Source organism: Elgaria multicarinata, chromosome 2, assembly GCF_023053635.1.
Source record: "Elgaria multicarinata webbii isolate HBS135686 ecotype San Diego chromosome 2, rElgMul1.1.pri, whole genome shotgun sequence".
Taxonomy (NCBI): domain Eukaryota; kingdom Metazoa; phylum Chordata; class Lepidosauria; order Squamata; family Anguidae; genus Elgaria; species Elgaria multicarinata.
Window position 1 is genome coordinate 82,406,536 of NC_086172.1, and position 72,089 is coordinate 82,478,624.

The following is a 72,089-nucleotide window of genomic DNA, read 5'->3' on the forward strand; positions in this document are numbered from 1 at the left end:
GGGTAATCAGAACCCTCCAAAGGGGAACCAGTGGAAACCAATGAGTTGCATGAGTTGATGTGTAATGTGGCTTCTCAAAGGCAGGCACCTAGACAGGACCACCCAAACAACTGAGAGGTGGTGGCACAGTCCACTGGACACGTCCACTTTCCCATACTGGTAATAAAGTCAGTCAGCCTTTTTGTTCTATAGTAATAATAGTTGTGATGATGATGATGATGATGATGATTATAATTTAAAAATGGCTGTGTAGTCAATCAACTCTGAAGCAAGGAGCACAAAGCTGTACTGTTGTCCTGCTAGCCTCCTATTATTTATGGGATGTAAAGGCATCTCTCTGTGCTGTTCCTGCCTCACAGGGCCGGTTTGTGTTTCTGCCTTTGAATGGCCTCGAAACAATCCTTGGCTCACTGGCTTGTGCCCGCAGAGCTGTCTGCTGCCTGCCAGCCTTCCTGGGTTCCTGCACTGTGGGTTAGCCACATCTGGTGGGATTTACCCACAGATGTATTGCTTACTTGTGCATTGCGTAGCACCTAACTGCCATCCTCCTCCACCTCTCTGCCCTCCTGATGCCAGGGAGAAGTAGATGGGCTGTGTGGGTCAACCCCACAAGCCTATGGCATGCTTGCTCCCAGTGCTTCAGGGGCATAGCTGCATGCTGCCTCTCCTCCTCTGTGCTCGCCTCAGAGGGCTGGTTTCTGTGTGTCTTGCTTTGACTCAGGGCACTAGTCCTTCCTTCCTCGTCCTGAAAAGGCAGCTGCATTTTGCTGCTGCCATGATTGCTGAATCCTCTGCGACAACGTAGGCTCATTATTATTATTATTATTATTATTATTATTATTATTATTATTATTATTATTACTACTTATAATAAATTTATTTCTTACCTGCCTCTCCATTCTGATCGAGGCGGGGAACAACAATAAATGATAAAATACATAAAACTGAATTAAAACATAATATACATTGTTTAAAATATCCTAAAAAACATCCTAAAAACATTCTAAAAAATCTTAAAATTCCACTGGATAGGCCTGCTGGAAGAGAACAGTCTTTATAGCTTTCTTGAATGCTAGTAGACTGTTAAGTTGATGAGTCTCCTCCGGCAGGCCGTTCCACAATCTGGGAGGAACAGAAGAGAAGGTCTTCTGGGTAACAGTTGTTAATCTAGTTTTTGCTAGCTGAAGTAGATTTTTCCCAGAGGACCTGAGTGTGCGGGGCGGATTGTATGGGAGAAGGCGATCCCGCAGGTAGCCTGGACCCAAACCATGTAGGGCTTTAAAGGTAATAACCAACACTTTATACTTCGCTCGGAAACTAATTGGCAGCCAGTGAAGAGATTTTTAAACTGGTGTGATATGGTCATGCCTAGGTGTACAGGTGACCAGCCTGGCTGCCATATTTTGAACTAGTTGAAGTTTCCGGACTAGGCACAAAGGTACCCCTAGGTAGAGCGCATTGCAGAAGTCAAGCCTTGAAGTTACCAGTCTATGCACTACTGTCTTTAGGTTTCTAACTCTAGGAAGGGGCACAGCTGGCATATCAGCCAAAGCTGATACTAGGCACTCCTGGCCGTCGCATCTATCTGGGTTGTCATTTGGGGCGATGGATCCAGAAGCACCCCCAAGCTGCGAACACAGTCTTTCAGGGGGAGTGTAACCCCATCCAGAACCGTTTGACACACCTCCAAACCCAGATTGTGGCCTTTGACAGCCAGAACCTCCGTCTTGTCTGGATTCAGCTTCAATTTGTTTTTCCTCATCCAGCCCATTGCCAACTCTAAGCATTCATTCAGAGGAGACACACTATCCTTAGCTGACACTGTTGTCGAATGCACAGAGAAATATATTTGGGTGTCATCAGCATACTGATAGCACCCCGCCCATGCCTCTGGATGATCTCTCCCAGCGGTTTCATGTAAGTATTAAATAGCATTGGGGAAAGAATGGCACCTTGTGGTACACTAGAAAACCAAAGAGGTTAAGGTAATAAATTTCAACAAAATTTTATAGTAAAATACTATGAAGTATACAATCAAGGCTATATGCCACACATGGTACACCACACAGCAGCTCCTTCTTTGAGGAACAGCTATCCCCAAGCACCACCATCTGGAACCTGCCTGAGAGGTAGGACTGGAACCAGTGAAGCACAGTGCCCCTGATTCCCAGTCCCCTCAGGCAATCCAGAAGGATACCATGGTCGATGGTATCGAAAGCCGCTGAGAAGTCCAAAAGTCCAACAGGGACACACTCCCCCTATCAATAGGCAGAGATCATCCACTAAGGCGACCATAGCTGTGTCCACTCCGTATCCTGCTCTGAAGCCAGTTTGAAATAGGTCTAGATAATCTGTGTCATCCAAAACTGCTTGGAGTTGGTTTGCAACCGCCCTCTCGATCACCTTACCAAAAAATGGTAGATTTGATATTGGTCTATAGTTATTAAGATCCAGGGGATCCAGGGAGGGCTTTTTTAGAAGCGGCCGTACCATTATTATTATTATTACAATTATTGGCTGGGCATACCCTGGAGTGCGTGAACTTTGACGAACTCTGAAAGGATCATCTATTCAACAGCATCTCTGTTTGAGGTGTGTGTGTACATCTTGAAAAACCAACACGTTATAGCACTTTGAAATGAGTGGAAGGCACGAAAGAAATTAAATTAGAAGTATTGCGACCCAAGCGTGGCAACGCAAGGTCTGAGTTGTTTGTTTATCCCATGACCAGCTATGTGCTGTATGCTCACCCAGTTTAATAATTTTCTATCTTGAAGTTCCCTGTGTTCATTTTTGAAGTGGTTAACCTGAGAGGAAGATTCTGATTTAGGTTTAACTTTAAAAATTCCCCCCAAATCAGGGCATGATCCCATTTCCTTCAAAATTGGCATGAATATGGATGTATTTAGAAGGTATCATGGTGCCCATTTTGATGTTTCTAACTTGAAAACCAAAAAAGTTATAGGTGTTTGACATTTTCAATGCAAGTCTATGGGGGGGGGGGGAACGGAGCTCCAGATCCGGATCCGCCGCAGAGCGGAGCGGACCTGATCCGAACGTTGCGGATCGGGATCCGGATCGGATCGGGGGGGGTCTGTGCACAGCCCTAATAGAAATGCAATAATAAATAAATAAAATAAATCAACAGCTTTGCAGGTTACGACTTCCCCAGCCTCCACCAGACTAGGTTAAGATCTTTAACTAGCTTTATACAATACTACACAGGCTTCCCTAAGGATGCATTATTGCTATGATAGTTGCAATGAAACTGGGGCCAGTCCGTAGCATGAGAGCTGAGCAGCTTTTCTAGCCCTGTCTTAGGGAAGCTCTTCTCTTAGGGACATCTTTTGATGGGCCAACCTTTTAGAACCCCTTAGTTCTCAAAGTTGCTCCTCCCTATTGACCCAATGTCTGGTGTCCATCACTCCCATCTCCTCTTTTCCCATAATTCCCACAAATGGAGACGTTTCTGTTTGGCTTTGCACCCACCAATTAGTATTTGGACAAATTCCTCCGTTCCCCTGATCTGGGCAGATTCCTCTGTCCCCCTGGCTCTGCCTCTTGAAACCTTGGTAACTCCCCCACCGCTTCATACGCTTCCTCATTGGACTGTGAGTCAAGTTCTTACATTCTCTCGAGATGCTTCGGCAGAAGTGCTGAGCCCAATCCTTACCCTCAGGGACCACAGGATTGCTCTTTAAATGACTTTACAAAAGGATGCGGCAGATTCATGGGATCACGGGTCTAGCAATGGCTATTGACCAGGACAGCTAATGAAATCTCCATATTCAGGAGCAGCCTTTTTGACTGCCTCTGAATATGGTTGCTGGTCACAAGAGGGATGTTGCCTTTATGCTTTTCCCAGAAGCCTCTGGCTGGAAAATGGGTGTTCAACTAGACGGACCTCTGGTTCAATCCATCTGTTCTTACCATTTAATGCAAGGGTGCTGAACCTTCGTCCCATAAGCCAAGTCCAACCTATGAATCTGCCCCTTTGGGGTTCCCCAGGGGGCCCCACCACTTTCCCTGGTGCCGCCCCCTTCTTCCCCCAAACCACTGATTGCTATTTTGGCTCTGTCCCCTTTGCCTTTGGCACCACCCCATTTTGCCATTGACCCCACCACCACCACCACCACCACCACCACCAAGAGCTTTTCCAAAATTGCGTTCAGGCTGAAAGAGGTTCAACATCCCTGTTTTAATGGGACACATGAAGCTGCCTTACAGCAGTCCCGCCAGGGGTCTGCCCAATCTGCTCTGTACTCGATTAGTGCAGCGGCTGGAAGACGTGGGCTGGAGGAAGCTTTCTAAATGTTCAGGAGGTAATTCCCAGCCCTGTGAAATGAGATTCTTTCACCTGGAGATGCCTTGGATTAAAATGAACAAAACAGCCTTTCCTGCCTTGGGACTGGCACGGACCTACAATTCTGTCTGCCAGAGGAAAGGTACGTTTAGACGGCCTGCCAAATCCTGCCTTTAAAACCCATTTTACACAGCAGTGGAAAGATGCACAATTTTATGCACAATGCGTTTATCGGACCAGCTGTATTTTGTCCGACCATTTCCTATTGACAGGAACAAGGAGATTCTTGCACGAGCCCTGCTGCTCCTATCCAAATGCACGGCTATGCGTGGACATTTTCTTCCCAAAGTGAAATGAATTATTTTTATATAGGAAAAGCGAGCATTTCAGGTGCGGCCACTGAAGCAGCAGCATCTTTTCTGCCATCATTTTTAAACCCTCCACAGCCTTGTCCAACCTGGTGTCCTCCGGATGTGTTGGATTACAACTCCCAGCATAACTGGCTGGGGATGCTGGGAGTTGTAGTACAACACATCTGGGGGGGACTGGGTTGGGGAAGGCTGCCTGACAGCTACTGCATGGAGAAAAAACCAAAAACAGCCTCCCCTTCCCTCAAGTAGATTTGAGAGACACATCAACGACCTCTGATTTGTGCGAGTACCCAAGTCGCCACAAGAAACAGCAAGGCAGCCATGCACATCAAGATAAAGAAATTTATGAAATATATTAATGGTTACAAATAAATACAAATATGTACACATGAAGTGGTGTACACTCAAAGAGGCCTAGCCTAAACGTCCAACAGAAGAGCAGTGCTTTCAATGACCAGTCAAGACAGCAAACATTTAACGAGTTAATACTTCCAATCAGGCTGCCAGATAGATTCCACAGGTGGGGAGCCCTTGTCCCAATTCATATATCCCCAGTGACAGCATGCCCCTTGGGTGGTAGAGGAGTGGGAGGCTGCTCCTCCTTTCTGAGTTGCATCCGAGAAGCTGTGAGTGGAGGCGTCCACACCAATGCACACAGGCAGCATTCACGGAGTTTCTCTCCCACGAAATCTTGTGAATGGAGCCTCTCTGTGATCAGGCACAGGTCTGGAATCTAGGCTTACACATCCGTTCATGTTGGCGCATGCCAGAGGAGAGGAGCATTGGCCTGCTCCTTCACCAGGTGAGGGCGCCACCTCTGGTAAGATATGAACTGGGGCAGTGGCAGCATGGAAGTGACTTTGGCATCTGCTAAAACTCTACTTCCTCAGTTCATTACGGGAAGGTGCCTTGCATGATGGGGTCATGTGAGGGTGGGCGAGAGGGGAACCACCAGCAGCTCCTGTTTCAGGCCGCATGTGATGAATCTCTAGGAGCACCACCCTCCCTAAGTTACAAAGAGCATTAAAAAAATACCACCCACAACCAATGCTCTTAACACAATGCTTTCTGAAATTTGAACTTGAATACACTCTAAAATGGGCCTTCAACTCAGCTAGGAAACTTGTCTCTTCCCCTGATGGAAACCTACAATGGTATCCGTTAAAAATTGCCCTTCAACTAACCTGTGGCTTTCACAAATGGTACGACAGTACAGAATTGGAATAAACATGGAAACGTAACTCTGTCCTTCAGCTTTAAACTCTCCTCCTCTGCCTTCTGAATGCTCCCATCCCACCACGAGGAAGAGGATAGTGACGTTCCTGTCCTATGCATGCAACAAGCAAAATGTTCTCATACGTGAAGTGCAGACCTTCCCTTCTCTTAACTCACCACAGGCGACAGTACAACGAGTAGAACATGTGCACAAGAAAACACTGTGCATAGGATGTGGGAAAGAGTTTCAGAACTGCTCCTCTGCCCCCAAATTTGTTAACATTTGTCCAGCTCACCCACCAGACCCCAAATTCTTCCATAGCACATTGGCTGTCCTCTAGTCTGCAGTGCTTCTTCATGGCTCATGCTGGGACTCGTTCTCCAGTAGCTGCTGCTTCTTATCCATACAGATACGCATCCAGCCAGACTTCCCCGGAATCCTTGAGAGAGCTGCAAGAGAGAGACAGGGACTAATTACACAAAAAGAGGGGACAATGTACTTGTTGCAGGGACAAGAGCTTTCCAAAAAACAAAACCAGAAACAAAATCTATTTATTCTCATTTAAGACATTTCTTTGCCATCTTTAAGGACAGAAGCCCCCCTCCCTCCCGAAGCAGTAAAATGCATAAAAACAGTTAAAATATTAAAAGTAATAAAAACAAACACAATAAAATAGCAATGAAAAGAATAAAACCAGCAACAACAACAACGGCATGTTTTCAAGGTATGACAGAAATAATACTAAAAAAGAAGAAGTATGCCCGGGTTAATTTCACACGCTATATAAATATCATATATAGCAGAAATATATAAATATCTGATTTTTTTCACCAATAGACAAAAGTAGTTGAATTGAAATATTTGATTAGGAGAAAAAAAATTAAAGTGTGTGGTTTAAATCCTATATTCAACCAAATCCAAAAAGAAAATTATTTTTACTGGAATATCTGTAAAGGTTTAAAATATGACAACTCAATAACACACACACCCCTTGCATTTGATTTAAAGGGGTGGAAATGATGGCACTGAAAATGGTTAAGGTATTAATTTTAGCATGCCTCAACAGCTGTGTACATAAAGCAGAGGTACCTCCTAAGGAGAGTCAATGAAAAAGGTTAATTACAACTTTGATTATAGACTCAGCTGGTACTGCAAGCATTCCAACTGCACAAAGGAGTTGTGTTCACTCAGCATAGTACCCATTAATTTTCTGCAACAACGTGTTTCTAAAAAGAGGAAAATCATAGGCATGGAAAATTGCTAACCTCACATCATTGTCCACACCCCACTCCGGGCTTTTTGTCAGAAAGTTCACATGCCCCCTGCCCCCTTGCGTGCGAAGGGGACCATGTGGGCTAGCCTTGTCCTTGCTGCGGCCACACCCACAGCTGTCAGCACCTGGAGCAGAAACTCTTTCCCACCATCTGCACATTTGGCTGGCGTACATTGGTATGCACGGAGAGGCCTTCCCTGCGCCATCTGAATGCGCCAACGGCGGAGAAACGTTTCTGCTGCAGGCACTGGTGGCGGGGAGAATGGCTGCAAAACGTGGCAGCAGCAGGAGGTGGAGCTAGCCCACGCAGCCTCACGACCCTTTCACGTGTTCTTTCAAGGCACAGTGGGATGGGGGGAATCATGCAATCCTTCTTTGTGTTTCACAAATTTCTACATCCTCTTTTCTCCTCTTTCTCTGGCCAAGAACTTGCTCATGCTCTAATGCTTAGGATGGTTCCATCCGTGACCCTAAGCAATGTTCCTAAGTGCCTTCAAGAGTAGCAGATTGGAAAAGGCCGTCTCCAATTCAGCCCCAGATTTCTCCTTCTGGAACCACAAACATGCAGCCAGGCATGCAGAGACTTCCAATGATACAAATACAGCTCGGTTGGCTTCCAGCAAAGGTTGACAAGGTGGAGTATAACCCTCTATGTTATACTAACATGAACTTATACTTCAGTTTGGAGTCTCAAATTTCTATATCTCTAGCCATGGCAGCAGTATTTCTAGAAGTCAAATGATAAATCTATTTTCAGAATTAATTCTCATAAACTAGAGGAAGTGCTGGAGATCCATAACTAGATCTCCCATCTCTTTAATGGTTTTGTTAAGAAGCAGCCATGAAGTGGCCATTAAGTTCAGGGCCATGGTGCAGGGGAAAAGGGGCCAAGCCTCATTTTCATAGTAACCCCCTCACCCCCAACCCAGAAGCTGCTATTCACCTTGATACTTCAGTTTTCCTTAATGGGACCAACAGAAACTGCAGGGAAAAACAGTGTGAGAGAAAGGGGCAAAACTCTTCCCCAGAGCTGCAATCCTGAGCTGAATTCCAACCCTCCTGACTTCTTACAATTTTTGCAAAGAGATGGGAGATCCAATGAGTCCTGAGACACAAACGTTTTGAGCCGGAAACCCTAAATGGTGTGGTAAGAAGACATTTAAAGGTCTGCCTTCTTCCCTGTGATTCTGCCTGCCTATTAAGCTGACCGGAGACCCTACTGCATGTCCCACCACCATCAGATGTGCATTTGGCGAATATGAGAAACAGGGCGCAGCTCCACGTGAGATCCAGAACAGCAAACAGGCGTGCCTGGGCTAAGGCGCAGAAGGGAAGGGCTCTGCCCAAGCCTCTTCTGCTGTTCATCTGAGGGGCGGGGGCAGGGCAAAGAGAGTGGGAGAGGTTCACGCCAACACTGTGTGACTGGAAGCCCGCTTGTGCAACGGGACCTCGCTGTCTTCTTCTATCTGCTGCAACCCTCCACGTGGCCCCAAATCTGCTAGAGGGTTCCCCCAACCCTCCAGAGCAGACTCGGGGGCATGCAGGGGGCAGGGAAATCCATTCCACCACTGGTCTCCCTTCTGCTAGAACACCACCATTGGATCCAACCTATTGAGACCTTTGCCTGTGCCTTGGGAGGAGGTCAGTTGGGGGGCACCAACATTGCTGGCCCTCCAGCCCTGGTTCTAGTTGAGGTATTAACCCTGTTCACTGTCGATGACTGATCGGGGCTCTAGTATCTCCCGCACTTTCCCTCCACCTACTCATGACTCCTTGCCAGACAATAGTTCATAACGTCCCTGCCGTACTTACTGCAAAATGTCCGCAAAGGCAGTGAGCAGGGGCTTGCTTTGATAGTCAATGCCGTGCTTGGCACAGAGAGATTTCACAAGGGGGGCCACCTTTGAGAAGTTGTGTCGAGGCATTGTGGGGAAAAGGCTGTGGGGAGACAAAAGGAGCCCGGCTCAGTCGGATCATAACCGCCTCTCCTCCGTAGAACCTCACCCCGCTTGCACGGAGCTCATCTCTCCCGTGAAACCAAAGGAGTCATCCAAAGGCTTCTGTTACCCTCTCACTTACTGGTGCTCAATCTGGAAGTTCAGATGGCCGGAGAACCAGTCATTGAATGGGGACTGATTCACATTGCATGTGGCTTGGAGCTGTGGGAAAACAAGAGAGAATGGGGAGCAACAGGTCCACTTGTTTACCCCTAAACTGATTTCATCTCAACAAGGCACCATCTTTTGGGAGTTCTGCCTAAATTTTCCACCAGCAAGGTCCATACAAGTGAAGGGCTCTTTACATTCCCAACTGGAGGACTCGGGGCCTGTTATATTACTAGCATCATCTGGACCCTCCAGGAGCAGCGTTGCATCTTGCTCATCATCCCACTATTCCAGATGATGCCCTTCTGCCAAGCCAGACCAGTGGCCCATCGAGCTCAGTACTGTCTTCTGACTGGCAGCAGCGCTCTGGGGTTCCGGGTGGGAGCCTTTTCCGGCTCTACTTCCAGATGCCTGTGATTGAGCCTGGGACCTTTTGTATGCAAAAGCAGGTACTCTACCACATGGCTCTTTCGACTTCCTTAGCATTCCTGTCCATTAGAATAGCAACAGGAAAAACTCCCCCCACCTCCCATCCTCAATTCACAATTTGCTCAGGCTTCCTAGGCTTTTTTTTTTTTTTTTTGGAGACCTTTCAAGAGAAAAATTGTTCTCAAAAATTTGGGTGGGGAACATCTCTCAAACTCAGAAATACCAAACCTGGAGGAGCTCCTCTGCCACTGCCACCAGCTCCATGCTGGTGGCTTCTTTCCTTCGCTCTAGTTTCCCCAAAATACACTGGGCCCATTCAGACAACACGTTGAGCCATGATGGTTACGCGTTTTGAGCTAACCATGATGGCTTAGCATGTCAGATGATGGATCTTTTCCCTAACTATGGTGGCTACATAATCATGGTTTAACTGCACTCACGAACCACACACTGCAAAAGGGCTTAGCCTTTTACGAAAAAAAACTGAGCTGCCATTTATGAGGATGGACAGCCTTGCTGCACTTGCTGGGCGCTCACCGAGCTTTCCAGAGGCTTGTGCGGCACAACAGGTGATTCCGTCCATCCTTATTGCACTTTAGGGCAGCCCCAAGGCCCAGGGCATCTGTATCTTTAACAGTTGCATAAAAAATGGGAATTTCAGCAGGTGCCATTTGTATGCATGCAGCACCTGGTGAAATTCCCTCTTCATCAGAACAGTTAAAGCTGCAGGAGCCCTGCCCTCTTTTGTAGATTGACTAGATACAAAAGAGGGCAGGGCTCCTGGAGCTTTAACTGTTATGATGAGGAGGGAATTTCACCAGGTGCTGCATGCACACAAATGGCATCTGCTGAAATTCCCTTCTCTGTACAACTGTTAAAAGAGTAGTAAAAAATAGGCCAAAGGCAAGGGCGATTCCGCCCTTGCCTTTTGCCTATTTTTTACTCCCCTACGGGGTTTCCCTTCTTTTAACAACTGTTAAAAGATACAGGAGCTCTGTCCTCCTTTCCATATGGTCACCCTAGCCAGTGCCCAATTTTATTTTCCCTGGCTCAGCTGGGACTACAATTGCTCCTTTTTAAATCTAATTCTGCTTTTATGATTTTTAAGTTGGTTGCTTTTAAATTTTTTATGTAAGATGTTTTGGGTTTTTCTATGGCAATGGAAATATGGGATGTAAAGGTTTTAATAAATACATAAATAAGGTGATATCTCATCCAAAATTCTCATGGTTACGGTCTGCAACGAAGACTTCTGGGCATGGTGCTGAACCATTATGAGCAGAGCTGAATTTTGTGTGATATGTGTGTGTTTGCCTTGACTTGTAATAGCTCCAGGACTGCAAAACTGAAGGAAGTTCATATCTCAACCCCTCAGCCCCACCTTGCTCACATCTTGCATCAGCACTTTTTAGAAAGTGTCCTGTTATGAACTTCAGGAATCAAAGAGAGCCATACCTGGGTAGACACCCAGTCCAGGTTTTTGTCATAATCAATGTTCATTGGGATGTGATTCATTTGCGAAATCCAAATAAACCAGACTGACTCTAGGAATCTGCAGAATGAAATGCATGAAGAGTAATGTTACAAAATCAACACATTTCATAAATCAACTTGGTGTGTCAACCTGGGATCCGTACAGTAAAACAAAGTACATAATATCAACATGGGACAATGTTAGTTTTGTTTACTAAATGTAAGTTTACCAAATGTTTACTAAATGTAACTAAACAAGGTAAATCAGAAAAACATCCATTTAGGATAGTGGAAACTTTTTCTGAAAACACAGATGATTTGGTGTGGAAGCAACAATTTGTTCAACTATGGTTGCATTTTTCCAAACATCTTTGCTTGGCTGCGTCAGGGAAGCTTGGATGGCCACAGTTCCATAGAAAAGGGGATTTCAGCAAGTGTCATTTATATGCATGCAGCACCTGTTGGAACTTCCTCTTCATCACAACAGTTAAAGCTGCAGGAGCCCTGCCCTCTTTTGTAACAGGTCAAGAGTTGATTATCTGCACAACTCTTGATTATTGTGTCGTCAGTCGGGCTCCATGGATTATTTCCCCTGCCTACAGAGTCATGAGGCAAGAGCAACAGAAACCCCTGCCACTCTTGCCCAGCGAGGCTCTATAGAGGGGGGAAATAATCCCGTCCAAGGAAGCGCTTGGGGAGCAGCCGATTGTGCCGGCCCTTGGTGGGGTGCCGTGATTCGAGGCTCCCCAGGGACAGGCCCATTCGTCTCAAAGCTGAGTTCGGAGAGATGTCAGCACTCTCTGGCCTCGGCATCAAAGCACATGGGTGTGATACCATCCCTGGATCGGATGGTATCCATGTGCAGTGCATACATCCCCATTTGTTTCAGAGCCGAGTGTGGGGAGAGCTGACAGCGTCACCTCTCCCTGCCCTCAGCCCCCAAACTAATGGGTATGCATGTGCTGCGGAAGAATATCATCCCTGGCCCAGGGCTGGCACCCTTCCGCGGCGCATGCATCCCCCATTTGTTCTGATGCCGAGGCACCACGTTCTTGCCCATTTGTTTTGACACCACAGCACTTTTCGGCCTCGGCGTCAAAACAAATGGGGGATGCATGTGCCACGGAGGGATGCCTGCCCCAATCCGGGATGGTATCCTTCCAAGGCGCGTGCATCTCTGGCAGGGGCACCCCACCTCCTTCTAGCTGCAGCAGGTATCTGTGGCACCCACTGTGGTGCATGGTCCGTGGATTATTTCCACTGCCTACAGAGTCACGAGGCAAGAGTGGCAGAAACCCCTGCTGCTCTTGCCCAGCGGGGCTCTGTAGGGAGGGGAAATAATCCCATCCCAGGAAGCGCTTGGAGAGCAGTGCAGAACCGGGGGACGGATCCATTCCCCTGGTTCTGGCTGTGGTGGCGGCCACGGAGGGGCATGCACCACGGGCACTTGCTGCGGCAAGAAGGAGGCAGGGGAGCTTCTGTCCTGTCCCTCCCCACGGAACAGTGGCATCCGGATCAGGTAAGGGGGAACTAGCGTTTCGATTTGGTGGGGAGAGAGCATTACGCAACCCTGCCCTTATAGCCAACTCAACAGATGACTAACAAGTGTGGCATGCTAATAGTCATCCGTGGAGTGGACTATGAGGGTAGGGTTGCCTAATGTGCGGTCCGAACGCAGCTATAGTTTAAAAACACCTCTAAAATTTTGGTTCTGCACTCTGATGCAATGCAAACGCAAGATAATTTTGCACGAAGAATCCCACCTAAAACAACCAGAAGGATCTAACCGCTGGAAGTCCAATATATTTGGAGTAAGTTATAATTTGTAACAACAAACTAAACTCTGGGGATATTTGAGATTAAACATCAGTGATATAAGGGATGAGAAGTTAAAAAGTTAGAAGGAATAAGTTTTGAATGTTACCTGGACAGCCAGTAGTATGCCATAAAACAGTTAAATCCCATGATGGGAACGTAGATAAGACAGACGCGAATATTGTAGGACACAATCAAGGCTAGGTCCTGTTAAAGGAGAGAGAAAGAAAGGCTAACCTTTGCCACAGGTAGCTCGGCATCACAAGACTGCATACAAAATAAGCTCACTCTAATATGGACTCTTTTGGATCACACTCACCACCCACTCTTTGCGCTTGATTGAAGAGTAGAATATAGACAACTGAAAGAAGGGAACCAGCAAAGCCGGGGCCAAAACTGTTGAAGAAGGAAAAGAAGCGTGCAGGATTTACTGGGAACACACACACACTCTCCCATCCCCCTGTGAAATGCTTTAGCATGGCCAAGAAACGTGCCTTTCGTCACAAGGGGGTCATTCTTTTTCTCATTTCGTTCTGCCTTTCCTTTTCCCAGCTCCTATTGCTCTCCACACTTCAGAGCTCCCTTTTAATTGCGCCAAGTGGCACGTCCAACAGCCAGTGAGACAAGCTGCCCGTTTTGCCTGCCTTCATCCTCGCTTCTGATGCCGTTACGGTGACTTGGCATTTTGCATTTCCCCATATTCTGAAATGACTGCATTTCTGATGCTGCTATTTGCCTCTTCTTCCGTCTTACCTTCTTACTCCTAGATCCAGGCACCATCACACGCTATTAATCTCACCTGGTATCCCAAAAGAGATGCTAGGCTCTATCCAGTGTAATGCAAGTGAGCTTAAGCAATGGGATTTTCTTTTCCCTTCCTTTCCTCCTGCATGCTCCACCCGTCAAATCTGCTCTGGGGAGTCCCTCAAATCCTCTGGAGGAGACTTGGGGGGTGGGGAGTGCTGAGGAGAAGGGGAAATTGATCTGCCAGCGGTGTCCTTCCCACTGGTGGAACGACATCATTGGATTCAACCATACAATCTGTAGCCATTTTACAGCCTTTGGTTTTCAAACTCTACTGGCTGGGATTAGAATGTGAAGGCCCGGAAAAAACCAGAAAAATTAGGTAAAAAACAGTTTCCCACTGTTTTTTTCTGAAGCCCATTTTGTTTCCCCCCCCCAAATTGGAAAAATTGGGGGGGGAAATGAAGAAAAAACAGATTATGGGATGTTTTATTTTAGCATGATGAATAAAATGTTTCAGATAAGGTGTTCAGATATTTACTTCTCCAAATGATTTCTAAAAACTTTACAGTATCAGATTATTACAATTTCTGTGCACCAAGGACAAGCAAGTCCTAGGTTGCAAACTGAGACGACAACTCTCAAATGCAAGAGCAAGATGCATTTCTGCCTCTAGGGGGCACTGCCATTGAAGCAGAGACTGAAACTAATAGGGATAGCTATAGGTCAGAAAATGAGTCTGATTAAATTTCATGCATATTCATTGAATCTTGGTCTCCCCCTTTTTCTCAGTTCTTTTTATGGGAATGGGTGCTTTATGTCTTGACACTGGAAGACTAGCGGAGACATAAATAATTTTCTTTGTTACTAATGTTGGTGGTTTCTTCTGTTGTTGTTTTTAAAATATTTTTTGCCTGCTCCTCATAAACTGGCAGAACCAAAGGGGTTCCTAACAGTTAAGGAGCTTGTAGCTCCATTTTTTACAAAAAAATAATAATTAAAATAATTAAAAAAGTAAATTAAATGTATAATAATTGTTTGAACACACTGTACTTTTAATATACCAAATGTAATAATTTTATGCCAAATCAACTTGGTCATAATTACATTTCATGTTTCTAAAGTGACTTTCAATCTGTAAAAAGTGCTAATATTGCATTATTTCAATTTTTCCAAAAAAAAATCCACTTTCCCTAACCCCCGGAAAAAAACTGGTTTTTTCCCATGGCTTCAAAATTTCTGGAAATTTTACATCTCTAGCTGGGATGCTATAACTTGTGCCCTTCCTGTGTCACTTAGGAAGTATTAAGTTAGGAGTGACAGATCTGGTGGTAAATGGGAACTTTATTGTATTGCTCAATAACACGGATACTCACTGAAGAAGTACTTATGTTGATGGTTGTATGGCATGAACTTCTTTTTCTGCAACCCAAGCTGTGAAGAAAGATGTATCAGCAACTCATCCAGGCTATAGACACCCATGCCATCACTTATCACACTTCTTTTATTCTCCGGGTGACACCTGTTGCACTGGCACAGGTATTCTGCTCATAATATACTTTTCACCTTTACTCCTGGGCTTAATCTGATAATGGGCATATGAAAAATCAAAATCGTAACCAAGGTTGGATCATTGCCTCCTGAAAGCACAAGTCCTTGTCCAGTCAGGGAGGTGGCTGACCGGGATTATCTGTCCTCAAAAAGTTGTATTATTACATTTGTATCCTGCCTTTCTGCCCACCTGGCCCTTCACAGCATGATTGAGGACTTCTGCCTAAAGATAAATAGGAACCACTGTACTCTACCGGCCCCATTATATCCTTCTGCGATCTCTGATAATGATGTGTTAGCCATGTGACTGCAAGATCCAGGGCCCAGTCTCTGTGTTCAGGGTCTTGCTTTCACGGGTAACAGAACTGAAACTGAGACGAAGGTAACAGAACTGAAACTGAATCCAGACATGGCTAGAGGGAGTGCTGTTAATTGGCAGTGACTTGAGAATGAGTACAACAGTCACTAATGGAATTTAGCTTGCCTACAAATGCAGTCTTAGGATGCATCAGAGCGTCAGGACTCCCAGGCTTTGGCAACGAGCAGGAGAGCCTTTGATCAACCCCATCTGTCAAGGCGGATGCAGCTTTATTAGAAACATTCAAGCCTTTCTAATCTCTCAAGAATAGAATTTTTGTCATGCAATGCCCAAAGTACCGGAGCCAATTTAGCAGTGATTAATGCAACAAGCAGCACAAAAGGCTGTAGTACAACAGGCATATGCTTTGAAGTTGGAAGACAGGTTACCTTCAGGCCTTGGAGCCATCCCCACACTCTTCCTGGTAGGAGGCAACCAATCGCTGGTCACCTTCCACCAGGCTCCACCCCTGGGTTGGCCCCGGAGCAATGTTACATGACTGAAGCCCTGAGTTGACGTCGCTCCCTTTGAAAAAGTCGGGGTAAATCCCTGACTTTTTCACAATGTAGCATCGCAGGGAAGCCCCATGATGGCTGTGAATCTGCGCCTGAATAGTCTAACCGGCAGGGTGCAGATCCACAGCCACTGCAGGGATTTCCCTGCATGTAGACAGCCCCATAGACCCTGTTCAGAATACATGGTAAGCCACAGTGGTTAAGCTTTTTCAGCTAAACATTACGGCTTAGCGTGTCATGTGAACCATGACCTAGCGTATTGTGTAAATTATTCCTAAAAACGGTGGCTATATAACCACAATTTAAACACACCCACTAACCATTTACTGCAAAAGGGTTCTTGGACTAACCATGGCTTAGTGTGTTGTCTGAACAGGCTCATACATAGGTTTATTTCTCATTTCTTGCTGTTGGAAGAAAAATGGCCAGGTTTATCAAATAATCTGCTTAAACTGAGCAGATTTCTGGATAGCATATTTGCCCGATACGTGGTTGATGGCAAGGAACAGTCACAATAATATATTTTAAGTGGTTAAAAGCACTTTTAGGCAACTTTTAATATTAGCTGTTCTTCCATGCAGGTCAGAAAGGAGAAATGAGTTCTCAGGATGCAAATAATTTATTTTCATGAAGCCTGACACATTTTGGCCTTTACTTTGTTCAAAGGCCTTCCTCAAGAGGTTGTTAGAAGATAGAGTCTGCAGATAGTGTCTAGCAAGATCATTGTCTCCCATGATAATCTATGGTGACATTACCAGAAAAGGCAATTATCTTTCTGACCTGGCTTGGATGCTCTCCTCCTTTTGTTTTTAATTATTCTTCCATACACCCAATCTATTTTCAGGTTTTTATCCCACCCTTTTACTCAGGTTCCAAGGCAACTGATAGTAAAGTAAGATAAAACACTAGAGCAGCTGGCAACCTAACATTAATAAAAACTAGGAGCCAGTGAAAAATTGCGTATGAAAGTGTAAGAGCAGGTAATTTCCTGATTAAGTAAGCAGCTTGTGTCCTTTAAAGCAGCAAGTCTATACTACTACTACTACTACTATTATTATTATTATTATTATTATTATTATTATTATTATTATTATTTATATAGCCCCAACAATGTACTTGGTGCTGTACAAAATATAAAAATAAAACAGCGATACCCTGCCTAGAGGCTTACAATCTAAAATCACATTAAAACATATGAAGGGGGAAAGGGTTGACAAAACAGAAATAAAAGAATAATCATAATAATAAGAACAGTAAATCAAGTTAAAATACTAAAAGCTATTGAAAACAAATGAGTTTTCAAACGCGTTTTAAAATCTACAATGGAACTCATGGTATGTAGTTGTTCTGGAAAAGCATTCCAAGCAAATGGGGCAGCCAGAGAGAATGGGCGAAGCCGGGCAAGAGAGATAGAGACTCTTGGGCGGGACAGTAACATAATATTTGAAGAACACTCCCAGATACGTAGACCTATCTGGGAGTTAAATCTCATGAATTCAAAGCAATCTATTTTTGAGGTAGACATGAAGTAGAGTGGAAGAACTTCTACCTGAGGGTCAAACTACATATTATGTTAAGCACAGTGCTCAAATTTTCTGTTTTCCCCAGAAAAAACATCTGTTCAGGGCCGTAATTTAGATTCAGAAGGAGAGCTTTAATCCTTTCCTACCTGTGTGCCCCCCCCCCCAGATGCTACTTGCCACTGAAGATGCTGTGGCAAATAGCAGCTGGGGGGATTTTTGGAGGGAAACTGGCACAGGGAGGAAAGCGTTAACCAACCCTTCCCTGTGTGTTATGGTCCCAGGGCCTCAAACACCACTTTTTTCTGGATAAAAACTGGCCAATGCTTTTTCAAGTATGCATTTAAAAGCAATGTTTAGTCTGACTTGAGTCAAACCAAGTGTACAAATAGCCTCCGAGCAAGGACATATAGAATTTTATTTATTTATTGCATTTTTATACTGCCCAATAGCCAAAGCACCCTGGGCGGTTCACAAAAATTAAAATCATTCAAAGTATAAAACAAACAGTATAAAAACATGATATAAAATACAATATAAAAGCACAACCAGGAAGAATCCTCATGAAGCAAAATTATTTGTTTCCCTCGAAATTCCTCAGAAGGTTCAATCAAACGGGAACCTCCAAATTTACCTCACATTCCACTTGAGCCAACATTCAATAGCAACTCTACCTCTGAATTTTGAGATGGTAATAACTCAGTATTTGAAATCAGGTCCCAATCTCTATCAGGTCAGTGTGTTCTTTGATGTTTCACTATGGTGCACATGGCCATATTAGGCTGGAAACGGAGATGCCACACATTGCGAATACAGGGCTTATAAAAGGGCCTACTTTAAATGTGTCTTTTAATTCCTTGCTTGGTATTCCCTGTGTCTTTTCTTAAACCAAAGGAAAAGGGGGGTGGGAGAAAGGGTATTTTAAAAAAATCTCCCTGCACTGTTTTCCTGCTGAAAATTACCCCCACCAACAAAGGTGCTGCATCTTACATGACTGTCTCATGTAAACTGTCTAATGCTGATTCTCAGCTTTGACCTCTCTTTCCTGAGCATCTTTCCAGAAATATAAACCCTGCAAATGTACCTCTGCAGCCAGTTTCTTCCCCAAAGCGAATACAAGGGGGTGCATGTTGAGATCAGGGTCTTTGCGGTAGCAGTTAGGTTTGGCGTGGTGCTGGAAATGCAGATTATTCCACCAGTGGGAAGGCAGTCCCTATAGCAAAGGAGAATGCAGGATTGAGAACAAGAGAAGAATCCAGAGAATTCTGCAGTTAAAAAGGGAACGTTTCCTTAAAGCAAAGGATGCTTACTTTAAATAGGGACATGAAAATCTTGTGACCCACATGATTCCACTTGGGTGTTCTAAAGACAGAAAGGTGCCCCAAATCATGCTGCAACCAGGACATTTGGGTCTGTAAGACAAAAAGGGATAATTTCAAAAGCTAGGCTGAGGTTCATTGTAGAAACAACACAGGATGGGAGTAATGCACATCCCTAGAAGAATACTATGTAGGATTGCAACTTTTAATCATTAAAATACATTTCCAATTAGGAAACACTATGGCCTAGTTCAGATGCAATATGAGGAGGAATTTGGTTGCTTCTGCTTGTAACTAATCCGAGTAAAGCATTGCCTGAAACTAGATAAACTGTGGTTAGTCTTAACTATGGTTTATTAACACAAGTCAGCTTCATAAAGTATGGCTTATGAAGCTGGCTTGATCCAGTAACCTATATTTAAAGATTAATCACAGTTAGTCCAGACTGGACAAGTATTGTAAAAGTGCAGTTAGTTGTGTTTTTAAAACAAACAAAAAAAAACCCCCTTTATTAATACATAAAAATAGTACAAATTCATCTAAATCTATAAAACAGAGAATACACAACTGGTTAAATAAACAGACACATGACACATGTCACATAGATGAATGTCATTGTTGCCAGAAGCTCTGAGAGAAAGTCAAAGTCTTGAAGCAAGAGAAGCACTTGGAGATTAAAAAAAAGGTCTTACTGTCTAGATCTTTTAGAACGAAGTGCAGTTAGTTAAAAAGGGAAGAGAAAGCTTTGGCACTCCTCTTTGCAGCCACACCAGAGAGAGAGGAGCTGTTGGGCCTGTAGCTCGTTCACATGATGTTAAACTGTATCTTCAACAGTTGTATACAAAAGGGAATTTCAGCAGATGTCATTTGTATGCATGCAGCACCTGATGAAATTCCCTCTTCATCACACAGTTAAAGTTGCAAGAGCCCTGCCAAATGTGACCAAATGCAAAAGAGGGCAGGGCTCCTGCAACTTTGTGAAGAGGGAATTTCATCAGGTGCTGCCTGCATAAAAATGACACCTGCTGAAATTCCCTTTTCTTTGCAACTGTTAAAGATAGAGAAGCCCTGTCGTCCTTTTCATATGGTCACCCTAGTTAAACCATTGTTTAGCATTAAGTCACAGGAGATCTCATAAGCATTACAGGCAGCAGGCTCCATCTTAAAAGAGCCACGACTCCTTCATTCACATTCAGGAGGAAATGCTTCTTCTAAGATGGTACCCATTGCAACATCTTAAAATAAAAATTAGACTTTGCCTCAAAACAATTGTTTCAGTCATATGCAGATTAAAAAAAATTGCTGAAGAGAAAAAAATATCTTGGAATGGATTTTGTTCAAGGATTGCCAGTGGTCTATTTTTGGCCTTAGATGTGAAACTGACCAAGCTTCGGAAGCCTAGCCAGAAGCTGTGTTATGTTTCCCTACATAGGAACCAATCTGTTGGCCAAGTAGGATGCATTTTACACCCCTCCATTCCGCTGAGGAACTGGCAGCCCACTGGCCAACCCCTATTCTGTGGTATCTCCAGCCCCCTCTTTCCTGCTTCCAACAGGTCTCTGGGATTCTCTCCACAGTAGGTGCCTGCCAGGCTAGAAGTGGTCCTGGTCTCTCTGGAAGAGATGGAGAGTGCAGACTCACGCATGCCAAGCTAGAAGCAGTACACATGACTCCACACACAAAAGAAGAGAGTGCCCCAGAGACTTCTCAGAGAGGGACATCCACCACACATGCTCTCAAGTTGTGTGCCTTGCTCCTTTGTATGGTGTCATGCCTGGGATGGCAAGCAGCCAGGCCAGGGAGAACCCGGCAAAGAGATTGGCCGCCACTGCTCCACTGCATAGGGCCAGTAATGTATGGAATAGGTTCCAGAAAGGCCTGGGTGATACTTCCTTCTTCAGTAAGATTATACCCATTGAGATACCTCAACATTTATTTATTTATTATTTATTACATTTCTATACCGCCCAATAGCCGGAGCTCTCTGGGCGGTTCACAAAAAACATCCCATATTACATTCACTAAGAGTGAACTATTACTCCAAGCAGATTTTGGGACCAAATCTTGGTGAGCCCTAGCTGAAATTATTATATTTTAATCCATCTAATAACAAACATTCTCTAGGTGGATTACAAACAGTTAAAAGATTAAAATGCAAAACAAATAGTTAAAAATATAAAATAAAATGCAAATATTTCAAGAATAAAATACAAAATAAAACAGCACAGGAATAACAGCCATAAAAATCTAGAACTAGGTCTCTAAAATGCCCAGGAGAAAGGTCTTCGTCTGGTGCCAAAAAGATAACAATGTAGGTGCCAGGCAAGCCTCTTTTGGGAGGGTAGTCCATAAGTGAGGTGCCACGACAAAGAAGGCCTTCTTTCTTGCAGCTACCCACCTAGCTTCTTTTGGGGAGGCACCCAGAGGATTAAACTATGGATGCATGCAAAATCTAGTGCATGTGCAGATTCTGACTTTAAAAGAGGAACTAATGTACATCACAATGCAAAGTTTTCTGGAAACTTCCCCACGAGCCCAAAATATCTTGTCAAAGTAAAAAAACCAAACTAAACACCCAATGCCCAGGGCTTCCCCAAATTATTTAAACCTGTAGAATTCTTGAAATCCTCAATATATGGAAAACAGACTTAATTTTGAAGATTAGATGGTGACTTCCTCATTATACCTGAGCAATAGTATTCAATGCAACACCTATGAAGAAGGGTACTAAGGATGACCCAAAGTACCAGATAGTCATCCAGGCAGCGACATCCAGAATCACGATGTGAAGGAACATCAGGAAAAAGAAGAGGCTATTTGGCTTCAGAAGTCCCATCTTCTCAACTGTGGACCGCAGCTCCCTGAAGTCTTTCATTAACAATTGCTGTGGGAAAACCCAAAGAATAACAATCTTTTGTGATATGAAAAACATTACAATCCTATAAGTATACATATCTACAGAAAGGAAGGACAAAATGGAAGTAAGTAAAGATAGGGAGAGCAGAGTGTGGGCCCTTATCAAAATTGGGTGATGGAGAAAAGCTGATCTAACATTTGAGACCACCATTCCAAAAATCAGCCTTGACCCCACAACGCAAAAAGCCCAGGCAGAACAGACACCACCAAAAAATCCAGACAATGCCCCTACAAAACTCAAACTGTCCAAAACACACAAATCCCAGGCAACGTCCCCCGCCCCCAACAAAACCCAGGCAACATGCAACACCTTCAAAAACAAAACAAAACACCCTAATAACACCTAGGCGGTCTCCCTTTCAAAATCCAGACAAATGCCCCCCCACAAAAAACAAGTAAATACAAGGCAAAGTACACAAGTACCTTCCAAAACATACAAAACTCAGGCAGCCTCCATCCCCAACCCCAGGCACGAAAAAGCAACAACAACAACCCGCCACCAAAATGCACACACAAAACCCAGGCAACATCTCCCCCATCCCCACCAAAAGAGCCCAGGCAACACATACAGTCAGCAACTCCCCAATCCTGACAAAAACACACACAAAAGTCCATACCGCACCCCCCCCAAAAAAAACCCCACAATGCATCTCAGGCAACATACACAAACAAATCCCAGCAACCTGCCCCCACAAATATAGATAACACTCCCCGAAAGTCACTTTTGCTCACCCACACCTTACAAACTTACCAGACAACCATGGATCCCTCCCCTCCACCCCCGGTACCTTTTTAAAGGGAGCTTGAGCAACTGACTCAAGCTTCCAGTTACCTCATCCTCTTTTTTCCTTCCCATGAGGCCCAGAGGCATTCCGAAAGTGGAAGAGGGTAGGGCAACGGGAGGCCTGTGCTTTGCTTGCTGGCACACCCTGCCACAACCCAAGATAAGAAGTGTAGTAACTTTAAAAATAAATAAATAGGAGAGATAAGGAGCCTCTTTGGGGGCCAAGGAAAGGGTCTGGGTTGCAGGTGAACACCTGGGAACTTTGTTGGAGACCCCAGAGCCAGATGTTATGGCTGCGTAGTATCAGTAAGCCCTGACTTCTGCAGTGATTACTCCCTATCTTGCAGGGCGGATGATGTCAGGGAGTATCACCCTGCCTCCTGACATTACCCCTTCTTTCGTTGTTGGGGTTTGGGACTTGCCCGCACACAGGGATGAGTGTCCTCTCTTCCACCCACACTGCTGAGTCCCAACCCTCACCAACCCACGCCGCTGGGCATCCCTGCTGCCCTCTCTGATTGGAAACTGGAGGAAATAGCAGGGGTTCCCCCACTGGAATGTGCCGGCAGGGGAATCCTCATTGCCATCTCCCGTTTCAGTTCAGGGTGCCTTTTGAGGAGTTTCCTCCAGGAGGAGCTTGGAGCCTCAGCCCTGCTTCTTGGAGGGCCCCGAAGAGATGGCATGGGCCGAATTGGGGTGCCTTGTGGGCCAGGAGTTCTGCACTCCTGCTTTACTTGGGATTAACCCCATCGCCAAATGTCGCTGTGATCCCCGTGGCTTGGGACAAAGGTTCAAGCTGACAGTATCTTCACACCTGCATTGAATCATGTCAGTAAAGAGAGGTCAAGTTTTGGAAGGGTTTGGATACCAAAAGGCAAGTAAAGAAACTCCTCTGCCCCCAGCAACTGATTGATTTCCAAGCTCAGGATTAGAATTCAAAGCTTGTAAAGAGCTAGTCATCTGGTAACTCGTAATGAGTAAGAATTGCACATTTTAGAAAAAACCAAGCAATTCTCAAGCATTTTCCCAACGTACACATGCTGTCAAATATTTTGCTTTGTTTTGCAGAATGCAGAGATTTAGGATTTGCATTTGGTTCCAGGAGGTGCAAAGTAGAAAATCTTGCATTAAAATGCAAACCCAACAAATTTTTCACCCATCCCTACCTGGGAGTAGGCCCCAATGAACCCAGTGGAACATATCTGTGAGTAGACAAATAGACGACTGCACTGCAATTTTCTGTTTCTAGGGGGCCAACTTGACATCCTTCACACCAGGGGTGCACAACCTTTGCAGACCCAAGGGTCACATCTGGCGTTGGGGGTCCAGCGGCCATGCGTGTTTAAGCTTTCCCTCCAAGCCTGCTAAGATCTATTGATCACTAAGATTTATTTTATTATTAGCAACAGGAAAACCACTATCTTAGAAGTGGGGTTGCTATGTGTTGGAAGAGGTGAAAGCCACTCCCAACTCCCAGCAACGTTGTTGCCCTGGTGCTACTAAGAGCAGAACTCTTAATTGAGTAAATGTATCTGAAATAAGAGATATATTTGCTTTTGTAATATAAAATACACTTCTTGGTTTTATTATGTTTTAATTATTTTATTATGAATTGTACTATATCTTGATGTCTTGTTGCAATGTATTCTAAAGCCTTTTGAAGTATATTGTGTGAGCATATATGATTTCACAATTCCTTACTCCTATAAATAGTATATTGTATTATACCCTATTTCTTCGATTCCAAGACACACTCCCTCCCTCATATAAACATCTCTAAAAATGGGGTGTGTCTTAGAATCGCAGGTGTGTCTTAGGGGTTTTTTTTTTCTGTTGGTGGTACTGAAATTAGTGTGCGTCTTACAATCGAAGAAATACGGTATATTCTTTTAGATTGCCCCGAAGAAGGACTTAATACTCCGAAACGCGATGGCATGTACAAATAAATAATCCCTAGAATAATTTCCATTTCCACCCCTTGCCTTTGGCTTTTTTTCACGTGCTACTAAGAGCAGAACTGGAACAACTCCCCACCCCCCACCCCCAGTGTCCAGCTGGGCTGCATGGGAAAAGTGGGTGGTGTCCCCATGGGTCTGCAGACTACACTGGGGTTGCCAAGGAACACATGCGGTCCCAGGAGCACAGGTTGTGCACCCCTACATTACAGAGCAGAAAATAAGATCGGGAAAGTTTAGTCAAAGGTAAAAACAAGAACGATTCTATATTTTAGGTTATTTGCTATATAATCTCAGTCATTATGTAGTTTTAGTTTATATTATGGAACGGAGATGATAATTAAGAAATCCTTCAGTACTATGCTGGCAACAGAACAGTGATACAATATTATGTGTACAATATATTGGCATACAGTTATTAGTATAAAATTGAAAGCTGATTTTTCTCTTCTCTATTCTATAAAAGGTTAAAAAAACACACGATAGAAGTATATATTGCTTCCCGCGTCTGACATTTTATGAACACTCACATTTTTGCTGGCCTCGGAGCTAGGTTGATCTGGGGCCAGCTCCCCTATCAGCAGTGAATTCAAGAATTTGCTCACTTGAGTCTTCTGAAGGTGGAATGCTGTGAACGCATCCTGAGAGAGAAAAGAAGTCACAAAATGAAATGGAATGAAGGTCAAACACAAACCTATGCAAGTAAGGATGGGACGTGGCTAGAGGGAGCAATTCTGTGTCCCCTAGACAGAGTCTGGGGGTGGGGCATAGGATAGTTTGGAGTCTTGGATCCGTCAGAATCAGCACTCTGATCTTGGACCCAGGAATCTGAGCTCCCCTCCCTCTCCCAGCCAGCGCAGATAGAATTGTGCCAGCTGCCTCTCAGAGGTTGTAAAGGTGGCCTTGGAGAGGGGGAAGGGGGCATGCCGGTGGGCAGGTGGGGGGGGGACTGGGGAGGCTGGCTTACAATGTAGCCTTCGGTCACCCCAGACTCCTTTCCTCCTGCGCTTCAGAGCCCCAGCTAGATGGGTGAAAAAAGCTGTCTAACCAAAATACAGACTGGAAAAAAAGTGGAGGTGAAGATCGCCTCCACCACTCCTCCTGTTTTGCATTGGATGGCCGCAAGCCTCTGCGTTTGGCCATCCCAACAGGACTGCACCCTTAATGAGGTAGATTTTTTTCTCACATCCTATGGCAAGGCATAAAGCTTATGTTCATCACGAGGGTTGAATGAGCACTGGCTGCAAACCTGATCTACATCCCTTTCAATTTTATCCTAGTGTGTAAGGTCACACAACCTATGTTACTATAAGTTCAAATATTTGTTGCTTCTCTTTGCTATCTTTCATTCTGAACACAAGTGCTGAGAAGCTGGGGCCAATTTTGATTTGTCAGCGTTTTGGTATATGCAGCAAACCTATCCTCTATGTGTGGCATGTGCATTATGTTTTATATAAAGCTCCAAGCAAGAATTTTGTAAAGTGAAACATATCCTTCTATTCTCCCCACAGTATTTTAACCGCTGTGCTTGTCTCCCTGAGCACAAGGCTATTTTACTAGTAAACATATTTTCAGACTGAGTTCCTCTTTCACATCTAATGATCTTAAATGTCCCATCTTTCTCATTCTATTGTCCCATTCCTTTGGGTATATAAGTACACTCCTTTATAGATAAATGTTTATAGTAAAGCGCTATGAAGGTTATGTGAAGCGTGTAACACAGCACTCCAAAATAAAAGACCAATAATAATGCATCCACTTTTTATAGAGTTATAGATTTTAAAAACTTTTTAAAATTATCAAGATTTTAAAATGTGAAACATTTTAGCATAAAATGCCAACTTCAGTCATGCCTGCAGTTAGCTAAAGACCACAATAACATCACAATTTTAAGTGATGCAGTCACACCCTTTCTTCTAGACATGTGTGATCATGCATTCACAACCTATTCCTGTTTATGCACAACTTTCCAACTATAAAACCCAATTATTAAAGCCTTCCCAATACAGATGTATGCCGTCTACAACCACTACTTAGATGTATGTCTGGCTGTATATCCTCCTCGTGAGAAAAAGCCAAGGGCAAGGAGTGGAAACGGAGATATGTCTGGGAAATATTTATTTGTATATGCCAACGTGTTTTGGACTTATGAAGTTCTTCTTCAGGGCAATTCAAGTAGGAGTTTCATTTTTTTCCCATAAGTCTGAAACATGTTGGCATATACAAATAAATATTTCATAGATCTATCTCTGTTTCCACCTCTTGCCCTTGGCTTTTTTTCACATGCTATTTGGGGTTTCTTTTTGTTTTTGGCTACTTTCGTTTTTGTGGTATAACCTCAACAACAAATACACAACCTCTTTCCACACTCATATAGAGCAAATAACCAGGAAGTTTTCTTAATATGGGCAGAGGCTCAGTTTTTTCTCTATTTAAACTTCAATTGCAAAGAGTCAGCTTGATGAAAAAGATTTTTCATTTAGTCGAAAATCACAGCCCTCTGCACAACCCAAGCTTCAGTCCTCTTTCTTTCCTATAATGTGGTCCAGTCTAATGATCCTTTCAACTCCCAGTGCTGTCTTTCCAAAGTAGTGCAGGGGATTCTTAGTTAGCCTTTCTATGAACCTGTAATAAACCTTGTTTTGCAAACATGTCACTAAAGTCATCTAGATGCTAAAAATGCTGGAAAAATCCTGACTGGTGTTAATATAAGAGAAGCCCATGGAAACATCACACCACAACCCATCAACTCAGGCAGGAAAACAATAGGCTGCTTCACACAACACATGGGTTAGATACTAATCAGCAACCTATGAACAACTCCTTTGTAGGTTTCTGAGCATGTCGTCCAAATCTGAACTACTGTTTAGTAGGCTGTTTAGGGGCTAAACAACACAGTGGTTAATCATGGTTTGTTGTTAGGTTAGCTACTGGGTTGTTCAGCCCCAGCACACTGGATTCAGATTACACAATAAGCGACCTGTGAAGGATCCACTCATAGGTTGCTGATTAAAAGTGGAAGTGATGGATATGTGGGAGGCAGGGCGCCTTCTCTCCACCACTTGTGCACAACAGCCCATGGGTTGTTTAAATCATGGATGTCGTGTCATGTGAATCAGGTTATTGTTAGACAAGGCTTGTAAACAGCCATTTTGCCCCATTGCATGCAAAGATGTGAAGTCCCAGAAAAATTTGGGGAAATTCCCCCCTTTTCCCCCCAAGGTCCATTTTTCTTTTTCTTCTTTTTCCAAAAAACTGAATAGACTTGGATTATGAAATGTTTTCTTTTAGAATTTAAGACAATGTTTATATATTGTTAGCAAGTCTTTACTCCCTCCCCACCATAATTTCTAAAAACTATTTAATAAGACTTTTATAGAAAGACTAGAGATGTAAAATGTCTGTAACTAATAAAGCCACGAGGAAAATGTTTTTTTTAATTCTCTTTGTAAGATTCTCAGTATGGTTACTTCTTTCATTTCTTATTAAAATTACAGATGTAGTGCATCTTACTGATAAACATCTTGGGATGCTTCAAGTCATCCTGTTTCCCAACATGTGAATGGAGTCACTGTATCATAACATGGAAGAAAATATGCATTCTTCACAGTTTGGGTTTTGTTCTACAGAGTCCTATGTTTCTGGACTTGCTTTCCTAATGTCCTTCTTGCTTCTTCTGCTTTATAGGATGCTTCAGATGTTTTAGGGACTACTTGTTGACATTCCCTCTGGTAAGTCGTAACCTAGGAACTTAAAATATGTTATGTACAACTTGGTTTGCTCATAAAATTAATCATGTTTGGTATATTGAATTTTTAAAGTATTGTTTATTCAGACAATATTTTAAATACAACTTTTTAATGTTTTCAAATATAGTAATAATGTTATGAGTGAACCAAGTTTTACATAATACAATTTTAGGAACCTAAAGGCTGCTTTGCATGCCTAAAGGAGCCACCCTCAACCTGGCGCCCTACTGATGTTTTGGACTATATTGCCCAACATTCCTGGCCATCATGCCTAAGGCTGATAGGAGTTGAAGTCCAAAATATCTGGAGAGCTCCAGATTTGGGAGGGCTATCCTAAAGCAAAAATAAGTATTGCTTATTTTCAAATTTTCCACTTTTTTCCGGAAAAAAACCCTTGTTGTTTGCCATAGCTTTAAAATTTCCAGAAACTGTACATCTCTAGTTGATTGCAGCAAGTAAGAATTGCCTGTGGGCAACCAAGAAGAAAAGCATTACAATACCTAGTTTCCTTCTTTGGGGCCACATATTACATGTGGGCAGGTGGGCTAGTGATGTTTTTTAATGGAGTAGTACATTTCAGAGGCATATTTGCAAGGTTAGGTTAAACTCTTTAGGTAGCACTCAGTGAAACTGACAGATAAATCACATATATTGACAGAAAACTATAGGCTTTATATAAACGGTTTTTTTTTAAAAAAAAAAATACAAGTAGTACAACACTATAACATTTGACAGTGTGATCCTAAATATCTTTAGCAAGCTTTATATCCCATTGATTTCAACGGATTTCATTTGTGGCATATGCTCTACTTTCATTGGGCATCAGTGACTTATCCAGTGCAAGTAGCGAAAACTACGGATTCAAAGACCAGAAGAAACACAGCATAGAACCCATTCTAGCTAAACAAATAAAATCAAATAATGAAGCCAGTCTGAATCTCCTGTGAAGAGCACCAGTTTTGACAGCATAAGGATTTACGGATGGCCTCCCTCCCCCCACCCCCGCACTCCCCAAAAAACCCCTCACAACACCCCTGGACAGCACTCTCAAGAGCAAAACCCTTCGAACAGGAACGAGATCTGGGTGAATCCACTATCATTCACCGATTAACTCTGCTTCAGAACCGCTCCGATTGTCGGTCCCGGTGAAGAGCAGCCGGTAACCCAGATCTCCACTGGGCGGGGGCGGCGCGATGCTTCTGGTAATCCACGACCTGCCGCCGCCGCCGCCGCCACCTCCTGAGGCGCGGCTGTCCCAGAAGCCCCACTACACCCGTCCTCACCGTGGCGTCCTGGCCGGCATAGTGGCTGATCACCCTGGGGCCTCCCGGGTGCCGCTGGAAGAAGCTGCTGATGTCGTAGACTTTCCTGTCGATCACCAGCCACCGCTCCTGGAGATAAGGCTGGATCCGACCCGTGCGCAGCGCCACCTCCTCCCAGGTGAAAAAACGGCGGGAACAGACCTCGCCGCCGTTCGCCACCTTCTTCTTCCCAACGCTCACCCCGGTATCCTGCAGCGGAGGAGCCATGCCCGCGCCGGGCTAGAGCTGCTGGCGTGTTGGGACGGCCGCCACGGATGTCCTCGCGAAGAAGACTCGGGTCTCCGGCCAACCCGACAGACGCGACTCTCCGGGCGAAAGCAGCACGGGCGCAGCGTGCTCGGTCAGGCGCCTTTATCCAGCGAGCCGCCCACTCGGCGTCTGATTGGCTCCTTGTGCTCTTGGGAAACGCAGTTGGCTATTAGCTGACCCTCTGGTATCCAAAGGACGCCTTCTGAGGAAACCAAATGGTTCATTCCGCTAGGTGAATGGCCCCGCCCCCCGCCTCTCCCCGAGAGCGCTCTCTCTCTCTCTCTTGCTCACTCATCACTCTGTCCATCACACCCGGGTTAACACGCTCCATACCCGGTGTTTCTGTCCCTCAGTTACTTCCTCTTTACAAAAGAGTAAGCACACAAGGAGCATGAGGTCCAGCAGCAATCCGGAGTTAAAAAAAACAATCGGATTTAACAAGGGTTTTTTTGTCACTTGAGGAAGGAAGGCCGGAAGGGGCAGAAGGTGCGCGGGAGGCAGACGACGTCATGTGAGGGACCTGAGCAAACTCCGTGAGCGCCCAGTAACAAGCGTGCAATAAAACGCTTGTCAGATAAAGCTGTGTGTGTGTCCTCAGAAGTCCCATCCCCTGCATCAGCCCTGGATTAACCTTTAAGCAATATAAGCGCGTGTTTAGGGCACCCAGGGAAGGGAGGCACCACCAAAATGGAAAAGTATGCTCTCAAGATCACATAACTTCAGTAGAGATAATATCAGATCTTATTTTGTCTTATAATCTTTTAGAGGGTGATTAAAAATTGTTTTCATTTTTTTTTGCATTTTCTTCCTTATAACAGTTTTATTTAAAAAAATGCATAAAACTGATGAAAATTCGTATTTTTTTCTGTTGACCTAGTTATAAGTAAGTAATTGTCTTATGATGCTTGCTGCTATTTAGTGTTAAATAAATATAATAAAAAGTTTATAATTGATATAGTTGTGTGTTGTGGTGTGGGGGATGGCCCTGAAGAAAACTGAGTTTTTAATATCTTATTTCACCTTCAACACTTATTGAGTCTTAATGTCTTGCCGGCTAAGTAATGGAACGGCCAAGGGGTTATTGGGTTGTGCTTAGGGCATCAACTGGCCTTAATCCGGACCTGCCCTGCATCTCTCTCGCTCTCCCTTTCTCCTCCTCTCTCCTAAAACAGCAAATGTGTAATCTAATGTATGTCTCCTCAGACGTCCCATCCCCTGCATGTCTCTTGCTCTCTTTGCTAAAAGATTAGCTTTGCATGTCATAAGAACATAAGGAGAGCCCTGCTGGATCAAACCAAGGGTCCATCTAGTCCAGCATTCTTTTCACACAGTGGCCAAATCATTTACGTATGGGAATCCCACATGCTGGACATCAGTATAACCGCACCAGCAACAGGTGTACATAGGCATACTGCTTTTGATATTGGAGGTAGCATATAACCATCAGGATTAGTAGTTATTGATAGCCTTCTCCTCCATGAATTTGCCCAATCCTGTTTTAAAGCCATCTGAATTGACACCATCACTACCTCTTGTTGAAGTGAGTTCCTTAGTTTAGCTATGTGCTATCTGAAGAAGTACTTCCTTTTATCTGTCTTGAATCTCCCACTAGTCAGTTTCAGTTCAGTGGGGCTTACTCAGGAAAAATGACAGCACTATGCCTTCTTCCATCTTCTCCCATCATCCCAGCAAGTGTGGAAGAGCCGCATTTGCTTGCAGAACGCTACTCATTTTATGATTAATACCCAATATTTATGCTACCCAATAACAGTATTCTCTGGTAGGCTTATTTTGTCCTGAGCTATTGCTCTTCTCTGGACAGCCACCAGTCAGGTATGCTTTGAGGTGGATTCCTGCATTGAGCAGGGGGTTGGTCTCGATGGCCTTATAGGCCGCTTCCAGCTCTAATATTCTATGATTCTATGAAATAGGTTTTGCAGATTTTGGCAGTCCTGCTAAGCTTGTGTATGTTGGTGGGATGAGGATACGCCCCACAGATGAAGCTGATTCTGTCACACTACCTCCAAAACTAGTTTGTCTCCCCAAATTTCCTTGATTCTTCTTTATTTTGTTGCTGTGCTTAGGAGTTTGGGTTATAATTATCTTTACAAATTACAACCAACCAATCAAGGTATTTTTCTAGTTGAGTATTTTGGGAGATATAGAGTCTACTTGGAGGCTTCCCTTGTACTGGTTTTCTCTGTGTGGAGCTTCCTGTCCGTGGCGGCTAGGCATGTGCTGACTCTTGGGTTTTTTTGCACTGCTGGAGTCATTTTTATTTAAACAAGCTTACTTAACTAACCAGTTACGAGTTTATTGACATACTTTAATTTTAAATATTTTAATTTGTATTTTTATTCTTTTTTCTTCACCACAATAGATAAATCCTGTAAATAAATAAAATATGAGGAGCAACTGAAAAACAAGTAATAGCAAATGTGAAAGTTCTCCCTCTACAGTTCCCTGCATTAGAAAATTGTGAAGCAATGCACCCAGGCTCCCAGAGTCGACATGGATCACTTGTGTACATAGTGATCCATTCTTTGTCAGCATGTGCAGAGGCAGAGAACCAAGGGGCTGTGCCTGGATGAGTGCAATCTATATAGAGGGATAATCTGTCTAGAGACTTTATCCCACTTTTTAAAGAACTTCTAAACTTTTTTAAAAGTGGAAGTATATACATTTTAAAACAAAAGACATAGTGCAAAGCTGAAGGAAAATACAGCCACCACCACCACCACCACCACCAAATCCCATATACATAGGCCTGGTTTGCATGTAATGAGAACCCAGAGTATTGTTTGAGAATTGTTTTTTGTTGTTGAATCGTTACATGCAAAACTTGTATTATGGCATAACTATAGGTGGTAAGCCACAAACAACCCAGGAAGAGAACCCATGATTCGTGGTTGGGTTGTGAACTCTTGAGCTGTTCATAATAACCCATATTTATTTATTTATTTATTTTATTTAAGGATTTTTATGCCGCCATTCAGCCAAAAAAGGCTCTCACGGCGGCTTACAAAAGTATTTCTTGACAGTCCCTGCCCATAGGCTTACAATCTAAAAGACATGACACAAAAGGAAAGGGGATTGGGAGGGAGGAGGAGGAGGGGGAAAAGGAAAGCAAATTCAGGCACTACAATCTTAGTTGGAAAGTTCAGCAGTTACAGGTGACAGCAGGAGGGGGGGGGCTCTCAGCTGGAGCTGGACCCAGGCACGGTGGAGAGGTGCCTGGCTGCTGCTTCCTCCCTCACTGGTGGCCTCTCCAGAGACAGTTGGTAGCAGGAGGGAGGGGGCTCTCAGCTGGAGCTGGAGCCAGGCACGGTGGAGAGGTGCCTGGCTGCTGCTTCCTCCCTCACTGGTGGCCTCTCACAATATTAAACCATTGTGCAGGATTCACACATAACAACAGCCCATGATTCCACAACAGCCCATACTCAACCCGTACTCTGGGTTGTTATTATGTGCCAGCCAGTCATAGTAAAGAATTGCAAAATCATATGCTCATAAAAACAAAATTTGAATAAGAGACCAAACTTCCAGTTTAATATTTTCTTCATTCCAACATTAAAGAGAGGGAGTAGGGAGGCGTTCCAGTTTTGAACATGAAATCGTTGGGTCTGGTCATTTGGAGTTTTGTAGTGCGTTGTCATCAGTACACTGATGACACACAGCTCTATTTCTCTTTTTCATCTTCAACAGGTGAGGCTGTGGATGTGCTGAACGAGTGCCTGACTGCGACAATGGACTGGATGAGGGCTAATCCAGACAAGACTGAGATGCTGTTAGCGGGTGGTTCTTCTGACTGGACAATCGGTGTTCAACCAGTTCTGGTGGGGTTGCACTCCTCCTGAAGGAGCAGGTTCGTAGCTTGGGGGTTCTCCTAGAACCATCTCTGTCACTTGAGGCTCAGGTGACTGCAGTGGCACCAAGTACCTTCTACCAGCTTCAGTGGGTGGCCCAGCTATGCCCCTTTCTGGACAGGGATAACCTGGCTTCAGTTGTCTATGCTCTGGTAACCTCCAAATTAGATTACTGCAATGTGCTCTATGTGGGGCTGCCTTTGAAGATGGTTCGGAAGCTGCAGCTTGTGCAAAATGCAGCGGCCAGATTGATAACCAGAACCAGAAGGTTCAAGCATATAAGACTGACTCTGGCCCTCTTGCATTGGCTGCCTGTATGTTTCCGAGCCCAATTCAAGGTGCTGGTCTTAACCTATAAAGCCTTACACGGCTTGGGACCACAATACCTGATGGAACGCCTCTCCCGACATGAACCTACCCATACACTATGCTCAACATCTAAGGTCCTCCTCCGGGTGCCTGTTCCGAGGGAAGCTCGGAGAATGGCATCCAGGGAGAGGGCCTTTTCAGTGGTCGCCCCTCAATCATAGAATGATCTCCCCAATGAGGCTTGCCTGGCGCCAACGTTGTTATCTTTTCGGTGCCAGGTCAAGACTTTTCTCTTCTCCCAGGCATTTAACGGCATTTAACAGCAAATGCTGAGTTTTTTAACGGACCCCAGAACTGCTGTTTTAAATGGATATTGTCTGTTTTTGTTTGTATTTTATGTTTTTTATGGTTTTAAATTTTGTATATTTGGTTTTAATGTTCACTGACTACCCAGAGAGCTTCAGCTATGGGGCGGTATATAAATGATGATGATGATGATGATGATGATAATAATAATAATATGAACCAATTTCAAAAGTTAACTGAATTCTCCCTTTCTATACCAAGTCAGTTTATTCATTAGCATTGTTCCAAATATTTCCCACTGTTGATCTGCTCTTTCTAATATTTTCCCCAGCCTAAGGCCTGCCTTTGTGCAGGAAGAGTTTTAAATGTAATAAATGTAATAAAAAAATCAAATATTAAGGCAGGAATTTTGGCACTGGATATTTTTAAAGCTTTTGATTGTGTGAGCTGGCAGGCATTAAAGATTATTGTAGATAAATTGGGATTTGGAAATAAATTTAAAAGCGTAATAGAACAGTTATATTCCCAAAATACAGCTGTAGTGGTGGTAAATGACGGACTCACTGAAAAGATACGACTAGCCAGAGGAACAAGACAAGGATGTCCGCTCTCGCCGGTCCTGTTTGTAATGGTTATGGAAGTTTTGGCGAAGGCACTAAGGGAGGATGAAGAATTAGAAGGAATTGGAGAGGTAAGGGAAATAAAGTTAAACATGTTTGCGGATGATACTTTATTGACCATTAAGAACCCAATAAGAAAATTAGAAAGAATTAAATATCAGTTGAGGGAATTTGAAGAAATTACAGGGTTAAAAATAAATTGGTCTAAATCAGAGATGATGTTGTTTAATTATATTAAGAAGGAGGAAAAGGATTGGGAACATAAGGGAATAGAAATGAAAGTTAAGGAGGAGATTAAATATTTGGGAATTAAAATTACAAAAAATTTAGAGAATCTTGAAAAGGGAAATTTAACGAGGTTAAAGAAAGAGGTATTAGAGAAATTGGAGAAATATAAAAGATTAAATTTATCTTGGTTCGGAAGAATAGCCTTAATAAAAATGAAGATATTAGCTAAAATTAATTTTGTGTTTAGGATGTTACCAATAAAAATATCAGAAACGGAGATAAAAAGTTGGCAAATTATTATTAATAAATATTGTAACGGAGAAAAGAGAGCAAGAGTGAATAAAAATAATTGGTATCTAAGCCAAAAAAAGGGTGGATTGGGTCTCCCAAATATAAAATTATACTACGTAGCAAATAGATTAAGACATATTGTAGAAGCAATTATAGGAGTAGGAGATTTATACTGGATGGAAGAAAAAACTATAAGTAACGTAGAGATGAATTTGGACAATGTTTTTTTTAAAGATGGAGGGAGAAAGTGGGTTGGAAGTATAGATAATCCACTCCTGAGGACTCAATGGGAAATTTGGAGTAAATTTAAAGGGAAGCTGCTTCCGAGCAACTCTCCCTTAGCACCGATAATAATGTTAAAGAATTTCCCAGAGGATCTGAAGGGTAGATTATGTAAAATATTAAAAGAGAAAAGTAAAATGAAATTAAAGGATTGGTTAAGAGATATAAAAACAAGAGAGGATATGGAAAAATTGTTAAAGGAGAAAAAATTATCTTGGTTAGAATATGGGCAATTAGAACAATGGAATAAAAAGTGGATTAAAGATAATAGAGTTTGTAGAAAGATGACGAAGTTTGAAGAGTTAATAGTAAATAAGGAAAAAGGGAAAGGAGGTAGTATAGTTTTAAAAGGGTTAATGAGTGAAATATATAAATTATTGTTAGAGAAGGAGTTTAGAGAGAACCCAGAGAAAATGGTATGGGAGTCAGATTTGAAGGTACAAATAGGGCGACAGAGCTGGGAGGGACTATGGAAACAAAGAGTGTTGAGAAGTTTATCAGTGAGAATAAAGGAGAATTATTGTAAAATTTTATGGAGGTGGTACCTAACCCCGATTAGATTGAATAAGATAAATGATCAGCATTCAGCAAATTGTTGGAGAGGTTGTGGGGAAAAAGGAACGTATTTACATATGTGGTGGCAATGCAAATATGTACAAAGATTATGGAAGATGGTGTTTTCAGAAATTGAAGAAATAGTGGGAATGAAAATAGAACAAACACCAAAGATTGCATTGCTGTCACTATTTGAAGGTATAAAGTGTGGAAAAGGAACTATAGAGCTGATATCGAGTTTGCTGGTTGCAGCGCGATTGATGGTAGCTAGGAACTGGAAGATTCAAGGGGAATATTCTATTGAAGAATGGTACAAAGAAGTATGGGATATAGCCATTAATGATAAATTGACATGTAATATTAAGTGGAGAAAAGGCGTAACTAAAATAAATGAGTTTGAAGGAATCTGGAAACAGTTCCTAATATTTGTGTTTATTAAGGGAAGTGGGAAACCGCAGAGGAAACAATTAGATTTTGGACTCAGGAATGATCCCGAGGTGGGGGGTGCACTTTTATGTTAAGAATGATTATGTTGTAGTATGATAATGTATAGGTAATAGTTATTCAACATATATGTACTCAATATTTATTCAATATGTATGTAGCAGTTGTTTGATGTTTTTCTTTTGTTATTATTATTACTATTGTAATGTTTTATGTATGTTTATATAGTGTAGAAAACAAATAAAAACTATATATATATATAAAAAAGGCCTGCCTTTGTGCCAAACTGGCAGAGCACGTCTGTCCATCATCACAGGGGCTGCCCTGCCTATTTGACATGGAGGAAATTAATTGCTCAAAGTTTGAACTTGTTGGAACTTTCAATTTTTTTCTGCATGTCTACACTGCTCAAGCTTCAATTTAAAACAAATGTGAGCAAAATTGGTCTGGAAGACCTCAAGTAATAAGGCCTACACTACCATATTCTTATATAGATTTTACTTTATTTATTGCATCTTTAACCCACCCCTAAATTAAAGATACCAGCCTGAAAAAAAATCAATCTTTATCTATCACCAGTGCCATAACTGTGGAAGAATTGTGCATGTCGTATTTTAACATGAGATACTTGGGTAATTCTGGGGTCCAGGTCCCCCTAGAAATGGCAAAGGTTATTGTCCTAATTGGGTTGTGGGGGTGGGGGTGAGTTCTTGTCTCCCAGGCTGGAAGATGCATTGGGAATAAAAAACAATAATTCTCAGTCCTCTTCTTGAACTGGCAGTTCCCATAGTGCTCTGATACTTTTCTTACTATTGTCTTCCCTCAGGCCAAAAGATCATAGAATCATAGCATTGGAAGATACTTTGGAGATCATCTAGTCCAGCCCCCTGCATAGTGCAGGCTCTGCGATGCAGGACATGGCTACAGAACCCCTAACAGATGGGCATCCAGCCCTTTGACACATGGCCATTCAGGAAATAAGATCTACACCATTCTAGATGTACTTCCTTGAAACTTGGGGAGGAGCACAAACTTGAAGAACAACTCACAATGAAAGTACTTCAACAAAAAATACTCCCAAAACCTGTCCAGAAGACAAAATAGGAATAGGGAATATCTTGATCTGGACAGCCCTTCTAGATGTGGTTGTTAGCTTACTCTGTCTACTTGTGGTTTTGTTGCACAAGCAGGATTTGATCTCTACTAGTGCTATGCCAAAACCTGCCTCCTATTTTCAGGAATTTTCTCTCTCTCTGCAAAATAGGATTCTCTCTCTCTTCCCCCCCCCCCCCCCGGCCTCTTTTGCAAGGAGGAGAGATTTTTGGAGAATTTTCTGGTGAAGGGGACAGGGTTTCTGCACAAGTTTGGGAGGTGACTGAAGAACCTTCTATTTTAGCGGGGTGGTTTGCCGTTGCCTTCCCCGGCCGTTATTACCTTTCCCCCCAGCTAACTGGGTACTCATTTTACCGACCTCGGAAGGATGGAAGGCTGAGTTGACCCGAGCCAGCTGCCTGAGAACCAGCTTCCTCTGGGATCGAACTCAGGCCGTGCGGAGAGTTTCAACTGCAGAAACTGCTGCTTTACCGCTCTGCGCCTCTTCCCCAAGGAGCAAGTTACTCAAAATTCTGACTTTTCCAGCCTCATTTGCCAGAGTTTTCATTTTGCCCCCCCCCCCGACAAAATGCTGAAAATGGAAGAAGTGAAATTTTTGGCACAGCACTAATCTCTATGCAAAGAGTATTGGCTTTCCTGCCTTTCTGTACTATCTCTTACATAATCTCTAGGTGGCGCTGTGGTATGGTGGAATAACACAATTACACAAGTAGGGAGTTGCGCTTTTTTCGGGATGGAAAAAGAATACTGCATTTCCCTGGTCCAACCTACTCTCCCCTCCCCCCCCCCTCACAAAAGTGCTGTTAAAAAACAGAAGTGAAACTGGAGGGTCACCAGTAAACAGCTGTGAGTGAGGAATGACGAGCGCACAATAAAAGCCTCATGTAGAAAAGCTCATAGAGACAGTTGGAGTGTCTGGGTAAGTAACTTGCAACCTGTATTAATCTGTGCTGCAGAAATAATGGTAAAAATGAAATCAACAACCTAGAATGTTGAAGAAGTTGCTTGCCTCATTCTTCCACCTCTGTTTTGCTGAGGTTGTATACAAGCTTATGTACTTCCACTAGAACATGATCAAGGAAAGGCTTAATTATGCAGACTTAAGAAGCAGCCCTCTGAATTTCAATGAGTTAGGATAATAATAAGGGAGTAGAAGCCTTTATTATTTTAATTGCCCCCAGCTTTTCTGGGCGGAGTATCGACTTGACCCGTATTTTATTTTGGATTCACTGTCCCCCCTGACTTCCTGTTTGTCAGCCATTAAAGCCATCTACATGTTGTCAGCTCTGCAATGAGACTAAAGCCACACTGGGATTCTTGGAGTCTGCAACTTCTGGGGCCAAGCTGCATGCCTGGAGGCTTCTTTTCTCTTCTGCCAGCTTGTTCAGAAAGACATGGGTAAAAGGCATGAAGGCACACTTTCTCCCTGCCTGATTATGTCATGGGAAGCCACAATCCAATTCAATAAACAAAAAACCTACGGTTTACAAAACAACGTTAAAGGCTCTACAGTTTTCAACCAAACTCCAAAAAGCAGGGAAATTGAGAGTTAAGGCTCACAGGCCTATAACGCCACATCCTCCCTAAGGAGGAAGAAAGTGCCAGTGAAATTCTCATTCTCCCAAAGCAGATATAAACCATGAGGACAGGATGGAGAATAGGATATGCAGAGGTGACTGTGGGGTTGTGGAAAACTGATGACGAATAACTTAGGGCCACCTACTTCTCTTTTTTGTTTATTTATTTATTATATTTCTATACTGCCCAATAGCCGGAGCTCTCTGGGCGGTTTAGAGCAGCCCTTCCCCAACCTGGTGCCCTCCAAAGGTGTTGGACTACAACTCCCATCATTGCAAGTCAGTATGTCCCATGGTCAGGAAAGCTGGGACAGCGGGATAGGGAACGCTGTTCTATATCCTTACCAAATACAGGTGTAAAGCAGTAGAGAAATGAGTACACGCCACCCAGTGGGGGGTTAGGTGGGGGGTTATTGATCCCTTAAAAGAAATATTGGTCACCCAAATAACTGAGGGTTGTGATGAGGATGTTATTAAAGAAAAAGTGTGTGATGTTGAAGCTCTGAGTCAGTGCCAGGTGCGAGGGCTCTTCTATAGGCGAGAAGACAAGGCTTATGCTGCCTTAGTTGAAGTGCAAGTGGCAGTGGGAACATTAGAGATTCCCCACACGATTTCTACTAGCTATGGAGAATGGAAGCTTGTAATCTACAGGACTTCCCCCCCCAACCAAGATGTGGAATTTCTCAAGAAACTTAAGGATTTCCTAGAACGTGAGGGGAAGAGCATTTCTGATGTGGAAGGACTGTTACAGCCGCCTATGCTAACAACTGCTACAGAAGCCACTGCCTCCACCATTGCTGTGATAGAAGCTGTGGGGAAGATGTTGGGGAAAGTTTTGCAGCCTCATCCTGAAGCTACTCCCTACAGAAGGCTGAGGATCTTTTCTGGCAGAAACCCTCCAGGGCCTGGGGAGGAAGAATATGGAGCCTGGATCCGGCATGTTAAAGTAATGATGCAAGATTGGCAGGTATCAGAGGCTGAGAGGAGAAGGCGTTTAACGGAGAGCTTGAGAGGGCCTGCTTTGGATGTTGTACACAGCTTGATGACAACTGACCCACGGGTTGATGTACAGACATGTTTAGATGCCCTGGAGTATACATTTGGGAGTATGGAGAGTGCTAAGGACCTTTTGTGTAGATTTCACACTACTATGCAGAAGGAAGGGGAGAAGCTGTCTGTATATGTGCAGCGATTAGAGAAAATACGACAGCAACTAGTCCGAAAGGGTGGACTGACCCCAGGACAGATGGATAAGGAAAGAGTTGCTCAAGTACTGAAAGGGACCCTCTGTGATGAACTGTTATTAGTAAATATCCGCATGAGGGAGCAACAAGAAAAGCCTCCAACATTTTCCCAGCTGATGAAGGAAATTCGAGAGGAAGAAGAAAAACAGGCTATTAAAGCAGCTTGTAGGAGAAAGGGACCCACCCGATCGGCATCCTCTCCATCAGCAGTATCATTTCCAACCAGGGCAAATGAACCCCCTGCTGAACTGGATGAACCAGTGGCTGTATTCCAAAGTGTGGAAAGAAGCAGTGGTCTCAAAGTCCAAAAGGGAACCCAAAGGAGAGATTTTCAGGGGCCTAAACCTGCACAACCTGCTACACCTCAGGGAAGAGGAGGAAAAACATATTTTTGTTTTAAGTGTGGAAATGATGGCCATATAGCTATCAGGTGTCGAAATGAGAATTTTCTTAAGGCAGAGCTACCACCTAATAGATTCATGTGTAAGGAAGGATTATTTTAAAAACTATTGATGAAAATGATTTTGTCCTCACCATAACATGGGAGTTGCAGTGCAGCACATCTGGAGAGTACTAGGCTGGAGAAGGATGGTTTATACTTGGATCCTATACATATCTTCTCAGAAGCCGGTGCCACTGAGTTTACTAGGGCTTCCCCCCAAGTGATATAGGATTGCAAACTAATCTCATCACAGCATTCGCAGCATTCTTGATCACTGTCCATACTGACAGAGACTTTTATGAGTTGAGTGCCAAAACATCTAGAGAGCTACATTTTGCCTGCCCTTGCTCTAGAACAGCATTCCCCAATCAGTTTTCCAGAACCCCACAGTCACCTCTCTACATGTTTGAGAGTACAAGTCGCAGCATTCCTGTCCATGGGACATACTGACATGCAATGATGGGAGTTGTAGTCCAACACCTTTGGAGGGCACCAGGTTGGGGAAGTGCTGCTCTAAACCACCCAGAGACCTCCAGCTATTGGGCAGTATAGAAATGTAATAAATAAATAAATAAATAAAGAGAAGTAAGTGGCCCTAAGTTGTTCGTCATTAGTTTTCCACAACCCCGCAGTCACTTCTGCATATCCTATTCTCCATCCTGTCCTCATGGTTTATATCTGCTTTGGGAGAATGAGAATTTCACTGGCATTTTCTTCCTCCTTAGGGAGGATGTGGCGTTATAGGCCTGTGAGCCTTAACTCTCAATTTCCCTGCTTTTTGGAGTTTGGTTGAAAACTGTAGAGCCTTTAACGTTGTTTTGTAAACCATAGTTTTTTTGTTTATTGAATTTCATGGTTTTGTGTAATGGTTTTGTGTAAAGCCATATAAATGTATGGGATGTGGGGAAAGCTTCAGCTGTAGCGGGACCTTGAGTAGACATCAAAGAACCCACACAGGGGATAATTTAAAAAAAAAAATCCCAATTTACAATATTTTAAAAAAATTAAATTATGACACTATAGTGTAATTATTTAAAAAATTACACTAAAATTTATAATTTTTACTATATTGACATTAAAGAATCCACTTAAACCAAGGATCAGAGTATCTAGCATTTTTCATATAACTGCTTGATAACCCACATATCACATAAGTTCCAGATGAAAGGCATCACCAAATGTTGCTTCCTTGCTCATATTTTCTTGTTATGTCGATAACTGGAAATCATTGTTAACAACACATTTAGGTATTTATTGCAGAGCTTTGGCTATGGGGTGGTATATCAATATAATAAATAAATACACCCATAACTTGTACCATAATCTATCCCTATTAATCCTATCAAAAGCTGAGGTTTGGTCTACAAATGTGGCATATAGATATTTTTTTGGGTGCCCAGAGTATTTCTCTCTAAGATGGTTTAGAATGAAACACTGGTCTATTGTCGATTTGCCATGACAAAAGCCGGCTTGTTCATCTCCTATGATGTTATTTTGAGCAACCCAATCTTCAACTTTTATTAAGAGTTGCTTAGTATATAGTTTGGAGGCCACATCTAGCAGACTAATGGGTCGGCACCCAGGAGCAGCTTTTCCCCAGCAGCCAGAAGTCTTTAATACCTGCAGGGGGCGGGGCAGACAAGCACTCAGGTCCACCAGGTCCCTCAAGCCACAGCAGCCCAGCACCCAGGAGCAGCTTTTCCCCAGCAGCCAGAAGTCTTTAATACCTGCAAGGGGCGGGGCAGACAAGCACTCAGCTCCACCAGGTCCCTCAAGCCACAGCAGCCCAGCACCCAGGAGCAGCTTTTCCCCAGCAGCCAGAAGTCTTTAATACCTGCAGGGGGCGGGGCAGACAAGCACTCAGCTCCACCAGGTCCCTCAAGTCACAGCAGCCCAGCACCCAGGAGCAGCTTTTCCCCAGCAGCCAGAAGTCTTTAATACCTGCAGGGGGCGGGGCAGACAAGCACTCGGCTCCACCAGGTCCCTCAAGCCACAGCAGCCCAGCACCCAGGAGCAGCTTTTCCCCAGCAGCCAGAAGTCTTTAATACCTGCAAGGGGCGGGGCAGACAAGCACTCAGCTCCACCAGGTCCCTCAAGTCACAGCAACCCAGCACCCAGGAGCAGCTTTTCCCCAGCAGCCAGAAGTCTTTAATACCTGCAGGGGGCGGGGCAGACAAGCACTCAGCTCCACCAGGTCCCTCAAGCCACAGCAGCCCAGCACCCAGGAGCAGCTTTTCCCCAGCAGCCAGAAGTCTTTAATACCTGCAGGGGGCGGGGCAGACAAGCACTCAGCTCCACCAGGTCCCTCAAGCCACAGCAGCCCAGCACCCAGGAGCAGCTTTTCCCCAGCAGCCAGAAGTCTTTAATACCTGCAAGGGGCGGGGCAGACAAGCACTCAGCTCCACCAGGTCCCTCAAGCCACAGCAGCCCAGCACCCAGGAGCAGCTTTTCCCCAGCAGCCAGAAGTCTTTAATACCTGCAGGGGGCGGGGCAGACAAGCACTCAGCTCCACCAGGTCCCTCAAGCCACAGCAGCCCAGCACCCAGGAGCAGCTTTTCCCCAGCAGCCAGAAGTCTTTAATACCTGCAGGGGGCGGGGCAGACAAGCACTCAGCTCCACCAGGTCCCTCAAGCCACAGCAACCCAGCACCCAGGAGCAGCTTTTCCCCAGCAGCCAGAAGTCTTTAATACCTGCAGGGGGCGGGGCAGACAAGCACTCAGCTCCACCAGTCTTGAGGGTGTATATTATTTATAAACCCTTTATTCACTATACCAGTGAATTAGCAGAATAGCAGCGGTTCTTAACTATGAAAGTCAGCAAAGACCAAATTAACTTTAAGACAGAGTCTATTTTGTTTGGTACAAAAATAAAGTATTTTACTGATAGAAAATAACACAGTTTATGGCAATACAAATTTACACCAACATACTCACACACTTGGCCATACACGTTACAGCAGGGCTCACAGCAGCAGAGAGAGAATATTTTAATCTGGTTACAAAGCTCCAAAACTCTCTTTATATGCACTTCCCTGAACAAATGATGAAACCACTAATTGGCAATGGCAAGACAATTAGACTTTTGCATCATCCCAATAATTCAATAAAGTCCACCTGCAAACTTGACCTTTAAGCTGATTGACTGATGCTGAGTCTTCAGTTTCTTCCAGGTTTTGCAGGCTTGTACAAAAATATGGAAATCACAAAAACCAGTCCTAATTCAGGACTCCAACACCCCTTCTTTTTGGGTTTTCCACTATTTCACCACGTTACAACATTTGTACAGTTAATCACATTTTTAGCCCTGCCTGAAACCTAACGTTTCACAAATCTCCCAATGTTTGATGGCTCCTAACGGTTTTGTAAAGACGTCTGCCAAATTATTCTGGGACTCACAGTAGACTATGTGTTTTAAACTTTAACAGTCACTGGCTTCACCACTGGGACCTTAAAGTCCTTTATTGCTGGATCAGTCAAGTAACTTTACCACTCACCAGCACCATACTTAGCCTTTTTGTAATTCGCCACACAACTCTTGCTTCTTGGAACTTCCATGATTTTGGCTTACTTCCAATCATCAACATTCCAACGTTGCTTTTCTATCATTTGCACAGCCAATGCCAATTTGAATCCAAATAGTACAAAAATTCTCATCTGACCTCTGCAGAAAAATTTCTCCAGCGCTCCAAGGTTCGAGATACCTTAAGATTCCCTTAGACACTCCAGGCTGAATTTGTTTTACTACATAGATTAAGCACAAAGAGTAAAGCATATGATTTCACAGTAGAGAAAATGACGTTAAAGTCCCTCCCTATCCTGACTAAATTCCTTGGCGACTAGTTTCTAAGAAACTCTGTTTACAAGCGGCTTGCTGTTAATAACTTCTCCTCAGTGGCAAGTTAAAGACTTCTGTCCCGGAGGCAAAAAACTTCTTCTCCAAAAACCTCGTTGACTCGAAGACTAAGAATTAGGCTCACAGCTCATGTTACAAGCATGTATTCCAAGCCTATGGGGAGGCACGCCTTTGTTTTGTCTTTGAGACCTGCGGGGGATTTGCACCTCCTCCTCCTCCTCCTCTTGTTGCTCTCTGTCTTCTGGCTCGGTCTGAGTTGCTACAGGTCTTTGCCTGCTAGAAGAATCTAAATCTAGTAAAATTGACCGATTATCATGTACCGATTCCCAATTCTGCTCAGCAAAGGAAGCAGATTTTGAGACAACAATTCTTCCTCCTTTGTGCAAAAACCTCCAACTACCATTTTCATAACCAACAAACATCATTTTGACTCCCCTGGGTCCTAGCTGTCTCCTTTGAGCTAAAGGAATATTCACAATTGCATAGGATCCCCAGATTCTGATGTGTTTTAAACTAGGATTTTTGCCAAAAATTAAGAAAAAAGGAATATTGTTAATGGCTGAAGACCACGTTCTGTTGCACAGATAGTTTGCAGCCATAAAAGCTTCACCCCAAAGCTTGGGTTCTGCTTTGGCATCCTTCATTAAGCATTCCATTTTTGTTTTCAGCACGCCAATCCGCCGCTCCACATTCCCAGCTTGCCAAGACGCCATGGGATCTGTAAACTTATGAGAAATCCCATGCTTTCTGCAAAAATCAGCAAACTCTAGACTTCTAAACTCGCCCCCCCCCCGATCCGAACAGAAGTTCTGTATTTGCCTTTGCAAAGATCTCTCCACCTTTTTAACCCATTCCTTTACTTTGGCTAGACACTGAGACTTTTGCTTTAACAAATATACCCATGAATAACGTGTTTTGTCATCTAAAATGACCAGGGCATATTTAGCTTTCCCATAACTCTCTGGGAAAGGACCAGTCAGATCTAAATGTATTGCGATGCTCAGAAACTTTCTCAGGTTGTAATCTCACTCTACAGTCCATCTTCTTATGTCCAATTTTGCCACATTTCCAGCAAACAATTGTTTTTTGTGGCTTGTGCTTTTTAGAAACTGAATAAGCAGATTCAGTCTCCTCCTTTTTCACAATCCCGGTCTTAACCCCTTCAGAACCAGACCATTGTTGAAATGAGTCTGCCTTGCCGTTTGAGCTCACGGCTTCTCTCTTGGAATGTCTTTTCTGTTGTTCTTCTAATAATTTTCCGCACACATAATTCAGGGTTAAATCACGGACGGTCACTCCCTCTAGGGTAGTCACCAACACGTCCCAAGACGTTGGTAAGCTAGACAAAATAATATAAGACCTCATTTCGTCTGAAAGAGTCAAGCCAGCCGATGCTAAACTTTGGAATATTTCTCTCAGTTCCTGTAAATGTTTGCCAATATCTCCAGATTCTTTTAGCATCGTCCTATACATTCTGCGTGTTAAATTTATTCGAGAACCTGCTGTATCTCTTACATATACTTCACGCAATTTTGTCCAGATCACATGAACAGCATCCTCTCTATTAACATAGAATAGCTGATCATTCCTCATACAGAGGATTATGTGGGCTTTTGCTTTCTCTGCATTTCGATTCCACTCTCTCAAATCAGCTGCACTTAAATCTTCATCGGGTGGGTCTGTAACCACTTCCCACAGCCCTTGGTTTCTTAAACTCATTTCAATCTTAAATGACCAAGTAATATAATTTGTGTCTGTGAGTTGTTCCATTTGTGTATTCATTCCTATTTGAAGTGCCATAACTGCTAATTGGTTGTTTTTTCAACCCTTGTGTTATTTGAATTTCCTTTTTGGGAACTGACCGGCTTAACAACCTCAGAATCCCTTTTCAAATTCAAAAATAGCCTTCTATCAGACACCATGTGACTTTGCAAGACAAAAAGCTTTACAAAAAAGCCTCTTCCTTTGTCTAAATCCCAACGTTCTTTAGAAAAAGCAACGCTCCAGGGCAATTAGTCAACGCACGGCTCTCTGTCTTATCAGGTCCTACTGTTTCTCTGTTAAGAACTAGAATTATGTCCAGACTGTTACTGGGCCCATAACCTCTTGAGGGTGTATATTATTTATAAACCCTTTATTCACTATACCAGTGAATTAGCAGAATAGCAGCGGTTCTTAACTATGAAAGTCAGCAAAGACCAAATTAACTTTAAGACAGAGTCTATTTTGTTTGGTACAAAAATAAAGTATTTTACTGATAGAAAACAACACAGTTTATGGCAATACAAATTTACACCAACATACTCACACACTTGGTCATACACGTTACAGCAGGGCTCACAGCAGCAGAGAGAGAATATTTTAATCTGGTTACAAAGCTCCAAAACTCTCTTTATATACACTTCCCTGAACAAATGATGAAACCACTAATTGGCAATGGCAAGACAATTAGACTTTTGCATCATCCCAATAATTCAATAAAGTCCACCTGCAAACTTGACCTTTAAGCTGATTGACTGATGCTGAGTCTTCAGTTTCTTCCAGGTTTTGCAGGCTTGTACAAAAATATGGAAATCACAAAAACCAGTCCTACTTCAGGACTCCAACAACCAGGTCCCTCAAGCCACAGCAGCCCAGCACCCAGGAGCAGCTTTTCCCCAGCAGTCAGAAGTCTTTAATACCTGCAGGGGGCGGGGCAGATAAGCACTCAGCTCCACCAGGTCCCTCAAGCCACAGCAGCCCAGCACCCAGGAGCAGCTTTTCCCCAGCAGCCAGAAGTCTTTAATACCTGCAGGGGGCGGGGCAGACAAGCACTCAGCTCCACCAGGTCCCTCAAGCCACAGCAACCCAGCACCCAGGAGCAGCTTTTCCCCAGCAGCCAGAAGTCTTTAATACCTGCAGGGGGCGGGGCAGACAAGCACTCAGCTCCACCAGGTCCCTCAAGCCACAGCAGCCCAGCACCCAGGAGCAGCTTTTCCCCAGCAGCCAGAAGTCTTTAATACCTGCAGGGGGCGGGGCAGACAAGCACTCAGCTCCACCAGGTCCCTCAAGCCACAGCAGCCCAGCACCCAGGAGCAGCTTTTCCCCAGCAGCCAGAAGTCTTTAATACCTGCAGGGGGCAGGGCAGACAAGCACTCAGCTCCACCAGGTCCCTCAAGCCACAGCAGCCCAGCACCCAGGAGCAGCTTTTCCCCAGCAGCCAGACATGGCTGCAATTAAAGTCTCTAGATTTTCTGATAGCTTTCGTCTCATAAAATTGACCCATAGGGAAGAAAAATATCTGACAGAAATTACCATCCCTGGCCTTCGCAAGGCACTTAGTAGCCTGCGATTCCAGACAATGACATCCAACTTTAGAGAGGGGAGATTCAAAAACATCCCCAGAGAACAATGTTTATGTATTTGTGGTGACCAAGCAGTAGAGGATACAGTTCATTATGTTCTATACTGTAAATTATACAACACCCCTAGGGATAAAGATCTAGTGAGATCTCTGGCCTCAATTACTCATTATACAGATCTGGATAAAATTGGCTACTTATTTACAAACACTGCGAAATCCATCTTGTTAAACCTGGATTGCTTTGCAGTGAAAGCGGCAAAAATTAGGAAAGACTTGGTGTCCCCTGATAACTAAGATTGCTGGTAAAAATCCCAGCACTATATATGATGTTTTATATGTAAAAGTTCAATATTTGATGTTTAATACAATGCTGTAATGTTTTTATATCATGATTCTTGTATCTGGCTAAAACCCATGCTGGGTTGCCTTAATAAAATTTGATTAAATAAATACATCCAGGCTATGGGGCGGTATATAAATGTAATTCCTTATGCCCCCCCCTTCCCGGCTTTCCCTCAGCCTACACTACCTCACAGGGTCGTTGTGAGGATAAAATGAAGATGAGGATGAAGAGGACTACATGCCCTGGACTACTGCAACTACTGAGGGGCATTGAATTCTATGATTCTGTGAATCTAAGTCTACAGCAACTGGAAGGTGCTAGGTTGTAGCAAAAACTAGGTCCCTTAACCATTTCTCTGGTGTGAAGTAATGTTTTGGGTATAAGATTCATGGATGTACATTTTAGAAAATGTTTTCTAATGAATGAACTTGAACTCTTATTACATGAAGGAAAATACGACTTGATAGGTATAACTGAAACTTGGTGGGATGACTCCCATGACTGGAATATAGCAATTGAAGGATATAACTTGTTCAAAAAGAACAGAAGAAATAGAAAGGGAGGTGGAGTTGCACTATATGTTAAAAATACCTATCCCTGCACAGAAATACAGGCAGATGAGACTGGGAGCCCCGTCGAGAGAGTCTGGATTAAAATAAATGGGGCTAGGAATAAAAAGAATATGATAATCGGAGTCTACTACCGACCACCCAATCGAGGAGAAGACGAGGACGAAACTTTTGAGAAACAAATTGCCAGTGTTTCAAGGAAGTGTGATGTACTAGTGATGGGGGACTTCAATTACCCTGATATCTGTTGGGAGACCATTACTGCCAAAAGCGGCCCTTCCAAGAAATTCCTGACATGTATGGGTGATAACTTTCTCCTACAGAAAGTGGTGGAAGGAACTAGAGGATCGGCAATCCTTGACTTGTTATTGACCAATAGGGATGATTTAGTGGATAAAGTGGCAGTTACGGGAACTCTGGGGGAAAGTGACCATGTCATACTTGAATTCTTGATTATGAAGGAGACAAAAGTCGAGCATAGCCATACACGTACTCTGGATTTTAGGAAAGCTGATTTTAATAAACACAGAACTATAATAAGTAAGGTCCTGTGGCAAGGCAGCCTAATGAGAAACGGAGTGCAGGATGGGTGGGAGTATTTAAAAAATGAAATTTTAAAGGCACAGTTACAAACAATTCCAACAAGGAGAAAAGATAGAAGACAACAGAGGAAACCAATGTGGCTCCACAAAAAGCTTAGAGATGACCTGAAAACAAAAAGGGATACATATAGGAAGTGGAAGGAAGGCTAGGCTACAAAAGAAGAGTACAGACTAGTGGCGCAGAAGTGCCGAAATGGCGTCAGGAAGGCTAAAGCTGTGAATGAGCTGAGATTAGCGAGGGATGCTAAAAGCAATAAAAAGGCTTTCTTCAGATACGTGAGTAGTAAAAGACAGAGGACAGAAATGGTGGTTCAACTGCTTAATGAGGATGGCAAATTGATAACAGACGACAAAGAAAAGGCTGAAGTGCTCAATTCCTACTTTGCTTCAGTCTTCTCCCAAAAGCAGGTCTATGACCCCCCTGGAAAAAGTGAAGCAGAAGTTGAGGGGGCAGGATTGCAGTTTGAGATTGATAAACTAATGGTCAAAGAACACCTAATTTCCTTGAATGAGTTTAAATCTCCAGGACCCGATGAACTGCATCCTAGAGTAATGAAGGAGCTAGCGGAAGAACTCTCAGAACCTTTGTCTATTATCTTTGCAAAATCATGGAAGACGGGTGAGGTGCCGGACGACTGGAGGAGGGCTAACGTCCCTATCTTCAAAAAGGGCAAAAAGGAGGAACCTGGGAACTACAGACCAGTCAGTCTGACATCCATCCCTGGGAAAATTCTGGAGCAGATTATAAAGAAGTCAATCTGTAAACACCTTGAAATCAATGCAGTGATTACTAGAAGCCAACATGGATTTGTCAGGAACAAATCCTGTCAGACTAATTTGCATTTTTTGATAGGATAACCTCCCTTGTGGACTGTGGGAATGCTGTGGACGTCATATATCTTGACTTCAGCAAAGCTTTTGACAAAGTACCACATGACATTCTGATTAACAAACTAGCTAAAAGTGGGCTAGATGGAACAACTATTAGGTGGATTCACAGTTGGCTACAGAATCGGACTCAAAGGGTACTTATCAATGGAACCTTCTCAAACTGGGGAGAGGCAACGAGTGGGGTGCCGCAGGGCTCAGTCCTGGGCCCAGTGCTCTTCAACATTTTTATTAATGATTTGAACGAGGAGGTGCAGGGAACGCTGATCAAATTTGCAGATGACACAAAATTGGGTGGGATAGCTAATACCCTGGAAGACAGAAACAAACTTCAAAGTGATCTTGATAGGCTGGAGTGCTGGGCTGAAAACAACAGAATGAAATTTAATAGGGATAAATGCCAAGTTCTACATTTAGGGAATAGAAACCAAAGGCACAGTTACAAGATGGGGGATACTTGGCTCAGCAATACTACAAACGAGAATGATCTTGGAATTGTTGTATGTCACAAGCTGAATATGAGCCAACAGTGCGATATGGCTGCAAGAAAGGCAAATGCTATTTGGGGCTGCATTAATAGAAGTATAGCTTCCAAATCACGTGAGGTACTGGTTCCTCTCTATTCGGCCCTGGTTAGGCCTCATCTAGAGTATTGTGTCCAGTTCTGGGCTCCACAATTCAGGAAGGATGCAGACAAGCTGGAGCATGTTCAGAAGAGGGCAACCAGGATGATCAGAGGTCTAGAAACAAAGCCCTATGAAGAGAGACTGAAAGAACTGGGCATGTTTAGCCTGGAGAAGAGAAGATTGAGGGGAGACATAATAATACTCTTCAAATACTTAAAAGGTTGTCACACAGAGGAGGGCCAGGATCTCTTCTCGATGCTCCCAGAGTGCAGGACACAGAATAACGGGCTCAAGTTAAAGGAAGCCAGATTCCGGCTGGACATCAGGAAAAACTTTCTAACTGTTAGAGCAGTGCGACGGTGGAATCAGTTACCTAGGGAGGTTGTGGGCTATCCCACACTAGAGGCATTCAAGAGGTAGCTGGACAACCATCTGTCAGGGATGCTTTAGGGTGGATTCCTGCATTGAGCAGTGGGTTGGACTCGATGGCCTTGTAGGCCCCTTCCAACTCTGCTATTCTATGATTCTATGATTCTATGATTCATACAAACATAAAGTGGCAGATTTAGCTTATAAGAAGCAGGTACACAGAGAAAGGAAAATATTTTCTTCCTTCACACCAGAGATTTTTTTTAAGAGATCTATATCTGTGTTCAAATTCAAAATACACACACACACACCTATAAAAGAAAGCTTAAAATGTAGTTCAGCATATTTTAAAGAAACTAGGGATGTGCTCCGCTTCTCCTCGGACCAGAGAAGAAGGAGCGGATCGGGGGGCTTCGCCTCCGCTTAAGTCGGAGGCGAAGAGGATCGGGGGAGCTGCGGAGCGTTGCGGAGCAGATTGAGGTGAAGGTGGATCCTTCACCTCGATCCGGAGCTCCGCAAAAAAGGTAAGGGGGTTTTACTTGGCCCTGCCGCTGTCGCTGCCGCCCATGCGGCGATGGCGGCAGAGCCAGGTAAGGGGGCAAGGGGGAGGGGGGTCTTACCTGCATCCGTCCGCGGTCCCGCAGCTGCTTCAATGGAGCCTGAGGACTCAAACAGGAAGACTAGGCCGCAACACAGGTAAGGGGGAGGCAGGAGGGGGGCCTTACCTGGCGCCACTCCCCGCCACTGCGGAGCTCCGATTAGGAGCCGGAGCTCCACTGCGGAGCGGAGCGGCCCCTAGGCGGATCACTGATCGCCTATAACCCAGGGAAACACGGGAGTTAAGACAGGAGTTAAGACAGGAGATTCTACTGGATTTACCGTTTGCCCTGCAAAACCCAAAACACAGGAGGATGAGGATGTGAGGGTTGTGCTGGCTGATAGGGCCTAGCAATATTTGCTTCCAGAGCAAATATTTGCTTCCAGGTCTAATTTCACAGCACACAATTAAGACAGACCTGTTCTACATTACATCTTAATGTTAAAATCATAGAATAGCAGAGTTGGAAGGGGCCTACAAGGCCATCGAGTCCAACCCCCTGCTCAATGCAGGAATCCACCCTAAAGCATCCCTGACAGATGGTTGTCCAGCTACCTCTTGAATGCCTCTAGTGTGGGAGAGCCCACAACCTCACCAGGCAACTGATTCCATTGTCGTACTGCTCTAACAGTCAGGAAGTTTCTCCTGATGTCCAGATGGAATCTAGCTTCCTTTAACTTGAGCCCGTTATTCCGTGTCCTGCACTCTGGGAGGATCGAGAAGAGATCCTGGCCCTCCTCTGTGTCACAACCTTTTAAGTATTTGAAGAGTGCTATCATGTCTCCCCTCAATCTTCTCTTCTCCAGGTTAAACATGCCCGGTTCTTTCAGTCTCTCTTCATAGGGCTTTGTTTCCAGACCTCTGATCATCCTAGTTGCCCTCCTCTGAACACGCTCCAGCTTGTCTGCATCCTTCTTGAATTGTGGAGCCCAGAACTGGACGCAATACTCTAGATGAGGCCTAACCAGGGCTGAATGGAGAGGAACCAGTACCTCACGTGATTTGGAAGCTATACTTCTATTAATGCAGCCCAAAATAGTATTTGCCTTTCTTGCAGCCATATCGCACTGTTGGCTCATATTCAGCTTGCGATCTACAACAATTTCAAGATCCTTCTCGTTTGTAGTATTGCTGAGCCAAGTATCCCCCATTTTGTAACTGTGCCTGGAATAAATCACTGGAATAAAGTATAAGTGAGACATTCAATGTATCTGAAATTAAGTTCACTCATTCCTACTTCTGTAGCTTTTGCTGTACGTTGAAGCTTTTGCTATACTGTGTGCTCAGCTACACCAAGAAGGGTATTCCACTATGAAAGCGGTATATAAAAGTCAGGAGCCACACTATTACTTTATAGAGGTATTCAACTGCACTGCACGAGCTACACTACTGCTTTATAGTGGTACTGAAGAGCACTGACAACTGTTGGGGCCCATGACACATCTACACCAAGCAGGATATAATACTATGAAAGTGTTATGAGTAGTGTGGCGCCTGGATTTTCTATACCGCTTTTTCAGAGCGGAATATCCTGCTTGGTGTAGATGAGCCCTATGTGTGATACAGTCTCCCCTTCCCTCAAATATCTTTTCTGACTGCAAATCCTTCACTGGATGATCATAGTCTAACCTTTCCTAACATTTAACACTGTTTCCCCATCACCTTACTGCATACTGCTACCACTGAACAAATGAAGCAGTTGACAATTATACAACAACCAGAGCATAAACTATTAGCCTTGTTACAAGGTAGCTTCTGTGAGCAGTACTGACTCCATTTTGAAGTCACCCATAACCCCACCTGTGAGCTCATAGACTGTGAGCATTCACAGAAGGCCTAGCTCAAGTAACCATTTCCTGATAGACGTCTTCAAATGCCTTCCCCAGAGACAAAGGTAGGGGTAAAACTAAGCAGAATATGAATGCTGGATGGCAAGAGTTTTACCTGGTCATACACATGCTAATGTTGCCCTGTTGCTGAACTCCAAGCTGCATCAAGTACAGCCATCATCCGCAAATCACCCTCTTTTGTTCCCATAGCAAGTAGACCTTTAAACAAGATCATACCAAGACACCCTAAAGGGGGAGGGGAAAGAGAGGCTAGCTGCTTCTTTTTGAGCGCTGCCATGCTTTGCCTTGCTGCTTTTCTTTCCTCTTCACCTAAGACCGAGAGTTGCAATGCTCCACAGTTCTGTTCTACAAGAAAGGGCTGCAGCCCAAGGAGAGGTATATTGCCTTTAAAGATTCCCTCTACTCTTTCCCCTGCTGTCTCTGTGTATGCTCTTAAGTCTCAAAAGGTCTATTTTTCAATCTTGAAACTGCTTCTAAGCCTTTACATGCTCAGCTAATTTCCCCAAAACTAGCTTGTGCCTTTGTATTTGTTTCAACCTCAATAAATGTGCCATTGTGGCGTTATCCCCTTCAGTGCTGTAAGTTTCTTGAGTTAGAATTGCCTTACTTCGCCACAGACGCTCTATGGCCAATGTCTCGGCATGTCTTTCAGATATATCAGCTTGGTTGCTTCATCGTCGTTTGAAACTTAATATGGCAAAGACTGAATTGCTTGTTTTTCCTCCTAAACCTTCTCATCTCTCATTCTCTCTTACTGTCAATGATGTTACGCTTACTCCAGTCAAGGAAGCTCGTAGTCTTGGCTTTATATTTGATTCCTCGCTCTCCTTTATTCCTCATATTGAGGCAGTAGCTAAATCCTGTCGATTTTTCCTGTATAATATTGCCAGGATTCGATCATTTTTGTCTGTCTCTTCTGCCAAGACTCTTGTTCATGCCTTGGTTATTTCTCGGTTGGACTACTGCAACCTTCTTCTCACTGGCCTTCCTTCTTCTCACATCAGTCCATTGGTTTCTGTTCACCACTCTGCTGCTAAGATCATCTTCTTGGCTCGCTGCTCTGACCATGTTACTCCACTTCTGAAATCTCTTCATTGGCTTCCAATTCATTTCAGAATCCAATATAAACTTCTCCTGTTGACCTACAAAGCTTTTCACTGTCTAGCTCCTTCCTATCTCTTCTCTCTCATCTCACACTATTGCCCCACTCGTGCTCTTCGCTCCTCTGATGCCATGTCTCTCACCTGCCCAAGGGTCTCTCCTTCCCTTGCTCGGCTTTGTCCATTTTCTTCGGCTGCCCCTTACGCCTGGAACGCTCTTCCAGAACATTTGAGAACTACAAGTTCAATGGCAGCTTTTAAAGCTCAGCTAAAAACGTTTCTTTTTCCTAAAGCTTTTAAAACTTGATTTTGTTCCGACTTTTATACTGCCTGTTTGGTGCATTCTCTTCCCCTCCTTATTGTTTTATTATGACTTTATTAGAATGTAAGCCTATGCGGCAGGGTCTTGCTATTTATTGTTTTACTCTGTACAGCACCATGTACATTGATGGTGCTATATAAATAAATAAATAAATAAATAAATAAATAATAATAATAACAAGAAATGCTGCCACCCCCAAAGCCCCCTGATTGAAAGTTTCACTCAGCTTTAACTAGCCCTTGGCAGCCTAGCCAACAGCATGTGCAGAGTAAAAACTTAGCCTCTAAATCTTAAGGAGAAAAAAAAAAGATGCACAGATTCATGTACATAGTTATTGTTTTGTTAATTGCTCTTCATCCAGCGATCCACGCCTCTTTGTAGTTAATTTCCTATGCAGGTTTTTGCCAACACCATCATAACCCTAAAGAGATGCAAGAAGTCTTCTCAGAAAAGTAATAATGAAAGATGGAACCCAGATGAACTGCAGTACAGAAGACCAGAGTCCAGATGACACCAGTTGCAGTAGTCTTCCAGCATCCAAAGACTACAAGAGCCCCAAAACAAGCAGCTACTCAATAATTCCATATAGACTATTTGCTCGTCAGTGAGAAGACCCACAATAGACTGTATGCAGCATTCCAGATAACTTAGGCCCTTGCTAGACAAGGCCTTAGCGCGCTGCGAGGCCCGGTTTCCCTGCTGTGCGTGCAGATGACGCACAGGGGAATCCGGGCCCAGGCCGCGCCGAGACCTGGTTAAAGGCGCCATAAGCAAAGTCGCTTATGGCGCGCCCTTTCTGCAGTCCCGGCCTGAGGCCGAGACTGCGGAAGGTCTAGCAGCATCCACGGCTTTTTGCGGCTACTCGCTTGCTTGCGAGTAGCCGGGAAAAGCCGCGGAGGGAATAGCGCGCCGGGAGGGGATCCGGGGGGGGGGGGGAGGCCAGACCGGCAGGAGAGGGGGACAGGGAGGGCGGCGGAGATGGACAGGCGGCACAAACACACACACGGGAGGATGACTGGGAGGGTGGTGCGGACATCGGGGCTAGGGAGGGAGGGTGGGGAAAGAGTGGGCAGGGGGGCTGGGGGGGGAATCAGGAGCAGGATGGGGGTTTAATTAAAAAAAAAACCCTTACCTGCTTTGGAGTCTTTGGGGCGCACGTTGCCCCTTTAAAACAAAACAAAAAATGGCAGACGCTGCAGGGATAGCGTCTTCCCTGCGGCTTCCGCGTCTGCAGCCAGGGCGACGCACGTTGCAAGAAAACTTGCTTTTGAAGAAGCTCTAGAAATTTCAGTCCCATCATTTATTCTCAGCTGAATAAAAATAGAACTTTGAGTGTAATTGTTTTACTCCTGTATAAAGAAAGATGTGCTCTCTTTCAATTGTTGTTTTCCTAAAACATTTATAGTGTTAATATTGTGAAGTTTACCCCATGCTTCCCTCCTTAATAGCAAGTTTCTTTGTCTATCCTTGTACATTCAACTCTTCTTCCATTCCCTCTACCAGCTAATCACCATACATAGGCAGTCACACATAAGCAATAAGCAAGAATGAAAGAATCCTATAAATGTGTTCCCCCACCTCAGAAAGAATATGTTTAAGTGCCAGTTTTAATACTGTCAGTAGTATTGTGTATTGCCAGATCATCACTTCTGTGTTTTCAGCATGAACATGTTTTTGCAATACTGTATCCTGTTTTAAGGATAAATTCTAATTGGCTATAAAGTCTAATTAGAAAGAGTAGTTACTATGATTCTAGACCAGTGAAATAAGTCTCCAGTTCCAACCTGTATAATTGTTGTGATGACGCCACCAATAAGATTGGTTTGTCATCAATGGGGGGAGTTGTTACAAGGTAGCTTCTGTGAGCAGTACTGACTTTTTTGTACACGGGTCTAATGAGAACGCATCACGTAACAGCCTGCAAATGTTAGCCATGGAACAAAATGGATTAAAGCTTGTCTTAGCTTGTTTCAACTTCAACCAGACATAACAGTCAAAAACAACCAAGAAAAACACACCGACATTGAAATTGCAATACCTAATGACAAAAATGTTGCAGAAAAGAAAAATATACATCACTGGATATGGAAGTTAAAGAACTATGGCACCAGGAAAAACTTACAATTATTTGTTACTCACATCAGTCACCAGCATGACATCGTCTACCGAAATACATGCATGCCAACATCCAGAAAGTAGTTATACTTAAAATATGTTCAATAGTCTGGACATTTCTGAATCAGTAAAAGACAACATGACTTGGCAAAGCCCATCATGTTCATCTAGAAAAACCACAAGCAAGAAAAGAGAGAGATGATGATAATAGCAACCCTGTTAATTTTTTAAAAAGTTTCTTTAAGAAGGATGAACAATTGTCAGCCACTGTTACAAAACATACGTCATGCCAATTATAGTAAACAAATTGGAAAGGAAGGTCTATGGGTCTAAAATGCATTATTTAATAGGAACTTCACTTCCAAATCATCCCAACTCACAGAAAACTCCCACTGCCAGCACACGTGTGCATGCACACACACACTCGGCATCACTCGATCAAAAAACATGCATGCACACATGCATTCACTCAAAGACCTTATGCACCCACACATTCTCACACACAAACACACACAAACTTCAGTCTTACCTCCTCCTGTTGCTGCTGCTGCTGCTGCTACTGCTTCTGCACTGCAGGGGGGGGGGGCTGGAGGCTGCGTTGCTAGAAGTTCCTGCACGCAGCCCCCAACCAGTCACCCCACTCTCACTACCCACCCCTTGCAGTGTCCATCTTGAATCTCACCCAAACTCACGCGAGATCTTGGCGTTCCCAGCCAGCTGCCGAGATCTTGCGTGATTTCGGGCGAGATTCAAGATGGCCGCCGCCACCACTCACTAAATCACCACTCATTTAGGCCTGGTAAGTTTATTAAGGCCCCGGCTTCCATTGGGGCCGGACAAAAGGGGGGGGGAAAGGTATTTCCAGCCGGACGCAGATTCCCCCCGTTTTCCGGGCGTGTCCGGCCGAATCCGGACGTTTGGTCACCCTGGCCCTATGTTCACTAGGAGACATCCAATATGCCTAATTAGTTTCCTTTACCCAATAAGAAGTACTCAGGAAATATGAACACTATTGGTAGTTCAGAAAGATGAACAAATCGTAGAACTTTATCATTTTAAAACAAACAATTTAAAGTTTATTTAATACAAGAAATGTTATTTCATATAACCAGGCATACAGTCCTTGGTTTCACCCTGCCTACTTTACCCCTTCTAACTTCCACTATCTAGATTTAGTTTCAATTCCTAAGGCCCTATCCTCAAAATTCTATCCTATCACCTATCTAACTTACTGTCTGCTCCTGCCTTTTATGTAGACTCAGGCCCTTTCTACACTGTTGTTTTTCCCCTGGGTCATCCCTGTGCATCCAAATGACACACAGGGGATCCTAGGGTCATCCGGGGATGAACCAGGGGAAACCCCAGGAAAACAGAAAACAGGGATTTCCCGTTTATTCTGTAGTCCTGGGACCGTGGGAGATGTGTGCATGCCTGCCCTGTTTCATCCCACCTCCTTGCAAGTAAACATGATGGGAAACAGGCACGGGCCATGGAGCTCTTCAGGCACTCCATGCCCATCGGGGGTAGGGGAGCAGGGTTGTGGTTTTTTTTTTTTTTAAAAAACAACAACTTACATTTTTGTTTGAAGCACAATTGCACTCATCTCCCCTGTTAAAAAAAAAAAGATGGGAGCAACATCCCTCCTTCCTCTTGGGATGTTGCGCGCACGTGTGGATCCAGGGGAGGATCTTGCAAGCAGAATATAGTGAGATCCTCCCCCCTCCCTCCCGGAAGGCCGGGAGGTATAGAAAGGGCCTCAGTCTCTTCACACCCATCTCTCTCCACTCCACTCCCATCTCTCTCCACTCACCTCTCACTCGCTCTCTGCCATACGATTAACCCTAACTTACCTGGGTTCTATTTAATACAGCAAACACATGGTATATACATTAATAGATATAACATGGTAAGCATTGTGATTTTGTCATAGTAGCTATAATCTCCATATTATCTGCTTTCATTAAAAAAAAAAGCAATTACACAAGTAGGAAAATATCTCCACCCCCCGCTTTCAGCAATAATACTCCATTTAATAATCCTCAACCCAAAACCCCTCCAAAAATACACTTTGGATGAAGAAAGGGAGAGGGAATCATCCTGAAAAGCCTCTTAAGATTTTTCTCCTTGATAAAGACCCATGTTGACTTTCTCTCTAGTAACTCTGCTCTGGATCCCTTTCAATCTGGATTCCGTCCTTTGCATTCCACTGAAACAGCCCTTACCAAGATCACCAATGATCTTCTCACTGCCAAGTCTAAGGGCCATTATTCCGTCCTTATTCTCCTTGATCTAACTGCAGCCTTTGACACGGTTGATCATGATCTTCTCTTAGATTCCCTCCATGACCTTGGACTCTGTGGCTCTGTCTATAACTGGTTCGCCTCCTACCTAGAGGGTCGCTCTTTCAGCGTGTCGGCTAACGGCAGCTCGTCCTCCTCCTTTCCCCTTTCAGTAGGGGTTCCGCAAGGCTCGGTGCTTGGCCCGTTGCTGTTTTCTCTATACATGCTGCCCTTGGGTAAACTTATTCAATCTCATGGCCTCCAATATCACCTGTATGCCGATGACACACAACTATATCTCTCATCTCCGGAACTTTCTCCTGATGTCCACAATCGTATCTCGGCATGTCTTTCAGATATCTCAGCCTGGCTGCTTCATCGCTGTTTGAAACTCAATATGGCAAAAACTGAACTGCTTGTTTTTCCTCCTAAACCTTCTCCTCACCTCTCATTCTCTCTTACTGTCAACGATGCCACGCTTACTCCGGTCAAGGAAGCTCGTAGTCTTGGCTTTATATTTGATTCCTCGCTCTCCTTTATTCCTCATATCGAGGCAGTAGCTAAATCTTGTCGTTTCTTCCTGTATAATATTGCCAGGATTCGACCATTTTTGTCTGTCTCTTCTGCCAAGACTCTCGTTCACGCACTGGTTATCTCTCAGTTGGACTACTGCAACCTCCTTCTCTCTGGCCTCCCCTCATCTCACATCAGTCCGCTGGTCTCTGTCCACCCCTCTGCCGCTAAGATCATCTTCCTGGCCCGCCGCTCTGACCATGTCACTCCACTTCTGAAATCTCTTCATTGGCTCCCAATTCACTCCAGAATCCAATATAAACTTCTCCTGTTGACCTTCAAAGCTTTTCACGGTCTAGCTCCTGCCTATCTTTCCTCTCTCATCTCACACTATTGCCCCGCTCGTGCTCTTCGCTCCTCTGATGCCATGCTTCTCGCCTGCCCAAGGACCTCCACTTCCCTTACTCGGCTTCGTCCTTTTTCCTCTGCTGCCCCTCATGCCTGGAACGCTCTTCCAGAACACTTGAGAACTACCAACTCAATCACAGCTTTTAAAACTCAGCTAAAAACTTTTCTTTTCCCTATAGCTTTTAAACATTGAGTTTGTTCTGACTCTATACTGTTAGCTTCACCCTACCCGGTGCCTGTTTCACTTCCCTGTGCCTGTTTGCATTCTCTTTCCCTCCTTATTGCTTACTACAACTTTATTAGATTGTAAGCCTATGCGGCAGGGTCTTGCTATTTACTGTGTGGTCTGTACAGCACCATGTACATCGATGGTGCTATGTAAATAAATAATAATAATAATAATAATAATAATAATAATAATAATAATAATACAGCTGACTCTTTGTTTTTGGTTTCCTGCTTTACAAATGTTTTTCTGATCCCTATTGCTATTGTTGTATAGTTCAAACCCTAGTTTCCGATAGCAGAATGATGACCCAGTTGGATACTGTCCAGAAATCTGTACAATTGAGCAAGTCTGGAGAAGTTTGTATGACTGTGTGATATTGCATTTCACTTTTTCATAATGCTGCCGTATGAGATTTCTATTTCTGTCTAATAATATTTCTTTTTTATTCATTTAACTCAGTAAAATAGGTGGTTACACACACACAGTGTTTTGTGTGCATATTGAGATTAGTCCTTGTGAAGTTAAGGTGGCTTGCACATAATGGCCATGATGCATATCATTTCTGTAGTATTAATTTAAAAAAATACAGTGGCGTTAGGTAAACAGTCTGCTGTGGGTGGAGGCACGCCTGCCTATGCAGAGAGAAAGGGTGTGTTTTAATTATTTATCTAGGATGCAATCCTATGCATGTTTAGACAGGAATAAGTTTAATAATTTCCAGCTTAGCTGCTTGAGGTATTGGGAGTTGTAGGATTTATTTTTGTCTAAATTGCTCTCTTAATTAATTGATATCTTCAATACCCAAGAGTTCTCAGGGCAGCAAATAACACAGCCACTGCAAGAAAATAATTTAAAAACATATCCCCTGACCTCAGCACGCGCGCGCGCGCGCGCGCACACACACACACACACACACACACACATCTAATACCAGCTCTAAATCCAGGAAGACAAGACATTCATTAATTGGCTCATTCCTTTTTCCTTGTGTGTCATGTCTTTTTAGATTGCAAGCAAGTGGGCAAGGGTTAGTCTTTTTACTGAATGATTGTAAGGTGCTCTGGGTATTTTTTTTGGGGGGGGGCTGAGGAGCAGCAGAAAAATACTATAAATTAAATAAAGAAAATGATGATAATGTGTTAATCACACTACCTGCAGCTGAAAAGGGTGGTGCACATGGAAGTGTGCTGGACCCATAAGAGCATGGGACTGAATGTACTTCCTTTCATAATTCCTACCACAACTTCAATCTCTTAAGAACATAAGAAGAGCCATACTGGATCAGATCAAGCGTCCATCTAGTCCAGCGTTCACACAGTGGCCAACCAGCTGTCAGCCAGGGACCTACAAGTAGGACACAGTGCAACAACACCCTCTCACTCATGTTCCCCAGAAACTGATGGGTATAGTCTTTTTGCTGCTGATCACACCTACCCTTCCCATTCATTTTGTGCTGATCTGGTCCACTTCCCAACTGGGTTGCATTCAAGTTGGTTGTTTTTACATATTTTTTTAAACTGAGGTACATTCTTGTTATTTGGTGTCTATGTCTTTCTCTTCTTTTGACATACTTCTGTATGTATGTGTGTTGTTGGATCCGAGTGTTGGAAGGCTGTAGATTGTGTTCTGGCTCTGGAACGTGGATGACATCACCAGTTCCATGTTCCTCCAATGGTAACCCCCTTTCTCTTCCTGATTTTTGAGCCATTCAAAATCCTCCATCTCGTAGTTGTCCTGGCACATCTAACTAGAACACTCAGGTCTTTTACACTTCTGTAAAGACTTGCATTGCTGAGTAGAGCACTTGATGCACAAATGAGGCAAGTCAATTGTGAGCTTTTATGGATTCAGCCAGGGAATCAGCAATATTTTTATTTAAAAACATTTTTATAGCACCACCTCGCCATTTCTGGCATTGTGGCGCTTTACAATAAAACATAAAACAATTTCCATTAAAGACCCTCAACACACATTAAAATTTAAACCACCCCTCTCCCAAACTCTTGTGAAAGTAAAAATACCTTACAGATGTGTTTAGAACAATTGACAGTAGGAGCCTTGGGTAAGCTTATTCAATCTCATGGCCTCCAATATCACCTGTATGCCGATGATACACAATTATATCTCTCATCTCCGGAACTTTCTCCTGATGTTCACGATCGTATCTCGGCATGCCTTTCTGATATCTCAGCCTGGCTGCTTCATCGTCGTTTGAAACTTAATATGGCAAAAACCGAACTGCTTGTTTTTCCTCCTAAACCTTCCCCTCTCCTCTCATTCTCTCTTACTGTCAACGATGTCACACTTACTCCGGTCAAGGAAGCTCGTAGTCTTGGCTTTATATTTGATTCCTCGCTCTCCTTTATTCCTCATATCGAGGCAGTAGCTAAATCCTGTTGTTTCTTCCTGTATAATATTGCCAGGATCCGACCATTTTTGTCTGTCTCTTCTGCCAAGACTCTCGTTCACGCACTGGTTATCTCTCGGTTGGACTACTGCAACCTTCTTCTCTCTGGCCTTCCTTCGTCTCACATCAGTCCGCTGGTCTCTGTCCACCACTCTGCCGCTAAGATCATCTTCTTGGCCCACCGCTCTGACCATGTCACTCCACTTTTGAAATCTCTTCATTGGCTTCCAATTCACTCCAGAATCCAATACAAACTTCTCCTGTTGACCTTCAAAGCTTTTCACGGCCTAGCTCCTGCCTATCTTTCCTCTCTCATCTCACACTATTGCCCCGCTCGTGCTCTTCGCTCCTCTGATGCCATGCTTCTCGCCTGCCCAAGGACCTCCACTTCCCTTACTCGGCTTCGTCCTTTTTCTTCTGCTGCCCCTTACGCCTGGAACGCTCTTCCAGAACACTTGAGAACTACAAACTCAATCACAGCTTTCAAAACTCAGCTAAAAACCTTTCTGTTCCCTATAGCTTTTAAATATTGAGTTTGTTCTGACTCTATACTGTTTAGCTTCACCCTACCCAGTGCCTGTTTACACTTCCCTGTGCCTGTTTGCATTCTCTTTCCCTCCTTATTGTTTACTACAACTTTATTAGATTGTAAGCCTATGCGGCAGGGTCTTGCTATTTACTGTGTAATCTGTACAGCACCATGTACATTGATGGTGCTATATAAATAAATAAATAAATAAATAAATAAATAAATAAATAAATCATCATCATCATCATCATCATCATCATCATCATCTCCTTATGGCAAATTGTTCCACAACCGGGGACCAATCACTGAAAAAGTCCTGGCTCCTGCACATTCCAAATTGTAATGGGGACCATCAGGGCATCCTGCTCCTGAGAACAAGTCTGCCAATGGTGGGACACAGGAGTGAGGCGAGCACTCAAGCAACCAGGGCCCAGGCAGTGCAGGGCTTTATACATAGTTAACAAAATCTTGTAGTGCACCCTAGCAGCCACCGGCAGCCAGTGAACCTCTTGAAACCCCAAAGTGATAAAAGATCACTTCGGAAGACCCTTAGCCAACCTGGCTGCCACATTTTGAACAGCCTGTATTAGCTGGATTTGCTTCAAGGGAAGCCCTGTATACAACAAGTTGCAATAATCAAGCCTGGAGATGACCAGGGCCTCTGACAAAAAGAGGCAAACTTGGTGCAAAGCAGCTCCAGACAACAGCCCCCACCTACGATGACATAGGTAGGGATTGGTCAAGAATGACACCCAGGTCTCGTGCCTCGGTCAGATTCCTGAAGATGAAACATCTGCAAACTCCTGCATCGAATCTGCCAGTCACTGATAGCGACCAACCACCATCAACTCAGTCTTCTCTGGATTAAACTTCAACTTGCTTCCAATTATAGATCTCAACCAGGCACTGAGACAGAACAACAACTGCCCCACTGAAGTCTGAGCCCACCGAGATATAAAGCTGGGCATCATTAGGGTACATATAGTACCTCAGCCCGTGGGCTCTAATTAACTCTGCCAGTGGCCTCACATACACATTGAACATGAAAGGTGAAAGGATAGAACCCTGTGGAACTCCACAGGGAAGGGCTGTGGGGGCAGATGCACAAGTGCCCACGGTAGCCAACTGAGCCCTTTCATCCAGGTAGGACTGGAGCAAGGCAAGAGCCAGGCCGTCCAGTCCTACCTTGGTCCTCAACTGTCTAATTAACAATTCATGGTCCACTATGTCGAAGGCTGCTGAGAGGTCCAATAACAGCAAGATGGACAGATGACTTTTGTCCATCACTAAAAAAAGATCATCACAGACTGCGGCAAGGGCAGTCTCCGTGCTGTGACCTGACCTGAAGCCAGATTGAAAAACATCTAGAAAATCTGAGTAATGGAGAAATTGTTGAACCTGCTCCAGTACCACTTTCTCCACCAATTTACTCAGAAAAGGAAGGTTGGAGACTGGTTGGTAGTTTGCTGGCAATGATGGATCAGGAGTTGTTTTTTAAGGACACTAGCCAGTTTTAGGCAGGTGGGCATCCTAGCCTCCATCAGGGATGCATTCACCACTGCCGTTACAAGTGGACCTACCACTGACCAAGCAGGGCGTATCAACCAAGTTGGACACAGTGTAAACTATTAAATAAATCAAATTCATTATCCAATTTATACTGTATGTCTCATTGTCCTTGCATCGCCTCCAAACTATTTCCTGGGGACTTTTGGTTGGGCTGAATTGCAGAGGTTGGTGTAAGAGTGTGTACTAGATCTAAAATGGGTGGTTCGTATGTCTTTTCTATAACCTCTAAATTGATCAAATTATATGATCTATCAGCCCTTCCCCATTCGCAAAACTCTGGCTGTTTTAATCTATGACCCCATATGTCCCACGGGGGCATAAGATTTTCAGAGAACCTTGAGACTATCATTCCTTTGTATAAAAGTTTGGCTACTGGCTCAGGGTAAGCTCACACAATAATTAGTACTCTAGAACTCAGCTCATAATCACCACACTGTTGCAATTAAGTGTATTTTTGCATGCCAATTATAAATAACAAGTTTTACTAGATGATTGTGTTTGGTTTCTCTTTATTATAAGAAACTGTAGGCACCAAGGACCTGAATCAAATCCAACCACATTGGAAAAATATGGTATATTACTGAGTCTTAGGGATTCTTTAAATGAGGTTTACAAACTGAGTGATGTTGCATCTGCTTTGTGACATTACACCTGCACAGCAGGGAGATAGGCTGGTGCACGTATCAAGGAGCAAAATATAAGATTCAACAATTTAGTAATTTTGGAGGTAGAGTAGTCACAAAACGAAATATAATATGAGCCAGCCAAGATCTTCAGGAGAGGCCCTTTTTTCGATACTACAGCCTTCAGAAGTGTATTTGGTGGCGACATGTGGAAGGGCCTTCTCGGTGGCTTCTCCCTGGCTGTGGAACTCCCTGCTGAGGGAGGCTAGTTTGGCTCCCTATCTGTTGTCCTTCTGCCAAAATGGCAAAAGGTGTTTGTATTCAAGCAAGCCTTTGGCATATGTAGGTTTGTGGCTGTTTTTATTCTGATATGTATATCATTTATATCTCACCTTTCTTCCACTGTGGAACGCAAGATATTGACATTAGTTTCCCAGGTGATCTCTCCTTCAAGCACTGACCAGATCCAGCCAAACCTGTTTAGCTTCAGCAATGTAGCTTCCTAATGTGTCTGTCTTCAGAGCATGTCCTGAGACCAATATCTCTTAGGCTTTGCCAATATTACTTTGTCCAAAAAGCCTATGCAAATTTACTGGGAATGAGTCATAAGTTATAGACATAGGGTGTGAATTTAGATTCCTAAATTGCACAGATGAATCTAATCCAGCTCTAGTCTCAGGCGTTCTGTATTGCTTGTTACAGAACAAGCAGTAACCTTAGATGTGGTTGTGCATTACCAACCACATCAAAAGACTATCTAGCCAAAAGACTATCCAGGTACAAAACAGGGCAGCACATTTACTAACAGGGACTGGCCAACGAGACCACATAATACCTGTCCTTTTCGAGATTCATTGGGCCCAATTCAAAGTGCTGGTATTAACATTCAAAGCCCCAAACAGCTTGGGGCCAGGCTATCTGTAGGAACGCCTCCTCCCATATGTTCCTGACCGGACCCCAAGATCATCCTCAGGGGTTCTTCTCCATGAGCCCCTGCCAAAGGAAGTGAGGTAGGTGGCTACTAGGAGGAAGGTCTCCTCTGCTGTGACACCCCGGCTGTGGAATGAGCTCCCTAAAGAGCCTGGCACCTACACTACACTCTTTTAGACACCAGGTGAAGACCTTTTTATTTTCTCAGCATTTTAACAGTCTATAAACTTAATTTTAATTTTGTTGTTTAAAATTTGTATTTTAAATCTGTATTTATTTCTACGTTGTTGCTAGCTTTTATCCTGGTTGTGTTTTTATATTTTATTTTATACTATGCTTTTATACTGTTTGTTTTATATTTTGAATGCTTTTCATGGTTTCAATTTTTGTAAACCGCCCAGAAAGCTTCAGCTATTGGGTGGTATAAAAATGCAATAAATAAATAAATAAATAGCCAATACAGGGCATCATCATACGGGGGAAAATAATGTTTTCTCTGCCCTCATGTTTGTCCCTCATTACTTTCTCTTTTGAGGAAGAGGAAGTAATGAGGCTCATTCAGTGGGCTGTTTTGATCACATTGCTTCTCCTGCATACAGCAGGGGATAGCAGCAAGTTCCATCCCAAAAAATGTCGGACTTACTGGGGTGATTTTTTGTCACTAGAAGAAGGCTAGAAAAAGCAGGAGGCAGACAACGTCGTGAGATGGAGCTGAGAAAATCCGTGAGTGCCCAGTAACAAATGTGCAATAAAACACTCACCTGATGAAGCTCTCAGTCTGGCTTGGATGAATGTTTTTGTGCAGATGGAGTTAAGCTTCCTGATGCACATCCATACTCATATCAACAATGTGCACAGAAGGCAACTTATGCACATGGATGTCTTGCTGGTTTTTCTCATCTTAAGCATATATTTATAGAAAGATCAGGCTATATTGAAGTTCTGTATACCAATGCAAAAACTATAAATATATTATTTGCATGACAAAATGTAGGCATCTTCCATTTCCTGAGCTGACTCAACTTCCCTGGGCATGCAGTTAGTGATAAGTTCAGATGATCACAGTGGGGGAAGCAACTATTATTGCTGCTTCTCCTGCCCCCTGGGGCATGCCATGCACGTGACTGCCATTGGCATTATTCCCCGTGCTGCAGTGTGGGTTGGTGTGTCATCTGAACCTGGTGTGCAGCACAGCAGTGGGAGGGCATCATACCCAATTTGAAAACCACAACATGCAGTAGAGCTTGTAAGGTGGGTGCAAAGCCCACCCACCCCCCATGCCACATGCCGGGTTCGGATGACATGCCAATCCGTGCTACAGTGCAGGGAATAATGCAAATGGCAGTCATGTGCACAGCACATGTGCTGGGAAGGGAGAGTAGCAGCTATGAAGGATGCTTCCCCCACTGTGATGGTCCAGTATTTCGTATCTAACCTTTACAGATTGAAATTGATCAAACAATGGCCCTGTTCAGACAACAGTTAAACCATGTTGCTTTGAGCTAAACATTATGACTTAGCTGATAAGAGAACTAATGGAATTCCAACAGGTGGCAGGTCTTAAGGTAAACACAAAGAAATCTGATTTGATGTGCATGAATATAGGACCCCAAGAACAAATAGAAATTTCAAAAATGATGGGTATTCCTCTAGTAACAAAATCATTTAGGTACTTAGGAGTTCAGATCCCTAAAAGACAGAAGAACGTACTGAAACTAAATTATGGAAAACTTTGGAAAGAATTAAAGATATAATCAGATGGGAAAAGATAAACCTGTCACTGTTGGACAGGATAATGACTATAAAAATGATATATTTTACCAAAATCCACTTATCTTTTTAATGTATTAACACAAGAAATACCACTTAAAAGATTCAAAACATGGCAAAATGAGATAGAAATATGTATATTTAAGAGCAAAAGACCAAGAACAGCAAAGACCTTCAGATACAGATCAATACAAGAAAGAGGGTGGGGGATACCACATCTAAAAACCTATTATGATACTTATCAATTAAGGCACTTGCTAACAATAATAAAGGAAGGGACAAGTCCACCGTGGGTAGAAATAGAAAAAGAATTGATGGAACTGAAGGAAGAAGAAATACAGGATGTGTTCTATATCAAAAAATATATTAAGCAACAAATGAGGAATTAAAAAAAGCACAATAAAAGGATTATTGAAAGTATGATATTGTAGGAAAGAGAAATTAATGCCAGGGATTTCACCCCTGACACCAATTTGGGCACACCCGGATTTCAATATCAAAAGGAAAGCAGTAGGTAAAAACAATTTGGAAAAAAATGAAATTGATACAAATGAGTTTTTTTTTTATGAACAACAGCACCCAGAAACACAAGAAGTATGGAATAATCGTACACAAAATATGGGAATGTCATGGCTAGCATAGATGCAAATCAGTAAATTTATCAGGACTGGAAAGACAATAAAGCAAAGTACAAGAGAATTAACAGAATGGGAAAAATTTATAGACACATATCAATTAGGAGTTAAGGGTGAAGCCTAATCCACCATCTCTCCCCGCCTCTCTGTCTGCTAATAACTTTGCCTCTTTTTTCAATGCTAAAATCCAAACTATTCGCTCTGATCTTGCCAGCTCTGCTCCTCTTCCAGTTTCTGTCCCTCATCTGTCAGTTCCTCTTGCAAATTTCTCTGCGTTCCCTTCGGTCTCAGCTGATGAACTGTCTAGAATACTGCGCTCTTCGAAGCCTTCCACTTGTTCTCATGATCCGATTCCTTCTCAGGTCTTTATTAATCTTATCCCTGCTATCCTCCCTTCCTTGCTTCACATTATTAATTTTTCTTTGTCCTCTGGTTCATTTCCTTCTGCTTTTAAACATGCTACAGTCCCTCCTATTCTCAAGAAACCTACTCTTGATGTGCTTTCTCTTTCTAAGTGCCGTCCTGTCTCTTTGTTGCCGTTTGTTTCAAAGATCCTGGAGCGTGTGGTCTACTCTCATTGTCTTGATTTTCTTTCTAGTAACTCTGCTCTGGATCCTTTTCAATCTGGATTCCATCCTTTGCATTCCACTGAAACAGCCCTTATTAAGATTACCAATGATCTTCTTATTGCCAAGTCTAAAGGCCTTTATTCTGTTCTTATTCTCTTGGACCTTACTGCAGCCTTTGACATGGTTGATCACAATCTTCTTTTGGATTCCCTTCATGACTTCGGATTTTGGGGTTCCATCTATAACTGGTTTGCTTCCTATCTAGCGGGTCGCTCTTTCAGCGTGTTGGCTAATGGCAGCTCGTCTTCTTTTCGCCTTTCAGTAGGGGTTCTGCAAGGCTCGGTGCTTAGCCCGTTGTTGTTTTCTTTATACATGTTGTCCTCGGGTAATCTTATTCATTCTCATGGTCTCCAATATCATCTGTATGCCGATGATACACAATTATATCTTTCATCTCCAGAACTTTCTCCTGATGAACATGATCGTATCTCGGCATGTCTTTCAGATATCTCAGCTTGGTTGCTTCATCATTGTTTGAAACTTAATATGGCAAAGACTGAATTGCTTGTTTTTCCTCCTAAACCTTCTCCTCATCTCTCATTCTCTCTTACTGTCAATGATGTTACACTTACTCCAGTAAAGGAAGCTCGTAGTCTTAGCTTTATATTTGACTCCTCACTCTCCTTTATTCCTCATATTGAGGCAGTAGCTAAATCCTGTCATTTTTTCCTGTATAATATTGCCAGGATTCGATCATTTTTGTCTGTCTCTTCTGCCAAGACTCTTGTTCATGCCTTGGTTATTTCTCGGTTGGACTACTGCAACCTTCTTCTCACTGGCCTTCCTTCTTCTCACATCAGTCCATTGGTTTCTGTTCACCACTCTGCTGCTAAGATCATCTTCTTGACCTGCCGCTCTGACCATGTCACTCCACTTCTGAAATCTCTTCATTGGCTTCCAATTCACCTCAGAATCCAATATAAACTTCTCCTGTTGACCTACAAATCTTTTCACAGTCTAGCTCCTTCCTATCTTTCCTCTCTCATCTCACACTATTGCCCTGCTCGTGCTCTTCGCTCCTCTGATGCTATGTTTCTTACCTGCCCAAGGGTCTCTACTTCCCTTGCTTGTCTTTGTCCATTTTCTTCCACTGGCCCTTATGCCTGGAATGCTCTTCCAGTACATTTGCGAACTATAAGTTCAATCGCAGTTTTAAAGCTCAGCTAAAACCTTTTCTTTTTTCTAAAGCTTTTAAAACTTGATTTTGATCTTACTTTTATATTGTTTGTTTTACTCTACCCTGTGCCTGTTTGGTGCATTCTCTTCCCCTTCTTATTGTTTTATTATGATTTTATTAGAATGTAAGCCTATGCGGCAGGGTTTTGCTATTTTATTGTTTCACTCTGTACAGCACCATGTACACTGATGGTGCTATATAAATAATAATAATAATAATAATAATAATAATAATAATAATAATAATAATACAATAACACAAATCTATGCAACATTAATGAAGCAGGAGATAAGGGGAAATGCAACAAACATGTATGGGAAAGAGACATTGAAGAGGAAACAGAGGAATGAGAATGGGAGGTTTTTTTTGACAGATTCCACTTTCAAACAATATCTACAAAAATAAGAGAAGGTGCGGTAAAATTAGTACAGAAATGGTATCTGATACCAGTAAAATTGGCAAAAGTTAATAATACTATATCCCCTTTGTGCTGGAGGGGATGTCAAAGTAATGGGACACAAATCCATATGTAGTCGGAATGTAGGAAGGTCAAGAAGTTCTGGGACAAGG

At 43.5% G+C, this 72,089-nt stretch overlaps 1 protein-coding gene across 1 annotated transcript; it reads right to left on the bottom strand.

Moving 5' to 3' along the window:
- Nucleotides 1-5,707: 5,707 nt before the first annotated feature.
- On the bottom strand, nucleotides 5,708-29,925 carry LOC134392579 (acyl-CoA (8-3)-desaturase-like). The gene is made up of 12 exons (XM_063117020.1): nucleotides 29,680-29,925; nucleotides 25,178-25,288; nucleotides 21,679-21,876; nucleotides 18,984-19,085; nucleotides 18,758-18,886; nucleotides 15,106-15,163; nucleotides 13,305-13,381; nucleotides 13,095-13,192; nucleotides 11,153-11,249; nucleotides 9,243-9,322; nucleotides 8,976-9,101; nucleotides 5,708-6,339 (listed from the first exon to the last, which is right to left on the bottom strand). Exons 1-12 carry the CDS (start codon nucleotides 29,923-29,925, stop codon nucleotides 6,288-6,290), a joined length of 1,374 nt encoding a protein of 457 aa, XP_062973090.1. The 3' UTR covers nucleotides 5,708-6,287.
- Nucleotides 29,926-72,089: the final 42,164 nt, after the last annotated feature.

Bases quoted from the DNA above. Each gene is read 5' to 3' on its own strand.
- LOC134392579 (XM_063117020.1), bottom strand. From the start codon at position 29,925: ATGGCTCCTCCGCTGCAGGATACCGGGGTGAGCGTTGGGAAGAAGAAG. The intron at 19,086-21,678 runs GTATAATGAGGA...TTTGTCTTACAG, and splicing joins CATTGAATACTATTGCTCAG to ACCCAAATGTCCTGGTTGCA. The intron at 11,250-13,094 runs GTAACATTCAAA...TTCATTCTGCAG, and splicing joins GCATACTACTGGCTGTCCAG to ATTCCTAGAGTCAGTCTGGT.